Source organism: Arachis hypogaea, chromosome 17 (assembly GCF_003086295.3).
Source record: "Arachis hypogaea cultivar Tifrunner chromosome 17, arahy.Tifrunner.gnm2.J5K5, whole genome shotgun sequence".
Classification (NCBI taxonomy): domain Eukaryota; kingdom Viridiplantae; phylum Streptophyta; class Magnoliopsida; order Fabales; family Fabaceae; genus Arachis; species Arachis hypogaea.
In genome coordinates, this window is record NC_092052.1 from 119,258,995 (window position 1) to 119,331,083 (window position 72,089).

At 35.1% G+C, this 72,089-nt stretch overlaps 2 protein-coding genes across 7 annotated transcripts; one reads left to right on the forward strand and one right to left on the reverse strand.

Moving 5' to 3' along the window:
• Positions 1-12,933: 12,933 nt before the first annotated feature.
• Positions 12,934-16,164, forward strand: LOC112766253 (uncharacterized). 6 transcript variants are annotated; one of them, XM_025812158.3, is made up of 6 exons: positions 12,934-13,520; positions 13,656-13,738; positions 13,808-14,390; positions 14,677-15,040; positions 15,401-15,482; positions 15,814-16,164. In XM_025812158.3, the coding sequence occupies exons 3-6, from the start codon at positions 13,904-13,906 to the stop codon at positions 16,024-16,026; spliced, it is 1,146 nt and encodes a 381-aa protein (XP_025667943.1). In that variant the 5' UTR covers positions 12,934-13,520; positions 13,656-13,738; positions 13,808-13,903; the 3' UTR covers positions 16,027-16,164. The 6 variants fall into 6 exon arrangements, with proteins under 6 accessions (XP_025667943.1, XP_025667942.1, XP_025667939.1 ...); XM_025812157.3 differs by having other exon boundaries at positions 13,139-13,520; positions 13,652-13,738; positions 13,836-14,390; XM_025812154.3 differs by having other exon boundaries at positions 13,139-13,520; positions 13,836-14,390.
• A 12,669-nt stretch (positions 16,165-28,833) lies between these two features.
• On the reverse strand, positions 28,834-30,035 carry LOC112765405 (transcription factor HEC1-like). Its single transcript, XM_025811310.2, has one exon. The coding sequence runs from the start codon at positions 29,768-29,770 to the stop codon at positions 28,997-28,999; it is 774 nt and encodes a 257-aa protein (XP_025667095.1). The 5' UTR covers positions 29,771-30,035; the 3' UTR covers positions 28,834-28,996.
• Between the last annotated feature and the right edge of the window lie 42,054 nt (positions 30,036-72,089).

Below are 72,089 nucleotides of genomic sequence, written 5' to 3' on the forward strand. Positions count from 1 at the left end.
CGGAGTGCCAAATAGATGGATCTCTTTTGCTGCTTTGTTCTCCAACCCGCCATTACCTAGTATAGAATCCGATGCAGGCGCCACTGTCTTTTTATCATTGCCAGTGCCATCTCCATCACCATAGCTCTTTTGGCGATAGGCTTCGCCGCAGACATCGGCTATGCCTTTGGTGACAACCTCTCCAAGAAAATTCTGCCACGCACCATAGTCATTTTTATGATCGGATTCTGGATGTTGGACGCCTCAATCGTGTTGACCAAGGCCTCCTGCCAAGCCTTCCTTATTGACTCTGCCAGCCGCAACGAACGGAAGATCAGACTGGTAAACACGTTCTCTACATTCTTCATGGCAGTGAAAAATCTGATGGGTTACTTCTCTGCGTTCGTAAATTACGAGAATACGTTCCCATTCACGGAGACAAAAGCATGCCACTCTGACTACTGTATATGGGTGAAAGGCGTATTATTCTTATCGATCATCCTCCTCTTCCCCCTCACGTTTTCTCCTCCTCAAGTAATGTCGGCTTATCCCGGATGAAGTATAGAACCACAGTTTTCAAGGAGTGTATTAAATTACTCTCCCACCTTAGCCCATGACAATAATAAAGAAGTCTAGTGGCCCACAAATTCAGTCCAACAGAATAAATAAATTCAATTACAATTTTATCATGGTATCAGAGCCTTGGTATCCTCCTTGAGAAGGATATATAAGTTATCATTTTTTTGTATAAGATCAAAATTCATTCTGTGCTATGAACCTTACTCATAATTACAGCGTGTTTAGGCTGTTAAATTCATTACATGACACAATTCTATTCATCTAATAAAATAAACGTTTGGGACCACACCCATAGAATAGAATAATCTACCCCCCAAACCAAATACTATAAATAGAAAAAGAAAAATAATCGAAATTAAACAATTGAATTGAAAGCTTGATGCATACTATCACCAACCCTAGTTTGAAAAATTCCAGTAATGTGATCTTCAGCCTTATGTAGTAAATTGATGTGATGCGATTTATTCCAGCTAAAATTGTATATTAAACTAATGCAACAAGCTTAATAACTCATAATGCACTCGTAAAAAAAATCTGGATATTATTCCTTTCTCATGTGTGTTTAGCAAAAAATACTACATAGTCTGAGTCATGAGCTCACCAGTGCAGTTGGAATCCGGATCACCACCGGCACAGCCATGCTCAATTTGGAAGCTATTTATAGTAGCCTCCATCTCCGTTGGACTCTACTTTACTTTGGCTACACAGATGTTTTGGCTACCACCCATTTACCACATTCTCGGAGTGCCAGATAGATGGATCTCTTTTGCTGCTTTGTTCTCCAACCCGCCATTACCTAGTATAGAATCCGATGCAGGCGCCACTGTCTTTTTATCATTGCCAGTGCCATCTCCATCACCAAAGCTCTTTTGGCGATAGGCTTCGCCGCAGACATCGGCTATGCCTTTGGTGACAACCTCTCCAAGAAAATTCTGCCACGCACCATAGTCATTTTTATGATTGGATTCTGGATGTTGGACGCCTCAATCGTGTTAACCAAGGCCTCCTGCCAATCCTTCCTTATTGACCTTGCCAGCCGCAACGAACGGAAGATCAGACTGGTAAACACGTTCTCTACATTCTTCATGGCAGTGAAAAACCTGATGGGTTACTTCTCTGCGTTCGTAAATTACGAGAATATGTTCCCATTCACGTAGAAAAAAGCATGCCACTCTGACTACTGCATATGGGTGAAAGGTGTATTATTCTTATCGATCATCCTCCTCTTCCCCCTCATGTGTCTCCTCCTCAAGTAATGCCGGCTTATCTTGGATAAAGTATAGAACCACAGTTTTCAAGAAGCGTATTAAATTACTCTCCCACCTTAGCCCATAACAACAATAAAGAAGTCTCGTGGCCTACAAATTCAGCCCAACAGAATACATAAATTCAATTACAATTTTAGTATTTATTATCTTATCTTATCTTATCTTTATCTTATCTTTATTTGCTTTTATCTTTCATAGAACAATGTTCTATATATATTTAGTTTTACCCTCATTATTTACAACACACTTCAATACAATTCAATCATTCAATAAATAATTAATAAAAGTTCTTTTCTTTGCTTTTCCTATTGTTTCACAATTTTATCATGGTATCAGAGCCTTGGTATCCTCCTTGAGAAGGATATATAAGTTATCATTTTTTTATATAAGATCAAAATTCATTCTGTGCTATGAACCTTATTCATAATTACAGCGTGTTTAGGCCGTTAAACTCATTACATGACACAATTTTATTCATCTAATAATCAAACCGTTTGTGATCACACCCATAGAATAGAATAATCTAACCCCCAAACCCAAAACTATAAATAGAAAAAGAAAAATAATCGAAATTAAACAATTAAATTGAAAGCTTGACGCATACTATCACCAACCCTAGTTTGGAAATATTCCAGCAATGTGATCTTCAGCCTTATGTAGTAAATTGATATGATGCGATTTATTCCAGCTAAACTTGTATATTAAACTGATGCAACAAGCTTAATAACTCATAATGCACTCGTAAAAAAAATCTGGATATTATTCCTTTCTCTTGTGTGTTTAGCAAAAAATACTACATAGTCATAGGGCTGTCAAACGGGCTAGCCCGGCCCGTTAAGTCTGCTGGTTAAACGGGCTGACCCATTTAAGTCCGCTTTATTCGCGGGCCAAAATTTTCTAGCCCGGACCGTTTATGGTCAGCTCGTTTATCATTTTATTTTATTTTTTGAAAAATATTTTGACAAAAAATACCATTTTTAAGTCAAAAACCATTAAAAATTAATATTTTTTGTTGATGGATCAGATTTTCGGGTCGAATCGGGAGAAATATTAGCTAAAAGTGCTACTTTTTTTTTAAATGTAAAAAAAATTAAACGGGCCACCCGTTTAGCCCGCGGGCTAGCACGTTTAACCCGTCATTTTTTTCGGGTTAATCGGGCTCAGCCCGTTTAGCCCAAAATTTAAACGGGCTTAATTTTAGTGGCAAAGTCCGCCATTTAAATGGATAAACGGACTGGCCCGATGGGTTTAGCCCATTTTGACGATCCTATAGTCATGAGCTCACCAGTGCAGTTGGAATCCGGGTCACCACCGGCATAGCCATGCTCAATTTGGAAGCTATTTACAGTAGCCTCCATCTCCATTGGACTCTACTTTATTTCGGCTATACAGATGTTTTGGCTACCACCCATTTACCACATTCTCGGAGTGCCAGATAGATGGATCTCTTTTGCAGCTTTGTTCTCCAACCCGCCATTACCTACTATTGAATCCGATGCAGGCGCCACCGTCTTTTTATCATTGCCGGTGCCATCTCCATCACCATAGCTCTTTTGTCAATAGGCTTCGCCGCAGACATCGGCTATGCCTTTGGTGACAACCTCTCCAAGAAAATTTTGCAACGCACCATAGTCATTTTTACGATCAGATTCTGGATGTTGGACGCCTCGATCGTGTTGACCAAGGCCTCCTGCCAAGCCTTCCTTATTGACCTTGCCAGCCGCGACGAACGGAAGATCAGACTGGCAAACACACTTGAATACAATTCAATCATTCAATTAATAATCAATAAAAGTTCTTTTCTTTGCTTTTCCTATTGTTTCACAATTTTATCATGGTATCAGAGCCTTGGTATCCTCCTTGAGAAGGATATATAAGTTATCATTTTTTTATATAAGATCAAAATTCATTCTGTGCTATGAACCTTATTCATAATTACAGCGTGTTTAGGCCGTTAAACTCATTACATGACACAATTTTATTCATCTAATAATCAAACCGTTTGTGATCACACCCATAGAATAGAATAATCTAACCCCCAAACCCAAAACTATAAATAGAAAAAGAAAAATAATCGAAATTAAACAATTAAATTGAAAGCTTGACGCATACTATCACCAACCCTAGTTTGGAAATATTCCAGCAATGTGATCTTCAGCCTTATGTAGTAAATTGATATGATGCGATTTATTCCAGCTAAACTTGTATATTAAACTGATGCAACAAGCTTAATAACTCATAATGCACTCGTAAAAAAAATCTGGATATTATTCCTTTCTCTTGTGTGTTTAGCAAAAAATACTACATAGTCATAGGGCTGTCAAACGGGCTAGCCCGGCCCGTTAAGTCTGCTGGTTAAACGGGCTGACCCATTTAAGTCCGCTTTATTCGCGGGCCAAAATTTTCTAGTCCGGACCGTTTATGGTCAGCTCGTTTATCATTTTATTTTATTTTTTGAAAAATATTTTGACAAAAAATACCATTTTTAAGTCAAAAACCATTAAAAATTAATATTTTTTGTTGATGGATCAGATTTTCGGGTCGAATCGGGAGAAATATTAGCTAAAAGTGCTACTTTTTTTTTTAAATGTAAAAAAAAATTAAACGGGCCACCCGTTTAGCCCGCGGGCTAGCACGTTTAACCCGTCATTTTTTTCGGGTTAATCGGGCTCAGCCCGTTTAGCCCAAAATTTAAACGGGCTTAATTTTAGTGGCAAAGTCCGCCATTTAAATGGATAAACGGACTGGCCCGATGGGTTTAGCCCATTTTGACGATCCTATAGTCATGAGCTCACCAGTGCAGTTGGAATCCGGGTCACCACCGGCACAGCCATGCTCAATTTGGAAGCTATTTACAGTAGCCTCCATCTCCATTGGACTCTACTTTATTTCGGCTATACAGATGTTTTGGCTACCACCCATTTACCACATTCTCGGAGTGCCAGATAGATGGATCTCTTTTGCAGCTTTGTTCTCCAACCCGCCATTACCTACTATTGAATCCGATGCAGGCGCCACCGTCTTTTTATCATTGCCGGTGCCATCTCCATCACCATAGCTCTTTTGTCAATAGGCTTCGCCGCAGACATCGGCTATGCCTTTGGTGACAACCTCTCCAAGAAAATTTTGCCACGCACCATAGTCATTTTTACGATCAGATTCTGGATGTTGGACGCCTCGATCGTGTTGACCAAGGCCTCCTGCCAAGCCTTCCTTATTGACCTTGCCAGCCGCGACGAACGGAAGATCAGACTGGCAAACACACTTGAATACAATTCAATCATTCAATCAATAATCAATAAAAGTTCTTTTCTTTGCTTTTCCTATTGTTTCACAATTTTATCATGGTATCAGAGCCTTGGTATCCTCCTTGAGAAGGATATATAAGTTATCATTTTTTCGTTGAGAAATCACCATGCTTCTTTTTTCAACCTCCTCCCACAATAAATAAAGGAAAAGTCTAGGGGGCCAGCAATTTTATTGCATTTTGGCCAGCATGTAACCAGCAGAGAAAAGTGAGCCATTGGATGAAATCTCACACCAATCTCACACCATCAAATCATCATTGATGGCTAGTTGATGGCTACCAATCACAAATGTTGCTGGCCCCCTAGCATTGCTCATAAATAATCATAGATTTAGTTACATACATCCAAGTGAAAATCCTACCACAGTTTTGGTTATCCAGGTTCTTTACCAGCAATTTCGTCTGCGCCTCCTTTCTTCTGGCAGTTCCGTCTGTATTCTATTTCAGCAGTTTAATCTGCATTCTGTTTTAGCAGTTCCATCTGCACTCCTATTGCGCTCTATACGCCCTCTCTTATTGCGCTCTACGTGCTTATTTTTTCATTTTTCCTTTTAAATATCGCTGCTCAAGCACAGTATCTCCTTTTATATTTTTGTCGCCGGCAGCTCAAGCTCCGCCGCACGCATCTTCCTCTGTGTCACCACGTCAGATGCGCTTTTCTCAACAATTTCATCAGAACTTATCCAAGCTGTGGATTATTGACATCTTCCATCCACCAGCTTGTGGGGGCGTATTAAATTACTCTCCCACCTTAGCCCATGACAACAATAAAAAAGTCTCGTGGCCCATAAATTCAGCCCAATAGAATACATAAATTCAATTACAATTTTATCATGTTATCAGAGCCTTGGTATCCTCCTTGAGAAGGATATATAAGTTATCATTTTTTTTATATAAGATCAAAATTCATTCTGTGATATGAACCTTATTCATAATTACAGCGTATTTAGCTGTTAAATTCATTACATGACACAATTCTATTCATATAATAATCTAACCGTTTGGGACCACACCCATAGAATAGAATAATCTAACCCCCCAAACCCGATACTATAAATAGAAAAAGAAAAATAATCGAAATTAAATAATTAAATTGAAAGCTTGATGCATACTATCACCAATCCTAGTTTGGAAAAATTCCAGTAATGTGATCTTCAGCCTTATGTAGTAAATTAATGTGATGCGATTTATTCCAGCTAAACTTGTATATTAAACTGATGCAACAAGCTTAATAACTCATAATGCACTCGTAAAAAAATCTGGATATTATTCTTTCTCTTGTGTGTTTAGCAAAAAATACTACATAGTCATAGGACTGTCAAACGGGCTAGCCCGACTCATTTAGGCCCGGCCCGTTAAGTCTGCGGGTTAAACGGGCTAGCCCGTTTAAGTCCGCTTTATTCGCGAGCCAAATTTTTCTAGCCCGGACCATTTATGGTCAGCGCGTTTATCATTTTATTTTATTTTTTGAAAAATATTTTGACAAAAAATATCACTTTTAGGTCAAAAACCATTAAAAATTAATATTTTTTGTTGATGGATCAGATTTTCGCGTCGGATCGGGAGAAATATTAGCTAAAAGTGCTACTTTTTTAAAAAAATATAAAAGAAAATTAATCGGGCCATCCGTTTAGTCTGCAGGCTAGCCCGTTTAACCCGTCATTTTTTTCGGGTTAATCGAGCTTAGCCCGTTTTGCCCGAAAATTAAACGGGCTTAATTTTAGAGGTGAAGCTCATCCATTTAGATGGATAAACGGGCTGGCCCGATGGGTTTATCCCATTTTGACGGCCCTATAGTCATGAGCTCACCAGTGCAGTTGGAATCCGGGTCATCACCGGCACAACCATGCTCAATTTGGAAGCTATTTACAGTAGCCTCCATCTCAATTGGACTTTACTTTATTTCAGCTATACAGATGTTTTGGCTAGCACCCATTTACTACATTCTCGGAGTGCCAGACAGATGGATCTCTTTTGAAGCTTTGTTCTCCAACCCGCCATTACCTACTATAGAATCCGATGCAGGCGCCACCGTCTTTTTATCATTGCCGGTGCCATCTCCATCACCATAACTCTTTTGGCGATAGGCTTCGCCAAAAACATCGGCTATGCCTTTGGCGACAACCTCTCCAAAAAAATTCTTCCACGCACCATAGTCATTTTTACGATCGGATTCTGGATGTTGGACGCCTCGATCGTGTTGACCAAGGCCTCCCGCCAAGCCTTTCTTATTGACCTTGCCAGCCGCAACGAACGGAAGATCAGACTGGCAAACACGTTCTCCACATTCTTCATGGCAGTGGAAAACCTGATGGGTTACTTCTCTGCGTTCGTGAAGTACGAGAATATGTTCCCATTCACGGAGACAAAAGCATGCCACTCTGACTACTGTATATGGGTGAAAGGCGTATTATTCTTATCGATCATCCTCCTCTTCCCCCTCACATGTCTCCTCCTCAAGTAATGCCGGCTTATCCCGGATGAAGTATAGAACCACAGTTTTCAAGGAGCGTATTAAATTACTCTCCCACCTTAGCCTATGACAACAATAAAGAAGTCTCGTGGCCAACAAATTCAGCCCAACAAAATACATAAATTCAATTACAATTTTAGTCTTTATTATCTTATCTTATCTTATCTTTATCTTATCTTTAGTTGCTCTTATCTTATCTTTATTTGCTTTTATCTTCCATAGAACAATGTTCTATATATATTTATTTTTGCCCTCATAGTTTACAACACACTTCAATACAATTCAATCATTCAATCAATAATCAATAAAAGTTATTTTCTTTGCTTTTCCTATTGTTTCACAATTTTATCATGGTATCAGAGCCTTAGTATCCTCCTTGAGAAGGATATATAAGTTATCATTTTTTCGGTGAGAAATCACCATGCTTCTTTTTTCAACCTCCTCCCACAATAAATAATCATAGATTTAGTTACATGCATCCAAGTGAAAATCCTACCACAGTTTTGGTTATCCAGGTTCTTTACCAGCAATTTCGTCTGCGCCTCCTTGCTTCCGAAAGTTTCGTCTGTATTCTATTTCAGCAGTTTAATCTGCATTCTGTATTAGCAGTTCTATCTGCACTCTTATCGCGCTCTATGCGCCCTCTTTCTTATCGCGCTCTATGCTCCTTCTCTTATTGCGCTCTACGCGCTTATTTTTTCATTTTCCTTTTAAAGATCACTGCTCAAGCACAACATCTCCTTTTATATTTTTGCCCCCGGCAGCTCAAGCTCCGCCGCACGCATCTTCCTCCGCGTTACCACGTCAGACGCGCTTTTCTCAACAATTTCATCAGGACTTATCCAAGCTGTGGATTATTGACATCTTCCATCCACCAGCTTGCGGGGACGTATTAAATTACTCTCCCACCTTAGCCCATGACAACAATAAAGAAGTCTCGTGGCCCACAAATTCAGCCCAACAGAATACATAAATTCAATTACAATTTTATCATGGTATCAGAGCCTTGGTATCCTCCTTGAGAAGGATATATAAGTTATCATTTTTTTTATATAAGATCAAAATTCATTCTGTGCTATGAACCTTATTCATAATTATACCGTGTTTAGGACGTTAAATTCATTACATGACACAATTCTATTCATCTAATAATCTAACCGTTTGGGATCACACCCATAGAATAGAATAATCTAACCCCCCAAACCCAATACTATAAATAGAAAAAGAAAAATAATCAAAATTAAACAATTAAATTGAAAGCTTGATGCATACTATCACCAACCCTAGTTTGGAAAAATTCCAGTAATGTGATCTTCAGCCTTATGTAGTAAATTGATGTGATGCGATTTATTCCAGCTAAACTTGTATATTAAACTGATGCAACAAGCTTAATAACTCATAATGCACTCATAAAAAAATCTGGATATTATTCCTTTCTCATGTGTGTTTAGCAAAAAATACTACATAGTCATAGAGTTGTCAAACGGGCTAGTCCGGCCCATTTAGGCCCGGCCCGTTAAGCCCGCGGGTTAAACGGACAGGCCCATTTAAGTCCGCCTTATTCGCGGGCCAAAATTTTCTAGCCCGGACTGTTTATGGTCAGTCCGTTTATCATTTTATTTTATTTTTTAAAAAATATTTTGACAAAAAATACCACTTTTAGGTCAAAAACCATTAAAATAATATTTGCTAAAAGTGCTACCTTCTTTAAAAAAATGTAAAAATAATTAAACGGGCCACCCATTTAGCCCACGGCCTAGCCCGTTTAACCCGTCATTTTTTTCGGGTTAATCGGGCTCAGCCCGTTTAGCCCAAAATTTAAACGGGCTTAATTTTAGAGGCAAAGCTCGCCCATTTAAACGGATAAACGGACTGACCCGATGGGTTTAGCCCATTTTGACGGCCTTAAAAGACTAGCTTTAGAGCGATCCAGATCAATCAGCAATTCCCAAATCTTAATCAACTGCTGAGTTTGATAACTCAAGTGTTACCAATTACTTAACCAAAGCAAAGGGGGATAAATCTAAATTAAATTAAAAGCATTAATAACATAAATTTGAAGAAAGCCATCTTAAATCTAAAATACCTCAATGTGCATTAAATAGAATATTCAAATCTAACATGAAAAGGTTCATAAGCCAATTTGGCAACATAAGTCAAATACAAATAAATGCATTAGAATAAATAAAAGTAGAAGAGAAACATAAATTAAAGGAACATTGAACCTGGAATGAAGAGAAGTAGCCTAATCATAATAGAAATCCTAAATCTTAATCCTAATCATAAATCCTAAGAGTGATGAGAGAGCCTCTCTCTTTCTAAAACTACATCTAAAACCTAAAATATTGAATATGAAAGTATGTATTAATGAATGGATGCATTCTCCCACTTTATAGCCTCTAATCTGTGTTTTCTGGGCCGAAAACTGGGTCAAAAATAGCCCAGGAATCGCTGGGGGCGAAATCTGCCACGCTGATTTTCGTCACTGCGACGCATCCGCGTGGAGCACGCGTTCGCGCCGCCTATCTGTACGGCTACTATGATAAATTATATATCAAATCGAAGCCCCGGACGTTAGCTTTCCAACGCAACTAGAACCGCATCATTTGGACCTCTTTAGCTCAAGTTATGACCGTTTTAGTGCGAGAGGGTCAGGCTGGACACCTTAGCAATTTCTTCAACTTCTTGTATTCCTTCCACTTTTGCATGCTTTCTTTCCATCCTCTAAGTCATTCCTGCCCTGTAATCTCTGAAATCACTTAACGCACATATCAAGGCATCGAATGGTAATAAGAGAAGATTAATATTAGCAAATATAAGGCCAAAGAAGCATGTTTTCAATCATAGCACAAAATCAGGAAGGAGAATGTAAGATCATGCGAATCATATGAATAAGTGGGTAAGGACTTGATAAAAACCACTCAAATGAGTACAAGATAAACCATAAAATAGTGGTTTATCACCCAAGCTCAGTTCAGGCCTCCTGGACAAGCCCAAGCCCAATATAGGCCTCCTGCTCCAGTCCAGAACCAAATCAAGTTTCCAATCCAATCTCAAGGCCATAGTAATTAAGCCCCCTTCAACAACAACTGCCCAAGGAAAAAAATCCAACTCAAGTCCAATCAAAATCTTCTGCTGCTAGGCCATTGAATCCAGTCTTATTCAGAAAAAGGCAATCAATTATAAGGCCTAAACAACTTCCACCACAACAACCAACAAGCTCAACTAACGGTATTTCTGTAGAAACTCTGGTTGCAACAAGTTCAGGAATAGCTTCAAGAATGTTTCACTTCATTTTCACACCTAGATTTAAGCCTTAGTTAAAGTCTTCAACGGATGAAACTGTAGTATTTTGGATATAATGGATTAGTAATTTGGATATGATCGATTAGTATTTTGGATATACTTTCTTTAGACTTAAATCATATTTTGAATTAGCCACAATATATTGTGCAGTTATGATAATATTGCTATGTAGGCTTTTTTTTATTTAGTAATACAGACAAGTGTTCAGTCTCTTTTTGGATGAACCCCTGTAATTGGAAACAATCTTTTGGAAGCTTAGATAATATAACAATATTTTTATGCCTATCATAGTTATTTGATTTCTTTCTTTTCGTCAATGTGAACATCAAATTCATTAACACCAAACATCCATTATAGATCATACAATGATTTAAAAATAGTTATTCATTATCGCATTCATAATAATACAATTACAAATACTACTAGATTCATACTTCAACTATCTAATTTGATTCACCCAGAAACCTTGCTCCACATATTCACAATAATTGCAATTAAAAAACCAACCATAAAATACACAACATTCCTAAATCTACTACCAGTAATTTTGCTTGGAGTTTCCTTATTTCTACAGTTCATTTCCAATTTCAGAATTCTCTCCTCTAAATCAATTAATATATCCTCCACTCCCTGCTTAGAACATTGAACCTCCACATCTCTAACAACATCATCTAACCATCTAAAGAACTTGCAGTATGATAAATTATCCTGTAAATGGAACCAAAAAATATATGACAGCTATGAATTTCAATTCAATGGAACACTCAAAACTCAAATAATAAAAACAATTCGAATTAACACTTACCTTATAGTTTGGGCATCCTAAGAATAACTTATATGGATTCTCTACTGTTACAGACTTGTATATTGTTGCATATAGCTGACAAGTATGCTTGGGTGCGCTTTTATTACTGAAACCTCTTCCATGTGTTGAGTCGCATCTACAATTCCCAACGCTGCCTTCATTCCTTTCCCTCTGGTGCCTCGTGCTTCTAGAGCTTCTGGTGCTATTTATTCTGCGTTCTGTTAGGGTTTTGTTTCAGAGTGAATAATTGGAAATTCTGGAAAATTAGGGTTTCGGGTATTTTAAATTCAAACAACATAGAAGGACCAATTTGTCCTCATCATTTAGAATAATTCTAATGTGGCATTTAACGGACACCTCAATACATTAACAGTCCACGTCAGAAGCGTCGTTAGTCTTACTAACAGAAAGATGTAACGTGTCCATATTTCGTTTATTGGAAGATCTATTTATTACTTTTTTTTTTCAGGGTCTAAGTTGTCCGAACGCAAAATTCTCAAGGACCTAATTGTCATTTTACTCTAATTCATTTAACAAACTCTAACTGACAACTAATTTCCTCTAATTACTATTTGATCCTTTCACAGTGTGAAGGATGAAAGTCTCAAATTAAACTGAAAAAAGTTTGTAACCAACAACAAATCAATATTCATTTAAAAAAAATCTTTTTATTCCTTAACATTTGTTCATTCACCATTTTATTTACTGATTATTAATTAAAAATAAATTATTTTCTAGCAAAATGATTAAAACATATTCAAATTGTTTCCTTTGAAAACTTCATCTCGTAAGCACATCTGCACACGGCACATCCTTAATGTAAATAAACTTGTTATTCTTTTCATTTTATAATAGAACTAAAAAGATAAAAAGATAAGAAGAATCAACATTATTCTCTTCATTATAGTCATTCTTGTGCACATGCATCAACTTACATTTTCAAAGTTTAAACAAATAAAAAAGGCCACGAGAATATTAGTATGAATGCGAAATTTCAACAGGTTGGGTGTAAACAGAGGGAGAATGATTAGATAGCATTTTATCAGGATCGTGCTATGTAAATTTCCCTGAAAATGATTATAAAAATGAGAAAGCTAATTTAAATACAAATTCTGCTGAACAAAGTCAGAATGAAGCATGGCAGCACATGTGCACACATCTACTTTGAAGTTGTTGAGAGAGACTTAAAATAATTAATTATGAATTTTATTTGGAGAGAAAAGGAATTTGAGTGCTGAGAGGGGCTATGCAGCAATTTTGGCGGGACGCATGCATGTAGTCCGTACTCGTCCTCAAGTCTAGTCTCCACTCGCCAGTAGGCGGTACCACCGCCACAGTCACTCAACTACCCAACGCGTTCGCAACCACTCACCAATTTCACGAATCACGTGTATATATTAACTTTTCTTTTCTTCTTTTTAATTTCTGGATTAAATTATTAAACCCTTTCGGGTTAGCATGAAAAGAAGACCAGAGCAGCCTCTGAGCCAAGCAACAGGGCGCAGATAATTAACGGAAACAACTTCCACTTGCCTTTTAAAAATATTTATAGTCGTCTCTTTTTCTGAACCCAAGGCCATTAGCATTATTAATTATCATTAAGAAAGGATTGTGGTTAATGACAAATTCGAATCTCCTGTTCATGCAAGTACTCAAGTCTCTGTAGTAAAACTAAGGAGGAGGAATAATGATGCGTATCCAATGATGTGGAGTGGTGAAGATCCAAATCCAAACAAGCACACAGTGCGCAACAATTGGAACCTAAGCGAGTTTCGTCAGAAAAAGGATAACAAAGCCCACGAGGTACACCTCATTCTGTTTTCCTTTTTTTGTTCGAAATTAAAAAAAAGGAAAAAAGAAGAAAGAAAAAGTTTAGGAACTCGGCATAACAGTGGCACATATTCACATCATTATTATTTCATTTGAAAACCAAGACAGCGATGTTTATGCTTATGCTTGTGACGCTGAAGACGAAAGCCTGGTGGATTCAGCTGCAAACTCTTTCTCACTAGCACTCAAAGGTATCATATACCAATCCAAAAGCCCCTTTTTGCGCCCCCTGATTTAATCATTTTTTTTTTAATCCCTAGGATTTTACTTTTCCTTTTATCGATAAAGAATGTCAAGATAGGAGATCAAGATTTGAAGCGTGATCAGCCTGGTGCATTGGATCTGGGCATTTTACAATGCAAAGCCAAAAGGGTTGGAGCTCTGGAAGAGTTGCTCTGCATGTGAATGGTACTCCAACTCCAAGGAAGAACATTGGCGGCGGAGCTATGCTGCCGTTTAATAATGGGAGAGGACTACCTTCAAAGTGGGAAGACGCTGAAAGATGGATTCTAAGCCCTGTAGGTAGAGATGGTGTTAGTGGGAATTTGGTTTCACCACACCATAGGAGACCAAAGTCAAAGAGTGGTCCACTTGGTCCACCAGGTGTTGCTTATTATTCAATGTATTCTCCGGCAGTGCCACTCTTTGGAGGAAGGCATTCCGCTAATTTGGCCGGGCCTTCTCCGTTTTCACCAGCTGTAGCTTCATCTGATTCATTCACAAACCGCTCCGGTGGTGGCCGTGGTGTTGTCGTTCTGCCCACCACAGAGCCTACTTTGCTCCGGTCCGCTAGTGTCCATGGATGTTCTGAAATGCAGAGTGAACCATCAGCGCCTGATCAAGGTTTGATTTCTATATAACTCATCCTAAAGGAATTGTAATTGCTCCGCTTCTGATTGATTCAATGATATTGTATATTAGATCCTTGATATAATATTGTATGGATGGAACAGATGGTATCCAATGTGAATTCATAAACAATTTCAGGAATAATTGGTGTTATTACAAGTAGATATGATGTATGATTATTTTCTAGTATGATTTTTTGTTTTTAAATGAATGGTATGATTATTAAACTATGCTTCAATGCATGTGATGTTGCATTATTGATGTTGGTACTAATTCACAGAGGATAAGCTTCATAGCTTCAAAGATGTGGGCACCGATGTATCTGGTGCTGTTTCGAGGAGGGACATGGCAACCCAGATGAGCCCACAGGGTAGCCAATGCTCCTCTCCCAATTTGAGGTCTTCTTTCTCTACCTCCACTCCGTCTTCGTCGACCTTCACAGAATGGCGGAATGTTGCTTCCTCTAAAATGGATATAAGGGATGTTCAGGTAGATGAACATGTCACTGCAACAAAGTGGTCCAAGAAACACAGGGCCTTATTTTCTGGCAGAGGCTCAGAAAATTTTGAAAGCAAGCAAAAGAAAGAAATTAGAAATCTAGCTTCAGCTTGGGATATTGCTGAAACGCCAAAAACTGCCTCTAAGTATGTCTACATTGTTATTGGTATTATTGCATCAATTCACTTCAGTTATTCTCGTAAATTACCAAAGAAGAAAATGATTCAAGACAACTTTGCACCGTAAAATATGGAGCTACTAAGTATTGCAAAGAATTTGAAATTAAGTGAAGTCATAAGTCTAATTTTTTACTCTCTTCCTATCTGATTATGCAAAACCACACACACAATGAAATTTTCCTTCTTTGCTTATCATACATAATTCAAAGAAGGAAGTTTCAAAGTTTAAAAATTATATCGGAGGAAACTCCTAGACTCCTATAATTTGGTAGCAAAGAAAACTTTGTACAAACAGTTTCTAACTGCCACTTACTTTGATTTGTTCAGGGCTGAAAGGGAGGAAGCCAAAATCAATGCATGGGAGAACTTGCAAAAGGCAAAAGCTGAGACAGCAATACGGAAACTAGAGGTTATTTCCTAGCTACTTCTCTTTTTGGAGAATTCCGTAAAGGAATTGCTAGGAATATTTAGCAAAATAACTATTTTAAAATGTTTATTTATATTTTCCGTAGGGGCTCGTATTTTGGAATTATCCCTTATCGTTTTGCTGATTAGAAAGCCCTATTATATAATTATGATCATAGATTGTGTGGATTACATTATTGACGAAAAGATAAGTTCGTAAATGTAATAGTAAGTATTACTTTGTTATACACAGCCAAAGATCTATGAAAACTCATATTGAAGTGAAAACATTGAAGATAGTGATTATAAGTTATAACTTGTTGGTTCTGTTTCAGATGAAGCTAGAAAAGAAGAGAGCATACTCTATAGACAAGATTATGAACAAGCTTAAATTGGCACAGAAAAAGGCTGAGGAAATGAGAAGTTCAGTTATAAACATAGAAGCTGATGCTGATCAAGTTGTACAAACGTCTCGCAAGGCTAAATTATTTCTTAGAATCAGTCAGATGGGTTCATTGAGTGGTTGTTTCAACTGGCATGCCTCTTAAAGCATACTTCAAGTGCAATTTGAGTGATATATTGGGTATGTTCCTCTGTAATTTATTATCGTTGCTGTTTGCAATCTATGAAACAACAAAATTCATGTAATATATTCATTTGTTAGTGAAAAATGGAGTTAAAAGTTTTGTATTTCTCTTTAAGGTGACCATAGTCACACTCGATTTTAAAGCAATTTACTTTAAAATCTAAGCGTCAATTGCTCAGACACATCCCCGGAGTAGGGATTCAGTGGTTAACAATATGTGACTGAATTGTAAAGTTAGTAGGCCACACTTTGAATAAGCTTCGTGTATATATGTTCTCTCTTCTACATATACAATTTAAAAAATAGTAAATCGCCATTTCTGACCATCAAAGATGTGAGTGTAGACAAAACTAACCATAACAGACTAAAATTAACTTAATGTCCATGAAAGATCAGGTGTGATTGACAAGACTAACAAAAACCTTAATTATAGGTTAATTTTATTTAAAATGCCTTTATTACCTTTTACTCTTTTCTTTTCCCTTTCTTTTTCTTCTACCTCTTCCTCTTCTAAAATTTTCTAAGAATCGCTACCATTATCATCATCCAACATACACAAACCCTAAAATTTTTAAATCTGAAATTACACTTAATCAAAACAATTTCGCAGTGAAGCTTAGAATCTACGACTACGAGAAAGTTAAAAACGAAGTTAGAACAAGAACAAGAAAACGAAGAACAAGAGGAAGAGGAATAGTTCAGCTTCAGTTTTGCTATCCCATGATTTCGCCAGTTTCCGCCGATGATGTATTCGATAATGGCTAGATCCGGCCAATGTATCCCGTTTCGATCATAATCTTCTTTTTTTGGACGAGTACAAGGCGAAACATAACTACGGCCCCGTTGATGGAACAACAACATGGCGAGGCTCCATTTTTCTCATCGTCAGCTTTGATGGCTGCAGTACCAAAGAGACCTTACCATGAGTTGTTGCTGAAGATAGCGGTGAAGATCCAAAGTTATTAACTTTCGGTGGTTAATCTCAATGGGTTTGCTTCAATTTCATCTTCTAACATCTCCAGAGATGAGGAAGCTAACTCATTAATAGAATAATAGTTGCATTTGGATGATAAGTGGTAATCATTAAAACTATGTTTCTACAAACCTGAACCTGACCATGGAAGTTTTTAGCACAAAGATGTTAGTTGAAGTCCAAAGATTTGAACTTTGAGAAGCATTTGATGATGGGTGTTCACTGTTCAACTAAGTTTCAGTTTCGGTTCATAGCTTCCAGTTAAGTCTTGGTACTTTTTTGCATTTTTGCAAATTAAAAGATGAATTTGGGATTCAAATTCCTATGTCTCTCGAACCAAGAGGTTAATTTCATTGTTAGGAGTGATAGTTGTTATAAATTTAGTGTTTAGTGGTTCAGTATTCTAAATTTTCATATAGTAAATTTGTAATTTTCCTTATTGGCAAGATGACTAATTTCTCAATGGATGCATATATGGTTAAGTCTAAATTAGAAGGTAATATTGTTAATACACATCCAAATGGTTCAACTCTTGCATCCAATTAGATCAAGATTGGTGGGTGTTATGATGTTCAGGGAGAGAATTTTGATTTCAGAAGAGGAAGAGGTGAAAGAAAATGGGAAAGAAAAAAGAGTGAAGGGTAATAATGGTATTTTCAACAAAATTAACCTGTGAGTAACGTTTTTGTTAGTTTTGTCAAGCAGATGTAATTTTTTGTGGATACTAAGTTAGTTTTAATCTGTTATGGTTAATTTTGTCAGCATTCACATCTTTGATGGTCAAAAATTGTGCTTTACTCTTTAAAAAATAACGCTATAGTCCTACAATTTTTTATACGACGATTAAATTATTTTTTCACATTTTAAATTGATTAAATTCGTCTCTTTATTTTAAACTATCAATCAAGTTAGTCTATTTGAGAGTTGACAATTCAACTATTAGAAACGGTACCAAAGAGTAATAGAAAAAAAGGTTTATATGTATTTAACTTGTGTAAAATGATACAATATAGAAGGATATTTATAGGTGCTAAGCGAATCGATATAATAAAGACTATAATAAATATTCAGATATATTAAATAATTCTAATGAATGCTAATTGATCCTAATATATTCTAACAACTCCCTCAAACTCAAGTGACAACTTAAACAACGAAATAAAGAAAAAAAACTGGATAAACTGATAGAACGAGTGTAGATGGAACTAGAGGAAGGAAGCCCAGATGGAATTGCCGGAAGAAAGCCCAGGCGGAACTGCTACAAAGAAGCGCAGACGAAACTGCTAGAAGGAAGCGCAGATGGAACTGCCACAAGAAAACACAGACCGAATTGCCACAAGGAAACGCAGACCAAACTCAAATGAAACTGCCGCAAAGAAATGCAAATGAAACTGCCACATGGAAATGAAAACGGAACTACCACATGAAAAAAACGCAGACGAAACTGCTGCAAAGAAGCACAGATGAAATTGCAGCAACGAAAGTACAGACGAAACTATCGCAAGAAAAGCACAGACGAAACTGCCAACCTTTGAAAGGAGCTTCTCGCCATTGGAACAATAGGGTCGTTAAACTCAGCTCTTTTTTCGGCTTTCCTGATTAGATCAGTACCTTTTTTCATTGAGATCGGGAAAGAAAGTTGCCGTCTTTCCAAGTTATTTTAAATGTCATGGGCTTGAACAAAATTCAACCACACTGGAATGGCTAGTACAAAATCCTCCAGCTTTTCATGCCGCAACTAAAGTAGAGACGAAACTATTGCAAGAAAAACGTAGACGAAATTGCCGAAAAGATGACGAACTGCCCGAAAACTGCCAAAAAGGGTGGCAAATTATGAAGAGATAGTAAAATGTCAAAGGATGACGAATTGGCGAAAGGTGACGAAAAATATATGATTTCTCCATGAGAATAGGTAAGAAACAGATGACAATGATGTTTGATTCATTTGACTCGGAAAGATACAAGACGGAGATGATAGGCTAGTCGGTGAGTTGAAAAAACATCAAAGAAGTGACAAAAGGCAAGGAAAAATGGAATAGAGGAAAAGTGTGAAAAATATGGTGATTTCACCAAAATGAAAATAACCTATCATCTTCAAGGAAGATACCATAACTCTGATACCATATTAGAAAGGGTAAGAGAAAGCAGTAGAAAAAAAGTTTGTGTGTATTTAAGTTGGGTAGAATGATACAATATAAAATGATATTTATAGGTGCTAAGAGAATCGATATAATAAAGATATAATATTCTATAATAAATATTCAGATATACTAAATAATTCTAATGAATGCTAATTGATCCTAATATATTCTAACATCTCCCTCAAACTCAAGTGACAACTTGAGTTTGAAACTTATTTAAAATAACAAAATAAAGAAAAAAAAAACTGGATAAACTGATAGAATTGGTGCAGATAGAACTGGCAGAAGGAAGCGCAGACAGAACTACTATAAGAAAGCGCAGATGAAATTGCCACAAAGAAGCGTAGATGGAACTGCCACAAGAGAAGCGCAGACAAAACTACCACAAGGAAGCGCAGATGAAATTGCCACAAAAAAGCTTAGACGGAACTGCCACAAGGAAAGCGCAGACGAAACTGCCACAAGGAAGCGCAGATGAAATTGCCGTAATGAAAGTACAGACAAAACTACCACAAGAAAAACGCAGACGAAACTGCCAAAAAAGAAGCGCAGATGAAATTGCCGCAATGAAAGTACAGACGAAACTACCGCGCAAAAAGCGTAGACAAAATTGTCGAAAAGATGATGAACTGCCCAAAAACTGCCAAAAAATGGCAAACTGTGAAGAGATGGTAAAATGCCAAAGGATGACAAACTACCGAAAGGTGACGAAAACTATATTATTTCTCCATGAGAATTGGTAAGTCGCGGATAACAATGGTGTTTGATTCATTCGACTCGGAAAGATACAAGACAGAGAGAATAGGCTAGTCGGTGAGATGAAAAATATCAAAGAAGTGACAAAAGACAAGAAAAAATGGACCAGAAGAAAAGTGTGAAAAATATGGTGATTTCACTAGAAGAAAAATAACCAATCCTCTTCAAAAAGAATACCCTAACTCTGATACCATATTAGAAAGGGTAAGAGAGAGCAGTAAAGAAAAGGTTTGTGTGTATTCAAGTTGTGTAGAATGATACAATATAGAAGGATATTTATAGGTGTTAAGAGAATCAATATAATAAAGACATAATATTCTATAATAAATATTTGGGTTAAATACGATTTTGCTCCCTAAGGTATATAGGCCGAAAATTTTTTCGTCCCCAACCTTTTTTTGCATATAAAATCATCCATAAGGTTTAAAATCAAGTTTTAAAAATGTCCTTTTTACTTGAATATTAATGGGTCAAATTATCCATAACAAAAAAAAATTATAAAATAAAAAAATAAGAGAAAGAGAAAGAGAATGTTTCTGCTCCTGCGAAGGGGAAGAGAAGAAGAAGAAGGGGGAAGGAAAGAAGAAGAAGCTGTCCACGATCCACCTCTGTTTTCGTTTTCGCCGCTACCTCCGTATGATTTTGGTCCTTAAAGTAAGGATGATTTTAAAACTAAGTTAAACCTTAGGGACGATTTTGTATGCAAAAAAAGGTTCGAAATGAAAAAAAATTTCGACCTATACCTTAAGAACCAAAATCATACTTAACCCTAAACATTCAAATATACTAAATAATTCTAATGAATACTAATTAATCCTAATATATTCTAACACTAACCTCATTATGTAGACAATTTCTGTCATGTGGTATATAATGGTAAACAAATGTGACACAAAAAGTGTTTCAATCAATTTGGTCATTTTAATCAATTTGGTCCTTCCTTGAAGTGATTAATTTGATCATAGAATGAAAGTTGATAATCTAATTGTTATCTCTATTTTAGTAACAATTTGAATAATATTTTGTTTTATTAAATTTAATTTTTTTTAGTTAAAATATAAAATATTTATCCTCTTAACTAATTTTATATTTATAAATATTATACATCTATTTATGTTAAGCGTGAAGGTCAAGAGAAAAAAGAGTCAAAATAAAGAGTTCATTATGACTTAAAAAATCTATATTTTAATCTAGTATATTGACAAAGAGTCGAAAAAAAATTTTGAAATCTTCCAAATGAACTTATAAGATGTAAATCGAGGGCTAGCATAAAGTGGCAAACCAACTAATAATATAGTAACCGTGAAAGCAGGTGTTTTGATAAAAGTGATAATTGAAAAAGCAGTATGAGATTGAAATTTGTGGATGAAACACTTAAAAAATTCTTAGAAAGGTAAGTGGAACAAAGATAAGCAGTCAAAAAATAAAGATACATGATCACATTTAAAACATGTTTAAAAAGGTGATGTGATACTAATAAATAACTATTGTGAACTTAGGGGTGAAAAAGATTGACTTCTAAAAAATAAACATTCCAAGACATGAATAAATTTCTTGATCTCTAAGATTGGACATAATGTGGATCCAATACCTTAAAAATTAGGCCGAAACAAAATATGAAAAAACCTACCTGACAATTAAGTATTGAAGATTATGGTAACGAAAATTGCCTATAAATAGAGGAAGCTAAAGCTTGAGAATAGACTTCTATTCTAAAACTTACAAAACACACAAATTCTAGAAAAATTTCTAATCACAATAATGCAAAAGAAGAAAATGAAGTGCAAGTGTATATGAGTATTAGGATTAGGGAGATTTTATGATGCTCACTCCAAAAATCAACATATTATGCTATTAATAGGTGGCATACTAAGAGACTGCTACAGATGTGAGTTTAGAAATCGTTGCGAATGCCGTTTATAGTTTTTTGATGTGCCAAGGAGTTATTTTTTTCTTTAACTGTTAAATATAAATTAAAAATTAATATTTTAAAAAAATAAAATAATAAATTATATTATACAAATTATACCTTCTTAATTATGTGAATTTGGGTTATATTATGGAAATGATATGTAATTATGTATTATTTTTTTAGATAGGGTTAGATGTAGAAAAAAAAAATTTGAAACAAAATAAATAAAATTAATTTATTCGCAAAATAATTTTCATGATTTGAATTAGATTTATTTAATTAAATTTAAAAAAAGAGTTGTGGTACGTGACCAATAAATTTTATCATTTTTTAGTAAATACTTAACTAATACTCTAAATACTAATCACTTAATTCTAAAACTTAAACTCAAAACTGTAAATTTTAATGATACAAAAATATTAAAATAGTGTTGATAAAAAATGCTAATACCAAATAGTCTAACACTTCTCTTAAAAGAATAGAATTTTGAATTACATTTAAGTTAAATATAACTTTTCAATATAAAATAGATTTTTAAAATTATCTCAAATTTAATATTCAAAATATTATGACTTAAATTTGTCGCTTTATTTGATTTTTAAAAAAAATTAAATTTAAAAAATGAATAACTAAACAAAATCCTCTTTTAAAAAAATGAAAACTTATTTTATATTGATAAACCGTGTTTAAATTAAATACAATTTTAAAATTATAAATTTTTTAAACTCAATAAAATTAAGGCCATTCAAATCATCAAATTTTATATTTAATATTTATATCTAGGGTTGCACTTGTTAACTTAATTAAATAATACATGATTCTAAACTTAGTCCAAACCAACAAAAGCTAAAAAAATTGTAACTTTGAAGTAAAAAAAAAAAGGCGAAATCAAAGGAAAAGAAAAAAAAAATAGAAAGCTGCCGTTTGAGATAATTTTAAAAGTTTATTTTATGTTGAAAAGTTATATTTAACTTAAATGTAATTTAAAATTTTTTTTAAGAGAAATATTAAATTTTTTGGTGTTAACATTTTTTATCAATTCTATTTTTGTATTATTAGAATTTACAATTTAGAATTTAAGTTTTAGAATAGAGTGAATTAGTATTTAGAGTGTTAGTTCAAGTATTTACTTAAAACTGATAAAATTAGTTAATTATGTAGCACTACTTTTTTTTTTTAAATCCAATTAAATAAATCTAATTCAAACCATCAAAATTATTTTGCAAACAAATTAATTTTATTTATTTTGTCTTAAATTTTTTTTTACATCTATCCCTGTCTAAGAAAATAATACATAATTACATATCATTTCTATAATGTAATCCAAATTCACATAATTGAGAAGGCATAATTTATATAATTTATTATTTTATTTTTGTAAAATATTAGTTTTTAATTCATATTTAACAGTTAACGAAAAAACAATTCTTTGGCCTATCAAAAAACTATAAATGACATTCCAAAGGACCTCTAAATTAGGGGTGTGCATGGTCCGATCCGATTCGAAGATTTGGCCAGACCCGAATATTTTAGGGACTAATTTAATGTTCTAGAGTCGGATAAGGATCTCAAAAATAGACTCGGTCATTATTTCAGGTCAGGTCTGGGTTATAGTTCGGGTCACCCGAACTCGGCCCGGTAGCCCAGTCATCATACACAATTAATATTTTGTGTTATTAGTAATGGATGATGGCTATTTTTATGTGGAATTTAAGTATTTTAAACCTTAATATTTTATGTTATTAGTCATTATAAGACTATAAGTTAATATTTTATATTTAAAATGCATAAGACTAACTAGACTAATACATAATATTGTGTTATTTATATTGAATTAAATATTTTGTATTATTAGACAATATTAGTATTGATTGTGGTTATACTTTAATTTTAGAGAAGGGTTGGTTCTTGTTATATTTTTCTAAGTGAATTTTACCATGTCAAATAATGATTGGAGTCTTGAAAATTTGGATATTTTTACATGCTATCTTATAAAAAGGTAATGTTAACGGTCTGGTTTTCACCCGATTTTTACCCGGTATAATCGTAACCCAAAAATGTATAGATTTCATCGGATCTAGGGTCGAGTTCGAGTCTAACAAATAAGCCCGGTATATATTTCGAGCTGGATCTGAATCACATCAAATCCGGTTTCACTCGACCAATGAACACTCTACTCTAAACCCACATCCGTGGCAACATCTTAGTATGCTACCTATTAACAACATAATATGTTGATTTTTGGATAAACATCATAGAATCTCCTTTAGAATTAATAACTTTTATTCATTCACTTCATTTCTAGTTTCATTTTTTTTTCAATTATTTAAACTTTGGTCTTTATTTATTCATTTATTTTCTAGCATTCATGCATTTTCTTTACTTCTAGTTTCAAATTAATTTTAAGTTTATGTTTGATTATCATTTCATTAAAACACTTTAAGAATTTTGTTTGTAAGATTGTGTCTAATAATAATAAAATTATCATTGTCTTTTTAATTTGTTGCAAAATATTTATTTTAACATGTGTGATCGATAAGTCTTTAGATCGAATTTTTTGAAAGAAATCATATCTACTTCCTAAATTAAAATTTTGATATAAGTTTGATCAACACTTTCTTGTCAAGGTCAAAAAACTAAAATTCAAGCAAAACATCTATAATAAATAAAAGAATAAATTAATAGTCTATTAAAAACACTAGTAATCCAATAACACTAGTTATTAATAGTCTCTTTCTGTAATTTTTTATTTCTGTGTCGATGAATTATGTCGCACCCAGGGCAGGGTGCATTATCTTATCTAATCCTACCACCAACCAACCAACATAAGTAGTGTTTCAGAAATTGTGCTTGTTTGGTCGTGTATCATTTAATTTAGTTGTGCTTTTGCCATAGTATATCGGTATCCTCTTCATCCATCATTATTAGGATCGACATGCATTTTTTCACCACCGTTATTAGTCCACTACAAAGATTTTGAGTGCAGAAGCAAACCACTTAGGTATATATTGGAAATTAATAATTTGGGAAATGTTAGGAAATTAACACTTTGAATGTTAAAAAAAAAAAAAAAAAGTAAAATCTCTTCCGGTCCTAACCATTTACGAAATTGACGTGGCGCTTCTTTACTATTGGAAATTAACAACGCGGTCCTTAATCATTCTCTTTGTGTGACCAAAAAGACTCTTACCGATACTTTCGGTTAAGAGAGTTTTTTCGATCACACATAGAGAATGGATAAAGACCGTGTTATTATTTTCTAATAGTGGGGGGACCGGGGAGGAATTTTACTTAAAATTAGAAAATAAATAAAAAAAGCATTGTTTTAAGTTTTGCATTTAATGCATTCTGCCATATTTTACATGTGAATGGAGAGCAAACAACGTCAAACTTAATAGATAGCACGAAATCATTAACAACGAGACTTAACACAAAAGTGATAATTATTTGGGTTGATTAAGCATTATTATGTCTTGGATTTAGAGTTTTAAGAACGACATGTATGTTCTATATTGTTGAACCTAAAAAAAAAGTTAGTTCAAGATTATTATTTCATATACTTTTTTCTAGAAAAATTAAAATGCTTTTCTTATTAGTGAAATTAAATTCATCAACCATGATTTTAATAGTAGGGTTACATGTAGAGACTAAATATTCTTTTTAGATTTTTAGAAGTGATATTTGTTTCATCCAAATGTTCGTGATATGACTAATTAATTTTAATTTAATTTTACGTATTTTAATTTTGTTTATTTAGTTACTAATTTGAATTTTATGTAAGAGGATTTAGAGTTTTCTTTATTTAACCTAAAATTGAGTGAGTTTCTTCGATTTAATTTCCAAACCAGTGAACAAATTATATTCAGCTATTTCTTTCTTATTGCATCAAGTAATTGAATACAAAGAGAATCAATTGATCTTTTATTCAATTTCTTGATGCAACAAGAAAGAAATACATCAATCTAATTTGTTCGTTTGGAAATTAAATCGAAGAAACTCACTCAACTTTAGGTTAAATAAAGAAAACTCTAAATTCTGACATAATTAGTAACTAAATAAATAAAATTAAAATATGTAAAATTAAATTAAAATTAATTCGTCATATCACGAACATTTGAATGAAACAAATATTACTTCTAAAAATCTAAAAAAATATTTAGTCTTTAGGTGTAACCCTACTATTAAAATATTTAGTCCCTAACCATCTAGAAAAGGACCTGGCGTCCCTTGACCATTAGAAAATAACAACACGATCCTTATCCATTCTCTCGTGTGACCAAAAGGACCCTCTTGTCGGTTTTCAGGTAAAAAATAACCGGAAGTACTGGTAAGAGTGTCCTTTTGGTCACACGGAGAAAATGATTAAGGACCGCGTTGTTAATTTCCAATGGTGAGGGGGCGCCAGGTCAATTTCGTAAATGGTTAGGGACCGGGGAGGGGTTTTACTCAAAAAAAAAAAAAAAAGAAAGAAAGATGAATTTGTTAATGTTGATTCAAATATAAAGCAAAAACAATAACAAAATATGTAGCAAAAATAACGAAGGCTCCAATGAGACTGCGTCCAAAGCTAAGAAGTAAGAAATCAAACGGATGCAGGGTTGATATGTTTAACTCACGTTAATTAATTTGGATACTTAAAAAGTAAAGAACATGTCTGATTAAGAAGAAATGAATAATTTATACCCTAATTAACCTAAAAATTACAAACAACTTTAATTGGCCTTCCATCAAGTGAACCAAACCTTACATACAGGATGAAGGATGTTAGCTCTGGCCACACATGGGTATTCTCGCTATTCTGATTGTTTCCAATTTTGATTTATTCATATTTTGGACGTTTAATTTGATGCACGCATACCCTGAAATTGCATTAATCATGAATGAAAAAGAAGAGGCAGATAGAGAAAATTCAGAAATTTGAATAAGTCAAAGCTTTGTTGGAAACATGTCTAGACTGACGTTTGGGACAATATATAGTTTCACATAAATTCTGCCCTACGAGACTAGAAGCAAATAACATTACTACTGTACCGCAGGAAATATTGTGTGGCATTTGAACAATCTAACATATGATAATTTACTAATTGTTATAAGTAAACTGTTTAGAAATTAACTTCTTTTCTTTGTGACTTAGAAATTAACTTCTTCTCAATTAATATTTAGTTACTTTTATCATTTTTTTTTTCTTCTACTCTTTCTTTTTCTTTCATCTTTCTTACTGGCTAAAAAAAAATTCAAAAGGTGGTTACCAAGGGCAAGTATAGTACTAATAAGTACTAAGTAGTATCCAACGGAAAGTTGAACGAAGTGCATAAAGTATTGATTTAGGGTCGCACTCAATTAACAATAATCATATGCAACTTCCTTGTATCGATTATTAATTATTTTATATAAGGATCTTTGCACAGGGGCATGGAAATTTGGTTGTGGTAAGTGCACATGGAATTTATCAAGTGAGAAAACAACTCGTCACTCTTTTGAGGCGAGAATGGTTGTGGTCATATGCTCCTAATAAATACAGCACACCTACTAACTATTGCCCTGGGCTTATTTCTTGAAACTTGGCCCTTCCTACTCCAACATGCATTTGCTGACATATCTGTTATTAACTTATTAATATTTTTCTGTGATGTGGATATTCATATTTATCTATATTCTGTGAAAAGGTCGTCAATCAAATGCATAGAAACATGGGCTAAATAAACTACTACATAAAAAAATAATAAGTCAAGGAGGAAACTGATAAATATAACGGGTTATACTGCTGCCTAGATATATAGATAGAATGATAGATAGTGGAAAATGAAACAGAACACACAGCAAAAAAATAGAATAAACCATGGATAATGAAGATAAAAGAAGTGAACAATGCATTAGCTTAATTGTCATCTTAAGAGAAGAAAAATTATAATTACTAGAGTCTTGTCGAACACTCTGTCGAACTGTGTTACTATATACGGTTAAAGAATTCTTAAGAACTTACAGAAATAAAATCCAACTCTATGGAATAACTAGTTTGGAATTATGAGAAAGAAGAACTCAAATCTCGGTATAACAGATACATACATTGATGTTGAATTTCCGACGTGTAGAAGGACGTTGGGTATGTGGTTGACAAGCATATGAAAATCACGTGTGCGGGTGTTGATGAAAGGTAACGTCATCACCGTGCCCGATCGTAAACGCAACCACCGCAATCTGTCAGATCATCACGTGCAACTCTCATGCATTACTCTTCTCTTATTGTTGCTACTTGCTAGTTGCTAGTTGCTACCCTCAATCACATTCACACCTTCCTCGGGAACTAATAATTCAGTTACACACTATATCATTCCGAATAAAATATAATTAGTGACAACTATAATGTAGATTTTGACAAAATAGATTTGGTCCCTGCTTGAAATAATGGAGACGTTTGTATACACGATAGAAACGTTACTTGTTTATGCAACATAACATAGTTTTTCCTTCTTTTATTTTTGTATAAACTAATAGCTCGTCTTATAAGCCTTACAGCTCGTAAGTCTCTTTTACAACTATATGATACATCCACCGTGTGTGGGTCGTCTTCATCTTGTTGGGTCTCGGAAAACCAGACCAGAGAGTCTCTGCCTTCTCCCAAGGCCGTACAAATGTCCCGAATATAAGGAGCATCATTTTCAACCTGATTATGTGTTCCGTTATATTTAATCAATATAATAAGATTCAGTCTTTTTTTTTACGGAAGATAAGGAGATTCGAACCCGCGATCTCTTAATTGAATATGGAGAGACTATGTCATTTGAGTTATAATTCATTGGCATCTAACGGCTCTTAGGTATCAACTTCATGTAAAGTCGACTACACTTGAGTTTCACCTTTTTTATATTCCTTGATTTATGATCATTTAATTTAAAAAATCTTTAAGATTAGAGAAAATTTTTGTTCATACCAAAATTCATATAAGAGGATTATAGTCCATACTCCATACTAATTAATAAGCCCGAAATTAGAATGAACAAGAATTAAATAATGAATGATAGCCCTATTATATGAAAGTTGGACCTGCACATATCCTACATAAAATAATATTTTACTCAATAGTGGCTATCCCCTCAAAGGATATTTAATTAATAATGATTATGGTAGGATGGTACATTAGTCTCTCATCTCATGCATCTCCATAATGGTGAGCATTTCGACCTTGATAAGGTTTAGGTAGAGAAAGATAAGAGGCGCCAGGGGCATTGAGAGTGGCAGTAGCTGCAGCTGCACCTGATGCAGTTGCATTATTATTATTATTATTGTTTGCAGAAGAAGAAGCACGTTCCAATGAGTGAATCTGGGCCTTGAGAAACTTGACATAGTGAATGGCCTCATCAAGCATTGAAGCAGTGTCCATCTTGGTTCCTCCGGGGACCAGTCTCTGCAGTATCCTTATTCTCTCGCTTATCCTTTCTCTCCTGTGCCGCGCCGCCACACTCTGTGGATCCTTCGAGATCTTCACGTTCCTCCTCTTTGGTGGCTTTACTGACTCAGGGTCTATGTGTATTGGCTGCATGGCCGCTATTCTGAATATCATCTCCCTCATCGCCGCCATTGAGTTCCGCTTATTCTCCGTTGCACCTGAATTTCCCAACAAAGATGGCAATTCTGTTTGAAGCATTGAGGTAGGGTTGTTGTTAGAGAAAGAGATTGTGGTTGATGGTGAAGACCAGGGCATGATAGAATTTCTGTTATCGATTGAATCTGATAGTTGCATAGTACTGCCACTGCGTGCACCAAGAAACTGTGGTGATGGGTGGAATCCTTGCACGCTGGTCTCATCAGCGTAATTAGGTGAAGAGAATTCGTTAGGAAGTTGCATCATCATCATGTTCATCAAGTCCATCTGATCCTCTTCCGAAGAGGAAGATGATTTCAACTGGTCAATGGTGTTGTCCATTAATGGAGTTAAGCTAATATGATGGAACAAGAGGGAAATAAAAGGCTGGAGAAGTATTTGGAGGACAGAGAAAGAAAGAGAAAAATGAATAGTATTGGAAGAATAGGGGTAATTCTATCTGAAACGGAGAAGGAAGAACGACAGTGATAAACCAATAAAATAGTGATATCGGGAACAGCCTAATAGGGTGGTGTGACTTCTCATCACTCTCTTTCTCTTTATATCTCATTTATAATGATCTTCTTCCCCAATTCTCTTATTGTCGTACTCGTACCAAACCAATCAATCATTTTGTGTAAAATTATTTAGTGATAGTGATTATAACAATGGTAAGTGAACCTTTTATGTACACGTGCTAATAATTCTTATTGGGCAAGTATATTAATACAAAGTTTACGATTAGTAAATAATTAAATTAGTCTCTAAAAAATTATTTGTCTTTTAAATTAGTCTATAATTTTTTTTAAATCAAATTTATTTTTTAAAAATTATAAATTAATTGTGTTAGTCTTTTTGTCATTTTTTTATTTTTTATTGATAGTATCAAAATTTATTAATGTGACATATTAAATAACACCAAAACATATACTTAAAATTTTTAATTGACTATTAATATAATTAGTTTATAAAATTAGATCAAATCAATCTCAAATTGAGAGATTTTAATACCTCAAATTCTCTCTTCAATTAGATTTTGATTCGATCTATTTTTATAAATTTATATGTTAATAGTCAATTTTTTTTGGTGACTATATATTAATAATTAATTAAAACTCTTAAATATGTATTGTGATGTCACATAACATATTATATTAATAAATTTTGACACCATTAATAAAAAAATAATTAAAAAACTAACATAACTAATTTAAAATCTTTAAAAGATAAATTTAATTAAAAGAATTTTTTAATAACTAATTTAAATAACGAATAATCTTTTAAAAATTAATTTCACCATTTGCTCTTAATTCAAATTTAAGTTAATGAACTAATTAATATATATATATATATATAACATTCGTATTAAAAGTGCCACTATGATTCATCAGTATTATAATTTAAAAGAGTAGGGGAGAAAATGACTTTCTCTGGTGCATGAATCATGGTTCCTGTAGCAAATATTTTTACGTTAAAATGGGGTAAGTGGAAGCATGAGATTGCGTTTGTGCCCTATTAACTTGCTTTTTAAGGAGATTGAAGCCCCACACATGTGCCAGATGTCAGAAATCTCACCATGCAAATGACTTTTCAATAATGGAGGAATAGCTTCTTTACACTTGGTGGTGGCCGTCCGATGAAAATGAGTGGAACACGTGGCTTCCATCAGGTGGACTTGATTGGGGGCAGTCTATCATCTGTGATGTTCCGCAGCTACAGACGAGAATAGCCTACCCTATCCCTTAGCTTCTTCTCATTGAAAACGGAACGCTTTTCAAGATGGATCAGGTTGCTTCATGTGCTGGATTTGTTAACGAACTTACCATGCAGCAACTCTGAACTACCTTATTACCTCGTCTTATTTTTAAGACCAGGTAGAAACTCTTCGCCGGACACCCGGTTTTCCCCCTTTACTTTTCACCATTCACCAACTTTCTTTACCTTCGTCATCTTACGCCTTCATATTTCACATATAACAACAGAATTATATTAACGTGTACATACCATATGCGTGACAATGTCATGTCGGGAAGAAAATTACGGAAATAAAAACACTAGACCATTTTGTACTCGAAGAAAAAATTGGACGAGAAAAGTAATCCTAAATAGTATTCCATACGTATATAAATATAATACGAATACCCTATACGTTAAGTCGTTAATAATTCATATATGTAAAAGTAAATAATACTGCATAGATATGGTAAATAGTACTTATTTTGTTTGGTTTGGTTTCAATTTCGAAATCAAAAGATCTCAATTGAGAAGGTAGATACTCTTCTTAAGTCTTAAGATAGAGCTCAGAGACTTTGCATTGATGCGATAGAAACTTCAAAAAAAAGTGACCAAATTCTTTATTAATAATAATATGAGAACTTTACAAACAATATCTATTGCAAGGGGCTACTACTCTGATACATAGTGTACATGTATAGATAGCATACAAAGAAGAAGAAGTAAAAAGCTTAACATAACACTTGTGATGGGTCTCATGATATAAAAATAAATAAAAGAGTGTTGCAAATTCAGTATGTATTCTCTGTACAATGATAATATGTATCTGAGTTCTTCTCACCCTATTACAATAACAACAAATTTAAAAAATTTGCAGAAACAAGATCTAAAAAAGTGAAAGCTAGAAATTAAAGTGTTGAAACTGGAAAATAAATAAAACAATTTGAAGATAAAACATGAATAAACAAGCAAAGAAATAGCTCCCAAATACTCACAAACACATGCATTTTATGCATTCTTTCTTATACCAGTGTAACTGGAGAATTCTTCAGAATGTATACGTGAGTATATGAGAATCCTCTTTGCATCTTCTAATTCTCTATTTATAGATGAAAATCCTAATTCAAAGCAGTTTTCCTTAGTAACCAAATAATTTTACCAACGTTCTAGAAAAAGGCCTCCTTTGGATGCCAAACTTTTTAACACACGTTCTAAGAAACAATTATCCTTCCCAGTACTTTCTCATATTTGCTTTGTGCTCAAGTATATGAAATTTAAGCACGTTTTCTTCTAGTTCCTATCAATTTTCTCCATTCTACTTTCTCAGTTCCAAGATGATGCAGATTAAAGAATTTGGCTAAGTAGATTTTATATGCTCTTATGCTCGATAGATATCCGACTCTGCTTTCTTCGACTAATCCATACTTTTTACGTTGAGATTTCTCTTTTCATTTGTGGGATCTAGTCACCGTCCTCGACTTCATCAATTACATCCTTGCATCCATCAAGAGACCGTGGGAACCAATTTTTAAAACCTTGTCTGCCTCTTAGGCAAGTTTGTTCTTTTAATTTTTTGGCTTTGTCTTCGTTCACTCACAAAATAGAAAGAACTCTTCTCACTTTTTTAAATCGGCTCGCAGTCCTTCGACTTAAAGAATCTTGAACTCTCTCTTGGCTCAACAATTTGACACCAACAATTCTTTACAATAATTATTGTAGAAATAGTAACTTGTACTAATAACAATTTCTCTCTTTTGATATAGAAACAAGAAATTAACGAGGTTAAGGTTCATTCCAAAAATAATTTTCGTCCTTACTAGGCTTTACCGATACTTAATAGGATATAATGATGTAATAACCAAAATGATTAAGCAAGCATAGATGGAAAAAGAAAAAAGAGGAATTAGAAAACAAAAGGAACTTAGATTCAAGTGGTTCTATTTTATTTTATTTTTTATGAAATCTTGGTAAAATAAATAAATTAATGGTTTTATCTTTATAATAATCCAAGCCAAGTAGCCAACTCGATGAATGATGTGTTGGCGTGATTTAATTTTGGATATTTATTGATCATTATTTGTGCTCCGACCAGTATAAGTGGACCCACCACGGCACAAAATAATGTGAGATGTGAACACTGATAAGGAGACAAGTTAGTGTAATTAATCAGTCTAGGCTGTGAGGGATATGATTTTTATCATATCGTTATAAGAAAGAAGTTGCAAAGAAAAATTATGTGTTTGGTAGTTGAATGTAAACACCTAAATGAAATTAATAAATAAATGGCATTATTATCTTTTTTAGTTTTTCGAATGCATTATTATATTATCTCCTGTCACCACCTTATCTTATCTTCAGACTCATAACATTTGTTTTTTTTTCATGACTCAAACTGGATCAAAATAATAATACTCTCTTAAACACATTACATTAATAGATTCTATTATTTGAGCTGTCTATAAAACTCGTGCGCAGAGAAGACAAGAATTATGCAAATCAACATGCACACTTTGCGGGTAAGTAATAATGTTGAAAGACATTGCAAACAAACTATGATTCACTATATCCTTTATATGATATTTATTAAAAAAGAAACTAAAAAAAAAAAAAAGGGTGTAATTTGCTCTAGAAAGAGTTGAGCAGTTGTGAAACATAAAAAAAAAAAAGGTGGGAATTGATACAAAAAAGAAGGAGAGATGGAAAACAAAGTCCGATGAGTAGTAATGATATATGGTTGATGAAATGGTCCCGGGTCTCTTCTGAATTCTGATGATCTCTGTCATTGTAAAACAGTGTGCCTGCAGCAACACACAGCAATAGCATGCATATATATGCTGATTTGCATGCGTTGATGAGTGCATGATTTTCATCACTCGCAAGTTGGATCATTTTCTCGTTACCCAATTACGCAAATCATACACTCCAAGAATCCAATCCCTTGTTTCGACTCCCCTTTCTCTATTACATACCTTAAGGTAAAAGTGTAAAACCAGTCGTCAAAGCAAACCGACACTTCAGTCCATTTTCAGAGATTAACTTGCTGCCTCTACAACTACAACGACTAGTGTGGGGATTTATTTTACGGTGCTAACAATTTAACTAGCAATCCTCCATGATTCATGAAATTTATTATTTTTTAATAATATTTAGCTAACATTCTAAATTTTATATAATAAATTTTAAACTCTAAACTTAAGATCTTTGACGGAATTTTGAGATAAATACCAAATTAGTACTTGAAAGATTCTGTCGCTGACAAAATAGTACCTGACTTTTGTTATTGACAAAATAGTTCCTGAAAGATTTTAAAATTTGACAAAATCACCCAATCGTGAAATGATGATGTCACAATGAACAAAAAACGCTAATGTGATTGTCAGAAGAGAGCTCCGGCGACGTTTTCGGCAACCTCCTTCTTCTTCTTCGTGTTCGCTGCTTCTTCCTCTTCAACACACCGCTGCATCCCCTTCTGCCATGGCAGCTGAAGAAGAAGACCGTCATGGTACGCTGTTGCACTTCGTCGCGTTCTTTGTGTTCGCCGCTTCTTCTTCTTCAACATGCCTCTGCATTCCCTTTCGCGTTCCTTTCCGCCATAGCAGTACCTCGCAACGTTCTTGAGTTTGCCGCTTCTTCTTCTTCAACATGCCGTTGCGTCCTTCCGCATGTCCTTCTGTCATGGAAAAGAAGAAGAAGAAGAAAAAGAAATGTTCCGTCTACCATGGCAGCACCTCACCGTTGTGTCCTTTCCGCCATGGCAACACCTTACCGCTACATCTCCTTTCACCATGGCAAAGAACACCAGAACTCTATGCCATCATCAGAGCTCTTTTTCAATGGCCACATCAGCATTTTTCGTTCATTGTGACATCATCCTTTTACAGTTGGGTGATTTGTCAAATTTTAAAATCTTTCAGGAGCTATTATGTCAATAACAAAAGTCAGGTACCATGTTGTCAGCGTCAGAATCTTTTAGGTACCGATTTGGTATTTATCTCATGGAATTTTCTTGAGTTCCTCAAAAGAAAGTTGAGAGTGAATGCGTATACATAGGAGTGGTAAAATGGGCCAGTCTGTCTTGCTCCGTCCCGCCTACCAAAGTCCGCCACAAAACGGGACGGCATCAAAATAATATGGGCTGAATTTGCTATCTTACCCCACACTACAAGAAAAAACAATATTTGTAACAAAAAAAATTGTTGCAAAAAATCGATATTTTGAAACAAAAGAATTTTGTAACAAAAAAAGGGTCGTTGTAGTATGTCCCGTTACAAAAAATTTTTGTAACAAAAAATGAAACTGTTACAATTCAAAGTAATATTTTGTAACAAATGTTTCTGATACAAAAAATCAAAAGTCGTTACAAAAGTGATAACAAATTTTGATCTTTAAAATATTTTTGGTGACAATATATTTTTTCCTATCATAAAATTTTGTTACAAAATATAACTTGATTTTGTAACATTTTTTTTCTTTAGTTACAAAATACTATTTATTTTTGTAATAATTTTTTTAATACAAATTACACGCATAATTTGCTAAATTATATTATTTTTTTAATTAATTAATATATTAACTAATTTACTCAACAAGTCAATATTTATATAATATATAATAACATAGATAGTTCAAATATCTTTCATTTAATTAAGATTGTTTTATAAATTTTTAATATATAAACTTTAAAGTACAAACTAACAAGACACATTGAAAAACCCTAATGAACTAGATAGATACATAGGACAAGAATAACAAGAAATTATAAATCTCCAAAATATAAACTACAAATTACAAACTCCATCATGTTCATAGAGCTACTTTCTCATGGAGAAGCTTCTAATAAGGCCCAGTTTAGGTAACCAACTTAATTAAGCTCCTTTTGATAAAATAACTTAAACAATAAATGATTCTGTTAAAAGTAACTTATAAATAAGTTATTTTGTATTTGGATTTTTAACTCTAAAAGTGCTTATTTTATAGAAATGTGATGAAAAGTAGAAGTATTATGAGAGAAGTCATTTTTTTTTAACTTCTCTATAAGCTCCTAAATAGCTTCTTAGAAAGTTACAATTTAGTTTTGAAAATTGCACCAAACATTAATACTACTACTTTTCATAAGTCAAAAGTTAAAAAAAGTTACTTCTAAAGTTTCTCAAACGGACCCTAAGTACCATACACCTGAAAAGACCACCAACCAAAAAACACTAGCTTAAGAAACAAGATTTGTTTTTTCTTTAAAAATGCACAGGAAAAACAAAAATAATAGAATGGCTCAGAAGATCTCTAGTATAGAGTACAATTAAAGGAGTTATAGAAACTAAAAATAATGCTCAAGGCCAAACAATTTACCAAACTCTTTTCAACCTTTCCAGCATCACATCAATTCAGAATCAAACAAATTTCAACATTGAATCTGCTATATAACACTAAGGTTCATCTTTAATTTTATGAACTCATAACTGTCACTGAGACATTCTCAACACTCTATTTTCTTTTCTGTTTTTAATATAGCAAATAGACTCGGAATTGCGCAAACTTTATGTCCAGGGTTCATCTTGAAATAAGTTTTCTAACAAACTAAAGATCATAATTTTATGATTTCTCTAGCCTTAGGAATAGAGGAAAAACCGTGACTGCTCTGCAGTGCGTAAAACCAGAAAACAGCAGCAGTATGTGATATTCAAAATTTAATATAAATTCAAGTTAAATCCAATTACCTTAAAAATTAATATGTTTCAACTTCACTCATCCAGATTTATTTCTTAATTAGTTCTGGATTAATACCATTTTTAATGAAGAAGTTACATAACCTGGAAGTTAAGTAAAAATGAGTCAAAATCTGTTAAAGAAACCAACAAGTTTAGTACCTTTCAATTTGAATAACTTTTATTACAAAATTCTAATTAAGCTAAATTTTGGTTTGGAAACTCCTAGCTCATCTAGAAACAAGTGTCTTGGTTGCAACCCAATTGCTATTCAATTCTAAGAGTTACAAGCATTGAAAGTTGATGCATAGCTTGCTGAAATCTATTTCTTTATAGCTTTGACCACCAATATTCAAAAATTCGCAACTCCCAATCCTTAACTCTTACAATTTTGAAGTTTTAGAGCAATAAAGAAAGTTAATCAAATTTTATAAAAAAAATTGGTTTCGCTCCAAAATTCAGCTCGTAGAAGTCGCAACAAGACAAACAAGTTGCTGCCCTGTTTGACCTTTTCTGTTGTAGGACAGATTTAACAACCTAAATTTAAAAATTCACCATAAATTGTATATTTAACAAAAAAGTCTCAAATTTTCCAGTTTAGTTCCTTATATTCTCAAGTTTAACTCAGACTTGGTCTCATACAATTTCGATTATTACATAATTAGTTATAGCTTTTCAAAGTTTCTAACTCCGTTTGAAAGTAATGCAGAAAATCAGATTTTACATTTCAACTTTAAAAAATCATAACTAACTCTCTAGTTAATACGAAACCTTCAAAATTGAATATTAATAACTATACTTGTTGTAGTTCGCTTAGCTTTTAGTCTCATACTATTCCAATCTCTATTAAGTTGCTAGTGCACTTTCAAAGTTGCCGTTTCATTTCAAAACTCTGATTTTCAACATAAAGTTTAGCATTTCAAGTTCAACTTTCAATATTTCCCAAAATCAATTTCAAAACAATCACCAACCAATTCTACCACCATCCCAACATATTTAATAACCAGCTCAATAGTAATCAACCAATACAATCTATCAAGATTCAGCATTCAATCACTCATCAACAATTCGTAATTCACACGCAATCAATCAATTTCACAAAAACCACAAAGCTCAATCACATTTCCAGCCACAATTCGATATCCATATAACCAATCAATTACTCATAAAAAATTAAACCTCTTTGCAGTCATTCAATAAACTTTATGAGCCTTCTAAAATTAAAGTTATTTAAGTTAAACCCCTACCTCGATGTCGAATTTCGCAGAAATCGAAGACAGAATTGTGGCGTGATGACTGATGATTGGATTTTTGATGGTTTAGAATTTCACAAATGAATTCTCGTTGCAAGTATAGTTCCTAAACCAAACAATAATCCTTTCATACAAAAGATTGTTTGTCACAAGTAACAAACCCCTAAATTCTATAAACCGAAGTATTTAAACCTCGGGTCGTTCTCCCTAGGAATTACAATGAAGTGTCTTGTTATTGGTCATGGATTGTATTTTGGGGTTTTGGGATAAGAGACATGAAATGTAAATGACAATGAAAATAAACTAACAACTAAAAAGCACTTGGCAAGGTTATGAGAATTAGAAGTCCTATCCTAGTTATCCTCCTCGATTGTGACCACAATTGTCCATTGCTACCACTTAGTTAACCTCTAATAATGGAGGAAAGTCAAGTGGATGAATCAACTTGATTCCACAAGTCCTAGCCAACTCCCAAGGGAAAGACTAGCTTTAGTGGTATCTAAATCAATTAGCAACTTCTAATTATCAATCAACAAAGACATTAGATAACTCAAGCGTCACTAATTACTCTACCATAGCCAAGAGGAACAAAATCTATACTAAAATCCAACCAAGCATTTCATCAAACACTTGGAAGGCATAAAAGAAAAGCAAAGTAAATTGATAACAAAAATAGAATCTAACAACAATTATGGCAATGAATTAACAACAACAATCAAAAGGAACACAATTATTATGAATTACCTCTAATTGAATTGAAAGAAAATAGAAGGAGCAAAAGTAGATCTACAACAAAATGCAAGAACAACATAAAGGAAATTACAACAAAAGGATGGAAGAAGAATGAATGTAACAACAAGGAATTGAGAGAAGAAGAAGATGAATTAAAATCTAGATCTAAGAACTAAACCTAATCCTAATTCTAGAGAGAAGTGAGAGCTTCTCTCTCTAGAAACTAACTCTAACTACTAAACTAAGCTAATTGGTAACTAACACCTAAAGTATGAAAAGTATCCCCATTCCCCCTTCAATCCTTGGCTTAAATAGCATCAGAAATGAGTTGGATTGGGCCTACAAGGCTTCTAAAATCGCTGGCCACGTTTGCATTAAGTGGACTAGGTGGCAGCAACGGCGCGTGCGCGTACTTTGCGCGTGCGCGCCACCATACGTGTAGCAACTATGGCAAATCTTATATCGTTTCGAAGCTCCGGATGTTAGCTTTCCAACCCAACTGAAACCGCATCATTTGGACCTCTGTAGCTCAAGTTATGGTCGATTAAGTGCGAAGAGGTCGGCTTGACAGCTTTCCGGTTCTTTCATTTCTTCATGAGTTCTCCAACTTTTCATGCTTTCTTTCTTCATTCCCTTGATCCAATCTTTGCCTCCTAAACCTTAAATCACTTAACAAACATATCAAGGCATCTAATAGAATCAAGGTGAAATAAATTTAGCTATTTTGAGTCCTAAAAACCATGTTTTCACATTCAAGCACAATTAAAGGAGAATATACAGAACCATGCTATTTCTTGAATAAATATGGGTAAAAGGTGATAAAATCCCCAAGAATCAATACAAAACAAACCGTCAAATTGGGGTTTGTCAACCTCCCCACACTTAAACCAAGCATGTCCTCATGCTTAAACCAAGAATGAAGTAAGGGTATGGCATTTATTCAATGGAAACTAACTAAATGCAATCTACCTATATGCAACTATCTAAATGAATGCAAGTGCTTGGTCAAAATAAATCAATTCCCAAGAAACATATATGCACAAGGGCTAAGGACTAGCAAGTCTAATCCATAATTGAATTGAGTTATTAAATATTTTTACAAACTTGCATGAAGAATGATGATCATAGGTGAAAACATGTAATTGAGCATCAAACCCTCACCGGATGTGTTTGCACTCTATTCGCTCAAGTGTTTAGGGTTGATTCACTCAATTCTCCTCTATTTCATGCTTTCCAAGATTTGTTTTTTCTTCTAACAATCAACATTTATTTCATGCATGCATACAAGTATCATGAGGTCTTTTCATTGGTTGTAATGGGGCTAGGGTCAAGGTAGGATGCATATTTGGTCAAGTGAGCTTGAAATTTGAATCTTTGATAAGCTTAAACTTCCCACCTAATCTATGACATCCTATACAATTAAGTTCTAATCTAGCTACCCATTTTTCACCTTTTCACATACTCATGCATTTTCTTTTCATTTCACAACTCATATGCATTGATCTTATTGAGCTTCACCTTGGGGCATTTTGTCCCCTTTTTATTATTTTTATTCTTTTTTTCTTTCTTTTTCTATTTTTTTCTTTTCTTTTCCATATTGTTTTTCTTTTTCACTTTTATTTCTTTTTCTTTTGTTTTTCTTATTTTTTTCTTTTTATATACAAGGACCTCAATGCATAAGGTTTTACATTTGATCAATACATGAGTATGTACCCAATTCCCAATATTTCCGATAACATTACAAAACTACCCTTTTATTCACCCAATGTCCCAAGGTTCCCACACTTGAATGATACTCACACACACTAGCCTAAGCTAATCAAAGATCCAAATTAAGGACATTTATTGTTTTTCGCTTTAAGGCTAGTAATGTGCTAAATTAAAGAATAAATGGGTTAAGCGTAGGCTCAAATTTGGCTAACAAAGGAAGATAAAAGGTAGGCTATTTGGGTAAGTGAGCTAAATGAAATGATGGCCTCAATCACATAAATGCATGAATACACAAAATAATGGACATAAAGAATCAAACAAATCAAAGATTACAATCATAGAAAGAGAATAATGCACACAAGAAGGAAAAATAAGTGGTTGTAAGATGTAACCACACCGTTAGGCTCAAATCTCACAAGCTTGTGTTCTTAGCTCAAAACATGATCCATAATATATATAATTCAAGCAAGTTCTATGAAAAGTTTTCACTCAAATCAATTGACATGCCCTATAGATAGAAATCTTGAAAAATTCTCATTATTTTGACTAAGCTTATTGTGTATATATATGCAAAAATAAGAAAATGCAACAAAAATCCAAAAATCCTAGAATGAAATGCAAAAGTGTTGGAATTAGAAATTTGTCACCCAAAATCGCCGATCGGTCGGACGACCTCCCCACACTTAAAAGTTTGCACCGTCCTCGGTGCACTCAAAGATGAGCAAGGGGGTACGGCGACTCTCCGGATTGCTATGTGTTCTTTCTTCCACTTCCATGGTTGCTTGTGGTGCATTCGTTATGAAAAAACAAAAATATAACACCATAAGATGAGAAGATATAAAAGCAAGGAAGCATACTTTGTTGGAATGAGGTAAATCACTAGAATGAGGTGAGTGAATTAGTGTGACATTAAGAAATATTAGGTGTGTGAATTCTAAATTGCGCGGTTTAGAATACACATTAGCATAAAAGTTATGTCACAAAAGAAGCATGCACTTCACTTATCCTAGTGTGCTTGAGATGCTTTAAGTAAGCTTGTAAGGTAAGACAAGCATTAGAGAGGCATGAAAGCATTCAAGTTATACATATGGATGGATATAATCATGAAATACAATGCATTAAGGTAAATGCACAACATCATCCATCAAGAGGTTGCCTAATCGAGGGAAAAGGATCCAAATCACATGGTGGCTAGCTACAACATGCAATTCAAAAGAGTTATAAGCTCGAAGACAATTCTCATCACTTGGTATTTTTCAAAAGGTAGCATGAAGAACTCAAAACCAAGTAACAAAATATAACCTCAATCATAGAATCCAACAAAGATTATCTAAAAACATTCATGCTAAAATAGCATTTAGGCAATAAGGGATATAGCAATGTATAGTGAACAAAGTCAATACTCCAACACTTATGATGAAAAGAGAGAAAATAAAATGAAAGCTAAACTAAAACTAACTAATTAACTAACCAACTAACTAATTTGTTAACTAAAATAAATGGTTGTCAATGGTGTTTGGAAGTGTTGGATGAGGGGTAGGAGAAAGGAGAAGGAAAGAAATAGAAAGAGGAGAAGAAAAGAAATGTGGTGAAGGAAGGGAATCCGCGCGTACGCGCGCATGCCGCGCGCGCGCGGATGGCTTATTTCGAGAGTGACGCGTACGCGTCATGTGCGCGAGCGCGCAAATAGGTTTGTGCCAGAGGCACAACGTTGGCGCGGCGCAGGCACAACTCTCTGGAAAATGTATGGAGGTTGGAACTTCTCAATCCACGCGTACGCACGCATGGCGCGCGCGCGTGGATGGTCGAAAATGCTGTAAGTGCGCGTACGCGCCATGTACGCGTACGCGTGGATGGTGCTCCGTTTTTCAAAAATTTTTTTTCTATGTTTTTGCACCAATCCAAGCATTCCAAACCTCCAAACAGCTACCAAAACACCATAAAACCTTATTTAACATACTTAAACTACCAAACATACTCAACTAACTAAACAAAACATGAAATTAAGCTAATTCTACCAATATATACAAAAGAGAAAATGAAAGGATTTTACCATGGTGGGTTGTCTCCCACCTAGCACTTTTGTTTATTGTCCTTAAGTTGGACTTATGGGGAGCTCCTCTCAAGGTGGCTTGTGCTTGAAGCTATCCTTGAACATCCACCAATGCTTGAATCTCCAATAAGCTCCATTCTTCAATTTTAATATCTTCAAGCCTTGATGGAGTTCTTCACAAGCCATGGGCTCCCAAAATTGATCCTCATATATTCCCGGATCCCAGATCTTATTTCCACACCCATCTTCAAGTTGATTATCATTATTCCATTTGGGTGGCATGACCTTAGAATTCTCAATAAAGTGACCAAACATTCTCCTAGACCCAAACAATCTAGCTCTATACCAAACCGTGCAATTAAGCTTTGAACATGCAACCATAATGAGCCTAGAATAATGTTTCCAACCACTAGCCATTTCCTTTTTGCTTTTAAAGCCACAAATATGTCTAAGTTGACCATCCGTCTCAAGCAAACCAAATTCAAGGGGAATAATAAAGCTTGAGTATAAGGAATTTACCCACTTGAATGAAAGAATGGATGGTGGTGGCTTGGGGAGAGGTATCTCCAACGTGCTAGCAAGCTTTACTCCCTTGTGTTCTTCCTTATTAATCTCCACCTCTTCATAAGCTTCTTCACCTCCAATCCTTTGTTCATCAACTTCCTCTAACTCTTCAACATCACTCAAGTCATAAATGGGAGGTTGAGAGAAATCTACCTCCACATCACTTTTAAATTCATTGGGAGAAGGTTCTTCAAATTCAAAGGATTCTTCACCAAGAAGATTGGGTGCATGATCTTCATCACCAAGGGAACTCAATTCTTGCTCTATCCCATCCAAATCTTCATATGGAATATGTCTTGGAAGGTGTGCACTTTCCTTCCTAGCATCAATTTCAATCATCTTGGAGGGGTTTTCTTCAATTCTAGATTCCCATGGAGGCTCCGCATCTCCTAAGTCTTCAACCAATTCTTCCCTTTCTTCAATAATCATAGCTTCCTCCAATTGTTCCAATACAAAGCAACTTCCCTTATTCTCCACCAATCTCTCTTTTATGTTATGCTCTTCATTTGATTCCCCACATGTAGCCATGGGAGTTCCTTGAGAGTTCAAGTATTGGGATGCTAACCGGTTTACCACCTCATCCAAGGCGGCCGTGAATTGTTGCACATCCCTTTTCATTTCCTCTTGTCCTTGAACAAGAACATCAAGGATGTCATCCATTGGAGGTTGGGGTGGATGGAAGGGTTCATCAATTTGGGGGAAGGGTTCATAGTAGGAAGGTGGTTCTTCTTGGTAGAGTTGTGGTGGTTCAATAATTTCCACTCTTTCCACTTGTTGCACAACACGCTCCATGGTTGCTTGGAGTTGATCCAATGTTTCCTTGAGATGATCCCTTGACTCTTGTTCCTCTTGGATAATATGATTAGGATCATATGGCTCTTGGATTGATGGACATGAATATTCTTCCATGGGAGGTTGTGGTGGAAAGTGGTATTCATCTTGTGGTTGAAAATTTTCATACATTTGTGGTTGAAAATTTTCATACAATTGAGGTGGTTCATCTTGGTAATAACATGGAGGAGGTGGCTCTTGGAAGTGGTGATGTTGAGATGGTGGTGTGTATTGAAGTGGTTCTTGGGAGTAGTAATCTTGGAATTGTGGTTCCATGTATGGCTCATATGGTTCAAAAGGAGGTTGGTATGGTGGGTAAGGATCATGGTCATGTGGAGGTGTTTGTTGAAAATAGGCTTGTGAGTGTGGTTGAGGGTCATGTTGAGGATATGACTCATAGGCATATAGTGGTGGTTCTTGGAAATCACAAGGAGATCCACCATAGCCATTTGATTGATATGCATCAAAGAATGGCTCTTCCTCATAGTGCATTGGTGGGGGTTGTTGCCATGATAATTGATCATAAGCATATGGCTCTTCCCACCTTTGATTGTCCCATCCTTGATACACATCTCGATTATAGTCCTCATCACCTACAACATAGTTGTAATCACACTCGTAGCCAAAATGAGAATTCATAATGGAAAGAGAAAACAAAAATCAAAAGATAATGGAAAATAAGAGAAATAAAATTCTACAACTAGCAAATAAAGCAAAAAGCAAGATATTCACACTATTCACATATGTACAATAACCAATAACATAACACCATTGCAATTCCCCGGCAACGGCGCCATTTTGATGATTGGATTTTTGATGGTTTAGAATTTCACAAATGAATTCTCGTTGCAAGTATAGTTCCTAAACCAAACAATAATCCTTTCATACAAAAGATTGTTTGTCACAAGTAACAAACCCCTAAATTCTATAAACCGAAGTATTTAAACCTCGGGTCGTTCTCCCTAGGAATTACAATGAAGTGTCTTGTTATTGGTCATGGATTGTATTTTGGGGTTTTGGGATAAGAGACATGATATGTAAATGACAATGAAAATAAACTAACAACTAAAAAGCACTTGGCAAGGTTGTGAGAATTAGAAGTCCTATCCTAGTTATCCTCCTCGATTGTGACCACAATTGTCCATTGCTACCACTTAGTTAACCTCTAATAATGGAGGAAAGTCAAGTGGATGAATCAACTTGATTCCACAAGTCCTAGCCAACTCCCAAGGGAAAGACTAGCTTTAGTGGTATCTAAATCAATTAGCAACTTCTAATTATCAATCAACAAAGACATTAGATAACTCAAGCGTCACTAATTACTCTACCATAGCCAAGAGGAACAAAATCTATACTAAAATCCAACCAAGCATTTCATCAAACACTTGGAAGGCATAAAAGAAAAGCAAAGTAAATTGATAACAAAAATAGAATCTAACAACAATTATGGCAATGAATTAACAACAACAATCAAAAGGAACACAATTATTATGAATTACCTCTAATTGAATTGAAAGAAAATAGAAGGAGCAAAAGTAGATCTACAACAAAATGCAAGAACAACATAAAGGAAATTACAACAAAAGGATGGAAGAAGAATGAATGTAACAACAAGGAATTGAGAGAAGAAGAAGATGAATTAAAATCTAGATCTAAGAACTAAACCTAATCCTAATTCTAGAGAGAAGTGAGAGCTTCTCTCTCTAGAAACTAACTCTAACTACTAAACTAAGCTAATTGGTAACTAACACCTAAAGTATGAAAAGTATCCCCATTCCCCTTCAATCCTTGGCTTAAATAGCATCAGAAATGAGTTGGATTGGGCCTACAAGGCTTCTAAAATCGCTGGCCACGTTTGCATTAAGTGGACTAGGTGGCAGCAACGGCGCGTGCGCGTACTTTGCGCGTGCGCGCCACCATACGTGTAGCAACTATGGCAAATCTTATATCGTTTCGAAGCCCTGGATGTTAGCTTTCCAACCCAACTGGAACCGCATCATTTGGACCTCTGTAGCTCAAGTTATGGTCGATTAAGTGCGAAGAGGTCGGCTTGACAGCTTTCCGGTTCTTTCATTTCTTCATGAGTTCTCCAACTTTTCATGCTTTCTTTCTTCATTCCCTTGATCCAATCTTTGCCTCCTAAACCTTAAATCACTTAACAAACATATCAAGGCATCTAATAGAATCAAGGTGAAATAAATTTAGCTATTTTGAGTCCTAAAAAGCATGTTTTCACATTCAAGCACAATTAAAGGAGAATATACAGAACCATGCTATTTCTTGAATAAATATGGGTAAAAGGTGATAAAATCTCCAAGAATCAATACAAAACAAACCGTCAAATTGGGGTTTGTCAATGACTGGTTGGGCTGCCCCCAAAATCCAGCAGCTCCTTCATCCCTTATCCACCCATGTTAGCAACATTCACAACAGCTTTGACAGGGCAGCAGCAACGCGAGTTGGCCACGACAGCCAGCAAAACGATAAATTCAAATTGAATAGAATAATAATTCTGGAAATTCAAGGGTGGAACAGGGGCTAAATTAAATTGGAACAAGAGCAAGGCTAATAAAATGGAAGCGGGATAAACAAAAACGTCAAGTGAAAGTTCAGAACAAGGATGTCTTACAAGAATTAGAAAGGAACAATAGAACAAAGAAATAGCGACAGCAGTACAGACGATTATAGCAGCAACGGGGAAGATGATTCTCCTCCACCTTGGTTCGTGATTCTGGCGGCGGCGGTGGTAAGGAAAGGCTCCCCACCGTGTTCTTCTTTTCCTTGCCATTCGCGTTTCTCTCTATGCGATTGATAAACCCATATTTTATGATTTATTTTGTGCTCAATTTAAGTGTTTCTATCAATTCTTCACCCACTTATTCATGTAAATTGCATGGTTTTACTATTCCTTCCTTATTTTATAATATATGTGAAAAACATGTTTCCTATGCTTTAAAAATATTAATTTTAATTATCCTTTATTACCATTCGATGCCGTGATTTGTGTGTTAATTATTTTTAGGTTCCATAGGGCAGGAATGGTTTAGAGGACAGAAAGGAAACATACAAAAATGGAAAGAAAGCACAAAAATGGAGTTTTGAAGAAAAGGCAGCGACATGAACGCATGGACGACGCGAGCGCGTGCCTAGCGCGAAATGGCAGCGACGCGTACGCGTGGAGGACGTGGATGCGTGCCTTGAGCAGAACGCAAATGACGTGTACACATGACTGACGCGTACGCGTGACAAGAAAAACTCCAGACCACGCGAACACGTGACCCATGCGAACGCGTGACAGACGCCACGTACAAGAATCTGCAGAAAATACCCCCAGCGATTTCTGGACCCTTTTTCGGCCCAAATCCAAGCCAAAAACACAGAATATAAGCCAGAGAATGGAGGAACCAAAGAGCACGGAGAACAACAGATACCATATACATAATTTTAGGATTAGATGTAGTTTTTAGAGAGAGAGGTTTTTTCCTCTCTCTTAGGATTTAGTTGTAGGATTAGGATTCATTTTATTTTATGATTGTTACTTCAATGCTAGGTTCAATGTTCCTTTAATTTATTTTCTATTCTATTACTTTAATTGTCATTTATCTTTTCAATTTGGCTTATGAACCATTCATGTTAGAATTTTCTTAATTAATATATAAATTGAGGTATTTCAGATATAAGATTGTTTTATTCTATTTATGTTATTAATGTTTTCAATTTATCCAAATTATTTTCATTCGAGTAGATTTTCTTCCCTTTTGGTTTTGGTTAAGTAATTGGTAACACTTGAGTTGTCAAACTCAGCAGTAGATTGAGATTTGGGAATTGCTGATTGATTTGGATCGCTCTAAAGCTAGTCTTTTCACAGGAGTTGACTAGGACTTGAGGATCAAATTAATTAGTTCACTTGACTTTTCTTTGTTTAGTAAGGGTTAACTAAGTGGGATTAAAATCTAATTCTCATCATACCTGATAAGGATAACTAGGATAGGACTTCCAATTCTCATACCTTGCCAAGAGATTTTCTAATTATTAATTTATTTTTCTTTCCATTTAAATTACTTGTTTCCTATTTCAAAAAACCCAAAATTCTACCTTTTCCATAACCAATAATAAATCATACTTCCCTGCAATTCCTTGAGAAGACGACCCGAGGTTTAAATACTTCGGTTATAAATTTTATTGGGTTTTGTTACTTGTGACAACCAAACTTTTGTACGAAAGGATTCCCTGTTGGTTTAGAAACTATACTTACAACGTGATTATATTTTTCATAAAATTTCTTTACTAGCAGGAAATCAGTTCGTTCAAAATGGCGCCATGAAAATCCTTACCCCCTAATTAGAAACAGAGAGTTGCGCCAAAACGACGGTGGAATTGTGCGTCTAGCACAATTTTGAGCGACGCATCCGCATCCCTCACGCGTACGCGTCACCTTCAATATCCCTCAACCACGCGATCGCGTCAATGATGCGTTCGCGTCACTCCCTTTTCGCCCCAATCACGCGATCGCGTGCTCCACGCGTTCGCGTGGATTCAAAATCACTAATACCCACCCACGCGAAACCCTACCCCCCGCGTCACACTTCATCTTCTTCCTTCCTCCTCTGCACTCTCTCCTCTCTCCTCCCTCCTCTGCAACCCACCACCACCAGCACCCCCGCGCTACCACCACCCAGGACCACCCACTGGCCACCACGCCCCCCCAATCCTTCCTCCTTCGCCCCCTTCTTCTTCCCCTTCCCTTCTTCCCCCTTCTTCCTCCCTTCCATGACCCTGACCCCACTGCCGCTGCCCCGTCACCGAGCCGCCCAGCGCCGCCGCCACCTCCCAGACCTCCAGCCAACCACCACCACCCCCATTACCCTAACCAAACTCGCCCCTCTTCTCCCCTCTCTCTCAGCCAACTCCACTGCCGCCAAGGACCGCCGCCACGCAGCCCTGCCACCACCGCAAAACCCCAGCACTGCCGTGTCAACCACCCAACCCAACACCATCTCTCTGAGCCCTAATTCCGTTCCTCTGCCCACCAGGTTCCGCCAAACAGCGATTCCTCTTTCCGTTAGTTAGTTAGTTTTTTCGAATTATGTTCAAATTAGGATAGTTAGAGATTCATGATCATAGTGGATTTTAGGTGGTTAGGTAGCTAGGATGTGATTAGTAGATTTAGGCCTGATAAGTGCGCCGTTCTTGTTATTTGCTTAACCTATTTTTATCTAATTCGCAATTCTGAATTTACTGTGATGATGATGCTGTTCATATGTTGTTCTTTCATGTTTGATGCTACTGTTACACTATTCTTTAATGTTCTTGCTATTTGTTAATCTTTTCAGCACTATTTAATATCATATGAACTGATTTTCTTGCTGTTTATTACCCGGGAATATCCAATTTTAGCCGGAATACTGTCCAAATTTTTTTTTGAGAAAATTGTTTCACTCAACTACCATTCATGAATTGGTTTTGGCAAATTCAAGTTTTGCGCTATTTGGTTTCAAGCTAGCCAATTCATAGATGAATGGGCTTGCATTCTCACTCTTTCTGGTTCCCGGATTACTAAACTACATTATTGATGATTTCCTTTTCCTTTTACAAAATTTATAAGTTATCATCAATAAACTGCAATCTTTGCTTGAATATGAGTTGATTGTTCTTCACGTTTGTGAATTTATTGTTAACTAGGAAACCCATTATCATGCCACTTACTTTCACTTTCTTTTTACTTACTAACCGCTTTAACTTTCTAACTTTTCTTTTTTTTTTTTACCTAACTACTTTAACTTTCTAACTCAAGGCATGATTACTGTTTTTCCTAATTAACAAGAATTCCACATATCCTATATTTTGGATTGTGATTTTTACTCCCGGACTTTTTACTTGCATACAGTCCACAATTTACTTATATTTAACTCATTTCATACTTCTATTGCTCTTTTTTCCTTTATGCTTATATTGATAAATCCTATTTGCTTATCTATTTTCCTGTTTTAGTTCTAAAATTGTATCCTGCAACTTCTGCTTTTCAGGATGTCTGATCCCAAAAGTAAGGGAAAAGGCAAAGCAACTACAGGCAAAATAAAAAGAAGAGAAGCCTCTATATCTATTTTGGATATCCTCCACGACGATTCCTGGCGGGAGAAGAACTTTACCCCGCAGGAAAAGGCCGATCAGTTACTGCCTGCCACAGACCCTGTCAAGTTTACCAACAGATACTGTGAGCTAAAGTATCCAGTTTTTGCCACTTCCAGGAACCTATACCTGGAAAAGGACCCTCAAAATTCCAGAAGAACTCAAACAATACACTTCAGACCAAATTAAACAGAGAGGCTGGTTCTTCTTGGAACGAAACTTGACTGAGATCAACTCATCCTGGGTCAGAGAATTCTATTGTAACTACTTTAAAACATCTCTGGATGCAGTTCAGCTTAGAGGCAAGCAGATTCTGGTTACTGAGGAAGCAATAGAAGAAATCCTTCAGCTCCTACCTAAATCAGATCAGGCAGATGGTTACCAAAAGGCTGAGGAAGATATGCGATTCATGAGATTTGACTGGGACGCAGTCAAGAAGACCATAGCTCTTGATCCTACTGTCCCATGGGTCATGGGCAAGTCCGCAGTGGCCCCCAAAGGAATTAAGATCATCTACCTGAATGATGAGGCTCGGCTTTGGCAGCAAATTCTGAGTAACTACGTGATGCCGAGCACTCATGAGACAGAGGTGCCAGCTGCTATGATTACCCTCATCTGGTGTGTGATGGAGGGAAAGGACTTATATCTGCCCCGCTTTATCCGGTATTACATGGCCAGAGTCCATGTCAGAGGCACCCTCCCTTTTCCATACTTGATTACTCAGCTAGGCCGCCGAGCTGAGGTGCCCTGGGAGCCGACAGATGAAAAGCCAATCGCTACAGACTGCAAGAAGATCATCCCTCACAGCAGGAAGTTTCAGGCTTTGGGTTACCGACCTCCTTTTCTCATTGACTCTGCTAAGGCAGCCACATCTTCTGCTGCTCCTTCTGCATCCACTGCTGCACCAGCCACTACTACTGCACCCTCACCTGTTTCTGAGCCCATCTACCACCTCGTGAATTGACTATTTGACCGGTTGGACCAGATGGAGTGCCGCAACCAGCGGCAATATGAGAGATCTGAGCGTCGCAGCAAGCGACGCTATGAGCACTTAAAGTTGATGATCCAATCTGGCCACCACGACATCCCCTCCGAGCCTGACACCCCTTCTGAGCCATCTGAGGAGGAGGCGGACGATCATGAGGATGAGGCACATGCAGAGGCTGAGCAGGCAGGACCTGAGCAGGCTGTACCACACTATGAGGAGCCCCATCAGATACAGCCGGCTGATCCAGAGGTCCCTCTACAGACAGAGCCTCCACTTCAACAGGCAGACCCTCCGACACTCATCTAGACTACAGACCCTCAGACCACCACAGAGACACCAGCATCATATCAGTCCGGAGATGACACTCATTCACACCCAGCTTGATAGAGCATCGAGGACGATGCTATTATTTAAGTGTGGGGAGGTCGCCATCTTTGGCAAACTTTATTTTGGTGAACCACTTTTCAGACTCTCTTATCCTATTTTGTTTATATTCTGTATTTTTTATTTTTATTTTATTTTACTTTATCTTATTTATCTTTTAGTACTTGCACATTTTTCTGTATTTTTACTGTATTTCTACATTTTGCACTTGGGTTTATATATTTATCTTAGATATTTAGTTTAGTCTAGTTGAACTTTTAGCTTATTTAGTTGTGATATAGAATATATGGATTAATTAGCTTAGTTTACCCTTTTAGCATACGATAATTTGGATTAATTGGAAATAAAAAGAGTAAACTAGAAACTTTAGTTTAACAGAATCACAACAATCCACATACTATATATATATATATATATATATATATATATATATATATATATATATATATATAGCAACAAATGTGAGTTAGTTAACAACATTTCTTCAAGGAAGAATACTAAGATTTTAAGAGCTATCCTAAGATTCACATTGAGAATAGTGGGAACTCTTGATTTCTACTTGCATGACATACATAATTGATATATGGTTTTTGAGCCAACGAACATACAACCCGTGAGTTTTGAGCTTAATTTTATGGTTATATTCAACCATAAATTTCATTCATGTGTGTTTCGCACTTCTTTTCTATGCTTGTAATCTTTACTTTATTTTAATCTATATGTCCAATATAGAATGTAGATATATCCACGCATATGATTGAGGCCATCATTTGAATTTTCCCTTACATATCCCAAATAAGCCTACCTCCTACATCACCTTTGTTAGACCCTTTGAGCCTTTTAATCCCCTCTTGTTCTATAACCACATTACTAGCCTTAAGCAGAAAAACAAATTAAATATTCCAAGTTGAATCCTTGTTTAGCTTAAGATAGAAATTATGTATTCACTAAGTGTGGGAAAACGTGGGAACATGGGTTGATAAGAAAGGATTAAAATAGTAAAATAATAAAAAATTTGGGAGCATGCTCATGTGAAACAATTTTAAATTAAAATACCATGTGCATTGATATATGTTGTGTTTATGTTTCAGATAAAAAAAATTTCCTTTTAATTAAATAAATGAGGGGACAAAATTACCCCAATAATAAGTTTAGTGAAGAAATCAATGCACATAAGGTAAGAAAATCAAAATAAAGATGGTACATGAGTATGTAATAAGAAAGTGGAAAAATTGGGCGAACCAGGATAAATTTAAATTTTTAAAGAGTATGTATATGTTAGGTGAGATCTTAAACCAATTAAGGATTCAACTTATAGCTCACTTAACCTTATATATATACCCTTACCTTTACCTTGGCCCCATTACAACCTTGAAAAAGACCTCATGATGTTTGTATGTACACATTGTATATTTGTTGATTGGTTAGATGAAGAACAAAGTTTTAGAAAGCATAAATAGAAAAGAATAGAGTGATTAACCCCAAACACTGAGTGAATAGAGAGTAAACACAAAATCTAGTAAGGGTTCAATAGCTCATCTCCATATATCTCTGTTTAATTGTTAATTGTCTTGCAAGTTTGTGAAATATTTTTACCCAACTCAATTATGAAGGTGCTTTAACATGATTTAGGCTTGGCTATATGATTCCTTGAAAATATGAATCAAATTGACCACATGTAAGCTATATATATATATATATATATATATATATATATATATATATATATATATATATATATATAGGTGGATAATAGTTAGAATTGCATGTTCATGTAGGTAGCTTGCATTTAGAATATATTGTATTGCATAAGATTCCACCATCTACCTTCACTCTTTCTCTTGGATTTAGCATGAGGACATGCTATTGTTTAAGTGTGGGGAGGTTGATAAACCCATATTTTATGATTCATTTTTTGATCAATTTAAGTGTTTCTATCAATTCTTCACCCACTTATTCATGTAAATTGCATGGTTTTACTATTCCTTCCTTATTTTATAATATATGTGAAAAACATGTTTCCTATGCTTTAAAAATATTAATTTTAATTATCCTTTATTACCATTCGATGCCGTGATTTGTGTGTTAAGTATTTTTAAGTTCCATAGGGCAGAAATGGTTTAGAGGACAGAAAGGAAACATACAAAAATGGAAGGAAAGCACAAAAATGGAGTTTTGAAGAAAAGGCAGTGACGCAAACACATGGACGACGCGAGCGCATGCCTAGCGCGAAATGGCAGCGACGCGTACGCATGGACGACGCGGACGCATGCCTTGAGCAGAACGCAAATGACGCGTACGCATGACTGACGCGTACGCGTGACAAGGAAAACTCTGGACCATGCGAACGCGTGACCCACGCGAACGCGTGACAGACGCCTCGTACAAGAATCTGCAGAAAACGCCCCCAGCAATTTTTGGACCCTTTTTTGGCCCAAATCCAAGCCAGAAACACAGAATATAAGCCAGAGAATGGAGGAACCAAAGAGCACGGAGAACAACAGATACCATATACATTATATTTTTCATAAAATTTCTTTACTAGCACGAAATCAATTCGTTCAGCGACGCCGACTCCACGTCTCCTTTCTTCAACTCAGACTTCACGGCGGCACAGCAGCGATTCAGCAGCGAGGATTCGGCTAAACGCGCAACTTCTTCAACGACAACGAGGTTGGCTTCAACAGTGACGATGGAACAGTGATGAGGACGGAGCTTCCTCTCGGTCGCTGCTCGCGTCTCCCTCTGGTCCGTGTACTCGACGGCAACGCGCAGTGATGGCTCACGACGGTGGCAGTCTCCTCCTCCCCCGACGACGACCCCCTTCGCCCTCTTCTTCCTTTTTCTTTGCCGAGCTTTCTCTCTTCCCCTTTGAGCTTCCCCTGTTTCTATTCTTTTCCATTCTGTTTGTGCGTATATTTTGTTAACTTAGGGCAAAATTAGGTTTTTAATTAGGAATTTAGGGTTAAGGTAAAATATATATGAGTAATATAATAATTTTTACAAAATATTTGAGATAGAATCATAGAATAACAATTTAAGATTTAAATATAATATTACAAAGATTACTTTCAAAATGCATAAGATTTTATTTATCAACATGTTAATGAGCTCAAACAATTATTTTTAATTTAAATTATAAAATAAGCATACTAATCATATTTTATAAAATACGGTTAAACTCCAAATATCAATTACCTATATTAAATTATATGATCTTTCATTATTTTTCTATCATAACTTTAATTTCAATTTATATAAAATAACTAATTAAAATAAAAATTGTATATAAATATTAATTGACTTAAACTTAAAGTATTTATAAAAATCAATTTAATCATTCCTAATAAATTAATCTCGAAGAGCTCAAATTAATAAAATAAACCATAATTCATTCATAATAAAAATTACTTAAATTAAATTACATAATACTTCCATTACTAAATTTTATTTTCCAATCCTATGAAATAACCAATTATAAAATTACACCAGAATATTAATTAACTTAACTCCAAATATTAATAAAACTAACTTAATTACTCTTAATTGATTAGTTTATAAAAATAAGGAGTTCAAAATAAAATAGTCACAACTTATTCATAATAAGAGTTACTTAAATTAAAGTGTACAATTCTTTTTTATTTTTCAATTACTAAAATTATGCAAAATATTCCATTATAATAAAATTACTTACGAATCTTATTTAATTTAAAATGAAGTTATCTCCGAATCTATTTAATTATTTCTAAATAAAATCATATCATATTTAGATTTTCAAAAATGCAGGATGTTACATTCGGTCCTGGTTTCATGCCTCCTTTTGGTTTCATTATTTTTTTTCTGGGTTGGTCTCCGGCCACTTCGGGTCCGGACCCATATGTCCCAAAATCCTTCGGGCCCGGACCGAGTCTTCGAGTCGGACCGGACCGTGTACACCCGTACCTGAAATAAGGCCGTTTCGGGTTTTTCAAAAAAAAAAAAGCTATTTTTATTTTAAATTATTTTGGAGAGTGTGTAAATTAGGTTTTTATTTGAGAATTTTAATAAAATTAGGGTATAGAGTAAGTAATTTTAATAAAATTAGGAGTAATCAAATTACTAAGTTTTAAATTCTAAATAAGAAAATATCTAAATATTTATGAAATTTATATGAATTATAATTAATTTTAAACTCAAAATCTCATAACTTTGTTTTAATTACTCTTTGGTAAATAACTTTTTGAAAATAAAACCATGAATAACTATAATAAATCACAATACAAATAATTTATTATTTATTTTCTAATAATCAGAGATTTTACCGACTTAATAATGAGTGTTGGGTTTTATACTTAAGGGAGTTTTTCAAAATTTTATTTAAATTGACGAGGACGGCAAACAGCAAAATGAAAAATAAAGGTAAGGGTTAGAATTAAGATTTTTACTTTTTATGTTTGTTTTTAATTTTAAATTTTAACTATTTTTATTTATGTTTAATAATTAATTTTTTTAATTTAAAAATTTAATTTTTAATCAACATTTAAGGCTTAATTATTAGTAAAATTATATATTAATTTTATAAAAAAATATAAAATAATATATACCATTTTTAAAAATAAATCATTTAATCTTTAATTTTTTTATAAAAAATAATTAATTAACACAAATAATATTTTAAAAAATAAAATTTTTAAAATAAAATAAAATTATCTTAAAGATTTTAACATTTTCAAATAAATTTTTTAGTTACAATCCCTAAATAACAATATCTAAAATAGTTTCAAAAGACAGACAGTTGGAGAGTGGGCCCGCCTTCTTTCTTTTTTTTTAACCCCAATAAATAGTTTCAAACCCTAAATAACAATATCTAAAATTAAATTAATAACTAAATCAATTACGAAAGAACAATAGCAATCACTATAAGAAAAGTACCGTCGAAAAAACGAATAAAATTCGACGGTACAATGTTTATCGTCGGATTTTGCGTCGGTATTTATCTGACGGAATAAACTTCGCCAATAATAAATTACGTACGGATTTATGCATCCGACGGTAATTGCATCAGATTTAGCAATGGAATATGATTATCAAGAAAACAAAATCTGTTGCAACTTACTGTCAAAAAATTTCTGATGGTAACATTGGCGCCATAGCATGCGGCTTCGCGTCATCTACCGATGGATTAATCCGATGGAAATAAATTTTTTATTCTTTTTGGAAAATTAACTGGGTTGTTACATCGATAGATTCCGACGGTATATTTTTTTTTAATAATCTTTTTCCGCCCATCTATAATGTACTCTGATGATTAATAATTAAAACAATGTTTTAATCCCGATGTGAAATATCAAATATACAAATTAAGAATATGGAATGATGGTGATTGAAATATCTGAAATAATGCTAATTATATTACATTCTTAAAGTTTGGTAAAGAAATACATATGATAGAACTATATTTACATTACCCTATTCAGATTCATCATCTTCATCTTATGGTTCACTATCCTCCTCTTTTGAGATAGTTTCCTGATCATCAAACTCGTCTTCCTGCTCTTCGTCGCCATCGACCCCCATCTTCTTCTTAAAGATCATCGTCCTCTAGTGGTAGTGTGTCATCATCTATTCCAAGGTCAATGATGTCATCATCCATAACAGCTGACCTAAGGGTGATTGGATCACCGGTATCAACCACCATTTTCGAAGGAGTTGGGTCATCAATTTGGTAAGGTTCCTGACCCTCTGTCCCATCAAACTTGATGGGACCTCCTGGCTTAGTCTTAACCACAACCACCCAGCTAGACTTGCATGAACCCAGATAAGGCAAATAGTATACCTGTCGTGCATTTTGAGGTAGAATAAAAGGATCGTAGTGCCTATATTTCCTGGTTACATTAACTTCAGTGATATCGTAGTCCTTGTACTTTCGTGTTCTTTGTCGCGAACATGGATCATACCATTTGCATTTAAACACGCACACCTTGTACGTAGTGCGACAGAAATACTCTAATTGAATTATGTTGTGTAATACACCAAACCAATTAGAATGACTACCGCCTGAATCTCCACGAACCCAAACTTCGGTGTTATCTGTTTTCTTTTCAATTGACCACTATAAAGAATGGAACCGATATCCATTAACATTGTATATCGGATAGCTAGTCCTTATTCATTGGGCCCCAACTAAGTGCAACTAGTTCCCAATCTGTTGTATCAGTTAGATGCACACTGACGTATTCTCTGAACCAATATAAAAAGTTGTTCAATGAGACATTAGGATTTGCCTCTTAGAATAACCTATATGATATAATAGTATAAAGAAGTTTTGATCAGATTAAGAAGTTAGTATGTTACTGATTGCAATATTTACGAAGACTTACAAATGTGCGGCATCGATTTTCTTTTGTTCTAACCAAGTCACTGCCCGCACCTATTACAACTCCTTCCGGAGCAAAGATTAGATATGTTGTTCCACTTGACAAGGATATTTACCTCTCATCATTCCTTTCAACCCTTGTTCTACGTGACTCAACATGAGGTTGAGAATAGAATGAGCAAAATGCAAATGTTTCCTTAGTTAGGAATGCTTCGCAGATGCTGTCCTTAATCTGAGATCTGTTCTTCATAGGGCGCTTTAATGAATCAATCATCCTCTCAAATAGGTACATCCACCTAAATTGGATTGGCCCACATAGTATTGCTTCGTATGGTAGGTGGATTGCTAAGTATTCTATAACGTCAAAAAAGGATGGAGGGAATATCCTCTCTAGCTTACAAAGTATGATGGGAATGTTCTTGTCCATGACTATGAGATCATTAATGCTAAGTTTCATAATACATAACTCCTTAAAGAACTCACTTATTTCTATGAGGAATCTTCAAATGTTGGTTAGAAGTTCTCTGAATGTGATAGGAAGCAAAGACTCCATGAAGACGTGACAATCATGACTCTTCAACTCAGCAAGCCTACTTGTGAGACGTTTGCACACCTGCTCAAGTTAGAGGTATAACCTTCAAGAAACCCCAATCCTCTAATTCACTTACAAACATTTTATTTCTGGTCCTTCGTTAGAGCGAATGCTGCCTTTGGTTTTGCCCACCGCCCATTCTCAAGTCTCTTTAAGTTTAGATCTGGCCACTTGCAAATATCCACCAAGTCTAACCTAGCCTTATCATTATCCTTTATTCGCTCATCGTCCATTACTGTATGAATGATATTATCAAACACATTTTTTCAATGTGTATCACATCAAGACAATGTCGAACCAAGTTGTCTTTCCAATAAGGCAACTCCCAAAATATACTCTATTTAGTCCAATTATGCTCCCTACCATATCCCAGAGGTCTCAAACCTACCCCATTATCAATGATCATTTTGATTCTACTGATACGATGCCAAACTTGCCTACCATCCAACCTCACAGATACTTCTTGTTTAGTTTTATTCATTTTGAACAAGTCACCGAAAAGGATGATCCATGTCGAGTAATCTTCGATGGCAATCAAACCACAAATGCTTACAGCCATTTGTTAACCAAAATGCCTTTGTATCCTCCATACAAATGGGACATGCTATTCTGCCCTGAGTGGACCAAGCTAACAACATCCCGTGTACAGGAAAGTCATTAATGGTCCACATCAACGCAACATGCAATTGGAAATTTGTCTTTGTCGAAATATCATAAGTTTATACACCATGGATCTAAACCTCCTTTAACTCATCCACTAAGGGATGCAAGAAGAATCTATTTGGCCTTTGGATTGCTGGGACTAGGTATGATGCAAGTTAGGAACATGTATGAGTCATTTATACATATTTTGAGACTCAAGTTATAAGGTGTCACCACTACAGGTAAACAAGAGTACACGTTACCAAAATTGGAATTCTATGCGAAGCTATTAGAGCACAAAACTAGTATAACATTTCTAGGCTCGCTCGCAAATGTAGGATGGACCCGATCAAAATGCTTCCAAGCTTCTCTGTGTGACAGGTGCTTCATGATTCCATCATCTCTCTTATTACTATGCCAGGTCATGTAAAGGGCTGAACTCATCGATATACACAATCGTTTCAGCCTAGGAGGGAACTCTCTTTAACCTACGTTTATGAATCTATTTTCTCTTGACTTGAAGCCTCGGTGATCTACAAAATCTTCATTTAGTTAGGTCTGCATTTCTCTTATAATACAGCATACAATCATTCAAACAACAATCCATTTTAACTGAATTTTGACCCAATTTTAAAACTAACTTCTTTGCTTCATAGTGGTTTCGGGGGATGTCAGTGGTCCCAACAGGTACCAATTCATTGCAAAGGGTGGCCCACTTATCAAAAGACTCTTGGGTATGATTTGGCTTCAACTTAATACTCATCATTCTAACACATGCATACAACTTCGAATGAACACACCCCTCGAACAAAGGTTTCACAGCAAATTCTAACAGATGATAAAATCTCTTTGCCTCTGAGTTAGGCTCTTGTTTAGCCTCTTCCAATTCGGTACCACCTATTGCATCAAACACCATCTTATTGTATCTCTCTTGGTTACCATCCCAATTTAATTCTTCCATGTTTAGTTATCTTATCACCCGAACCCTCGTTGATCGACCACCGGACCTATTCATATTCGAGGCAGACTGGTTAATTCTTTACTCGTCCACTTCTTCGTGTTCCATCCACATCCAATACCCACCCTTAAACCCAGTACGGTAGAGGTAAAGCGTTATGTTTGCAGGTCCTAACTACTTAGTCAGTTGACACTTATGACACAGACACCTAGATAGCCTTTCAGACATAAATGATTCCAAGCTGAAGACATGCACAACAAACGCATTAACCCCCTCAAAGAATTCAGGTTTTAATCCCCCTCTTGTCCACCGTTATCCCTGTCATACATCCATAGACGATGACTTGGAATCATATTGCAACACATGTCCTATAATTCAACCAACAACACAACTTATTAATTTTTTTAGAAAATTCGGCAGAGTGTACCCTATAATTAGAATCTCCTGCCAAATACAATTATCATTTTCTGACAAATCAAACATGTTTTAAACAATTTAAACGATAATTCGACAGAACTTCTCCTTAATTCAAAGACATCCATCAAATAAATATAACAATTTTCATAGAGGAAACGACTGTATGCATAAATTATAACATACACACATTTAATAAAACATCAAATCTTATCCATTCTAGTGTGTAACCCCTTATAACTCCATAATTTTTCAACAAATAAGGGTTTCGAGAAGGCACCACTATACGACCTTCTCCCACTTCTGTCCTAAAACTCTATCCTAAGAAAAGTAAGTCCAACATAAAATTTAAACAATTCATTATATTCAGAGATAGAAAACCAACTTGAAATATTACTGCACAAACAACAAAAAAGCAAATTCCAACTAATCTCAGAGAAAATAGCACCATCTTAATAAAAAAAAAAGACAACATATTAAATTCACAAGGTGAAACTAATTCAAAAACTAATTTGAAAGAATAAGTAAAACTCATTATTCCAATTAATTAAAACCTAATTCTAATTTCACCAAACTAACAAGAGCCATGACAAAAATAAGCAACATAAGTTTAATGCAATTAAAAGAAACTCATTCATTAAACTCAACTAAAATCTTCCAACAATTCAAACACCCTTAATCTCACCTTACTTAACCTACTCTAACATTATTTAATTTTATTTACATTAAATTAACACAACAACTCCTAATCACACACTTCATTAAACAAATTTAACCACTGATTTAACAAAAACCCTAACAAAATGCTAAACTCACAAAATAATATGAAAAAAAATAACCATACTAATAATAAATCTAATGATAGTGACTGCAGGGTCTCTTTAACATGGTAGTGACAGAGATGACAGTGACCGTGATGTGAATAGTAACTCAAGTGAAGGATGCAGTGGAGAGCAGTAGCAGTAAAATTGATGACGACGTGCAGCGGGTGCTCCAGGCGATGGCAACGGTGACAGCAAGGGAGAGAGAAGACGAGGAGAGAGAGAGAGAGAGAGAGAGAGAGAGAGAGAGAGAGAGAGAGAGAGAGACGAGAAGAGAGAGATAGCATTCGCACAAGTGAAGAGGAAGAGTTTCGCATTTGAATTTTATCCTAATTTTACCATCGGATTTACCGGCGGATTAATCCGACGGTAAATCAGCAAAATGATGTGTTTCATTAAAATATGATGCCGGTGGAATATACCGACGAAAAATCCGACAATAACATTGGCACCAGTGAATTACATTTTTGTGCCAATAACTATCATCGACTTTAGTTACAGAAAATCTGTTCCGATGGTAACCTTTTATGGCGACGAATTTCTCTTCCTTTTCGTCGGAAAACCCGATGGTAAATTTTGCCGATACAATTCGACGCTAAATCCGATGGTAATTCTGACGGCACTCAGAATTTTTCTTATTGTGAATAACATATTAAGACTAACTAAATCAATAACAATAACTAAATAATAGGGAACTGAATAGAGATTAGAATTAATAATCAGTAAGAAAAAGATAGAAAAATAAAACAAAAACAGATAACAGAATCATCCTTCCTAGGCTCCCACAAATAGAACCATCAGTTATCAAACATCCCTCCCACAAACAGAGAACAGAATCATCACTCCCAGAAACAAAAAAATAAAAGAAAAATAAACAAAAATAAAGAACATCCCTTCCACAAACAAAATCATCAAACAGCCTCCCATAAACAAAAAATAAAAGAAAATTTAATTGTGATGTCTCCCATGTTTGCTATTGAGTTGTAAGCACTTTTAATTATGAACTCTCCGTATTGTGATAAGTTTTATAGCAATTTATCTTTTTTCAAATTCTCCATAGGGGGTGTGTTGCTTGAATTTTCTAAATGATATCTTCATTTAGGTAAAATTTGTAACAGATTTGTATTCCAATTTTTATCTTGGTTTGTAGCTTTAGCAACAGTGATGTTCTATAAACTCTCCTCAATAGGTTGTTTTACAATATCTACTAGCCTTCTTTCTCCCTCAACCCAAGCATTTTGCGAGAATCTGGTGTCCTTTACATCTTTTATAGAAAAGTTGATGTTGCTTATTAGTTTCTCTCTAACACCAGCTAAGTTCCTTCAAATCTCCGAGTCTGAATTTGAAAGAATTATGTTTTGATAAAGTTGTTAAATTTTATCATATTTGCTCAACATGACTTTAACCCACAGGAATTTTGTCTCTGTCATAATTCTCCACATGATCTTTTTCATGCAAGCTTCATTCATCATATCCAGGTATCTGAACCCCAGCCTCCATGTTTTTTCGGTTTGCAAATGGTCTCCTACTTAATTGCATGTATTTTCCTAGTCTCCCTATCCTCATCCTAGATGAACCTTCTTTGTGCGTTTTCAACCTCTCTGGTGACCTCCTTGAAAATTCTGGTATTCATCATGTCAAAGTTGAAAGCTGAGCTAATTACAGACTGAGTTAGGTAACCCTATTCGACATATACAAGCAATTTATTTTCCATCCCCCAAGTTTCTTTTTATCCTCTCAAAAGTGCCTGTACAATTTTCTTTTCTCTTCCCTCCATTCATTACCATGGCTCCTAAGTAACTTACCAGGCTAGGCATCTCTTTAAACTGTCGTATTCTCAGAATTTTGTCCTTCATCCCTTGCTCTGTGTTTTTGGAGAAAACTACTGAAGTCTTTTCTATATTGATACGTAACCCTGAGGTATCTCCAAACTTTTTGAGAAGATGTAAAATATTTTTTATTTGCTACTCTGAATCTTCGGCAAACACCACTAAATCATCAACAAAGGGAAAATAGGAAATGGTAGGTCCCTCTCTTTCAGCTCTCATAGGAAACTAGTTTTTCTCAAATTTACTATCTTCTATTAGGTGAGACAATTTATCCATAGTAATGACAAAGAGGTAAGGGAATAGGAAATCTCCCTGCCTTATACCTCGAGTGGAAAAGAATTCTTCTATTTTTGTGTCATTCCACAAAATCTTAAATGAGGGAGTTGAGATGCACTCCATAATTATTTGGGTGACCTTCTAGGGTACCCCAAATTCCTAAAGATAACCACTAACAAACTCCCATCTCAAGCGGACATACGCTTTTTCGAAGTCAAATTTCATTGCCATAAATTTTCTTCTTCCTTTGATCTTCCTTGTGTCATACATCAATTCCTTTGCGATTATTATGTTATCGCGTATAATTCGTCTAGGAACAAAGCTTAACTGGTTAGGAGCAATTCGATATTTGAGGGTGGGTTTGATTTTTTCTACCAAAATATTTGTTACACATTTATAGACCACATTGGAAAGAGCAATGGGTCTATATTAGGTGATAAATTCTGGTTGTTGACTTTTAGGTATAAGCACCAAGAGGGTTCAGTTAATATATCTAATCTTATGGGTTCTCTCTAAATCATGTTGATGAAGTCACATAAATTTTCTTTGATATTTTTCCAATTATTATTCTTGAAAAAATACGAAAGAAATCTATCATCTCCAGGGGCATTGAGCGACCCTATGTTGAACATGGTTTGCTTTATCTCTTCATAGTTTAGGTTCTTGAGCATTCCAATTTTGTGTTGTTCACTTGTTCTTCCTTGGGAGGGTAGGTGATGTGAGTGTGTAGGGAGGGGTTCTAATATCTATCTTTCTTGTAAAATTTCTAAAGTAGCTTCTAGCCATTCTTTTCAGATCTTCTTGAGAGTCACACCAAGGGTCGTTTTCTCTCCTAAGCTTTAATTGTCTATTATTTCTTCTTCGAATAGCTATTTTTGTGTGATGAAATCTCATGTTTCTATCCCCTTCAGTTATCTATTGTTGCCTGGACTTTTGGAGCCATAAGAGTTCTTCTTGGTCAAGGATGTTTTCCAATTCAGTCGTGAGGTCTTTTTCAAGTTTTTCTAGGTATTGATTCTAATATCTATCTCTTCCTCTTGTATGTTGTCGAACACCTCTCTATTATATATCTTTAGGTCTTTAGATAGAACAAAGAGGGCTGTTAGTAAGGTCAAGTCTTTCCTCCAATTATTTTTCAAAAAATCATTTAAAGATGGGTGTGATTTCCACATGATCTTGAACTTGATAGAATTCTCCCATTATCTACCCTTGCGGGGTTTAGATTGGCTAGTAAAAGATGATAGTCAGAATTAGCTCTGGAGAGAATTTCAATAGTAGCATCAACGAAAAGTCTTCTCCATTCAATAAGTTTGCACTGATTTATCCAATCTTTGAAACGTCTACAAGCATTCTGATTTGGGGTGTTCCATCCTTTATTTCTCTAACTTCAGCTATTACATTGAAATCACCTATCAACATTCAAGCTTCCTTTATGCTTTTAGCTAACCTCTTTGTCTTGTCTTACAAATCTCTTTTAGTGCCTTCTTGGAGACTAGCATAGACCGCAGTAAACTGCCACTGAGGTTGATTTTGTTCCCTAATAGCCATGTGGATGTACTGGTGGTGCCTTTCAACAATGTCAATGCTTAAGAAGGGATTGTCCCAGAGGACCTAAATTCCCTCTATAAAGCCCTTTGCTTCTTCTAAGAAAGAATAGTTATAGTTAAGGTTTCTAATCACCTCTTTTTCTCTATTAATAATGCTACATATTTGTAGAACTTTCTAGAATTTTCATGATCTTGTTTCATAAAAATAAATATCTAGATATTATGATGGAGAAGTCTAAAAGTTAAGTAAATAAATCAAGTAATAGAAATATCTAAGATTAGTATCTAGAAATATCTAGGTTAATATCTAGAAATATCTAAAATTTGGAATTATCTAGAATCAACTTATGAAGCCTATAAATAGGCCATCATGGAGTTCATTGCAACTAACTAACAAACATATCAAATTCTACTAGTCTTTATACTCTCTCCTTAACCCATCAATAATATAACTATCAAATTTCTCAAACCATTCATCCAAACTACTTATTCATCAAAACTATCCTTGCTACAATATTCAAGTCCATAATACACTAAACCAACATCAAATTATTTCATAAAACTAATAGTGGCATCAGGGTTACATTCGATCATTTGTTGGCATAGAATCTTTCTTCCTAACCTATCAATTATACATATCCACCACATTATAATCCACTAAAAAAAATATTTTTTCTCCGCAATCATGACTATCTCAACCATCAATATTTCCGTGCCCATATTGTCAGAAGATAATTATGAGGACTAACATTCTCAAATGAAAACCTTTCTACAAGCACAAGACTTGTGGGATGTTGTCCACGAAGGGCTCATCATGCCAGAGAATCAAACAACACTTTCCGCTACAGAAAAGAAAAAATTAAAGGAAGAGTAACAAAGAAATTATATTGCTCTATGCTTCCCCCAACAATCTGTGACGAAGAGAAAATTTTCAAGGATAAGAGGAATATCGTCAGCTAAGGAAGTGTGAGAATACTTGGAGTAAGAGTTCAGAAGCGACACAAAGGTACGCACAATCCTCATCCAATTTCTAAGGAGGCAGTATGCAAATATGAAAATAAAAGATTCTGAGAAAATAAAAAGTTATTATACAAGATTAATGAGCTTAGTAACTGAAATGAAAGCTTATGGAAAAGACTTGCTCGATAAAAAGATAGTGGAAAAAATACTCATTAGTTTGCCTTCCAAATTCGATCCTAGCAAGTCCAGATGATGAAGATTCAATAGAAAATGCATTTCAGTCTAAGCTCAATATAAATCTCAGAATCTAAGTAAAAGAGGAGAAAAAAGACAAGAAAATTCTAAAAAGTCAGACACTTCTAGAAAATAGAAAATAAAACTAAAGATAGAAAACAAGATTCTCCATATGGCATATGCAAGAAGACCAACCACCCAGAAAAGGATTGTTGGCATCGTGGAAAACCACAGTGCTGCAATTATAAAAGGTTTGGAAATATGGAGAAAGAATGTAGGATGAAGATCAATCATCGTGCAAACTTCTCTGAAGAAAAGGAAGGAGAAGAGAGCATATTCTATGCATCATCACAAGAAGAGTGCAAGAAGAAAGATGGCATATCGTATCTCGATAGTGGTTGCAGTAATCACATGACAAGTGATCAAAGCCTATTCAATGACATCAATAAATCTATTCAATCTGGTATCAAACTTGGAGACTGAATGATCGTGCAGGTGAATGGCAAAGGTACAATCATTGTCCACACCAAGATAGGAACTAAGAATATTCATGATATTTTGTTTATTCCTAAACTAGCACAGAATCTACTTAGTATTGGTCAAATGATGGAGAAAGGCTACATATTACACTTTGAAGAAGACTCATGCACCATAAGTGAAAAGAAAACTAAAAGACTTCTAGCAATCGTCAAAATGAAAAACAGGAGCTTTCCACTCAAATGGAGTTATAACATAGAAACTGCATTAAAGGCACAAGAAGATAATTCATGGATATGGCATTGAAGATTTGGCCATTTTTTATTTCATGGATTAAAGCTGCTACATTAAAAGCAACTAATGAGATATCTATCAAGCATCACAAAGATTAGTTAACTTTGCAAAGGATGCTTACTTAGCAAGTAACATCGTCAACTATTTCCTTCTGGAAGAGCTTGGCGAGCCAAGGAGATGCTTGAATTAGTTCATACTGACGTTTGTGATCCGATGAAGACTCCATCACTCAATAACAATAGGTACTTCATTCTCTTTATTGATGATTATACTAGAATGAGGTAGGTATATTTCCTATGTGAAAGATCAGAGGTTTTTAGAATCTTTAAGAAGTTCAAGCAACATGTGAAGAAGCAAAGTGGTCGTAGCATCAAGATACTTTGTAGCGATAGAGGAACTGAATACACTTATAAAGAATTTAATAAATTCTGGGAAGAAGATGGTTTCGAGTGTTAAATCACAATGCGATATGCTCCTGAGCAAAATGGAGTGTCTAAGAGAAAAAGTAGAACTGTGATGGCGATGGCACGCTCGATCCTCAAGGAGAAAAATTTACCAAACATCTTCTGGGCAAAGCTGTTTGCACAGCAGTATACCTACTCAATCGTTGTCCCACTAAGGTAGTAGAAAATAAAACTCCGATCAAAGCATGGAGTGGATAAAAATCTTTCGTAAAGCATCTAAGAGTCTTTGGATGCATATGCTATGTCCATATTCCCACACAAAAAAGAAGCAAGCTAGATGAGAAGACAGAAAAAGAAATTCTTCCTTGGGTATAGTACATAATCAAAAGGACATCGTGTGCATAACTTGCACACGAAGAAACTCATAATCAGTCGAGACGTGGAGTTCGACAAAAATGCTTCATGGAACTGGGAAGATGAAAAAGTCAAGAAAGGAAGCATTAAAGTATCACATTAATCACCTACAAGACTAGAAGAACAAGAACGTGAAAAAGCAAGCACAACTACTCCAATAGTAAAAGCAACAACTGATTCTCCTCCAAGAAACATTAAACATCTACAAGACGTATATGAAACATGAAATTTTGTCAAGATCGAGCCTACAAGCTTTGAAGAAGTAGAAAAGCAACAAGAATGGAGAAATACCATGGAAGAAGAAATCAAGATGATCTAGAAGAATAACACATGGAAACTGGTAGATTACCCTTCAAATAAAGATATCATTGGAGTCAAATGGGTACACAAGACTAAGCTCAATCTCGATGGATCTATTCAAAAGCATAAGGAAAGGCTCGTAGCTAAAGGATATGCACAAATTCCTGGGATAGATTACACAGAGACATTTGAACCTATAGTTCGCCTAGATACAATAAGGGCACTCATTACACTAGCCTCACAAAAGCAATGGAAGATCTATCAACTGTATGTGAAATCCACCTTTCTAATGATGAACTAGTAGAAGAAGTATATGTTGATCAACCACAAGGGTTCGTTGTAGAAGGACATGAAGATAAGGTGCTAAGGCTAAAAAAAAAGCACTTTGTGGACTCAAGCAAGCTCCGTGAGCGTGGTATAGTCGAATTGACAAATATTTCACTCATCATGAATTCAAGAGGAGTAAAAGTGAGCCTACACTCTACATCAAGATGCAAGGTAATTCAAACACTCTCATAGTTTTCTTGTACGTGGACGATCTTATCTACACAGAAAACAATGAAACTATGATCAGAGAATTCAAAGAAGAAATGAGGCAGACATTTGAGATGACTGACTTAGGATTGATGCACTATTTTCTTAGCATTGAGGTAAACTAAAATAAAGACAAAATTTTCATCTCGCAAAAGGAATACACTCAAAATTTGCTACAAAGGTTCAAAATAAATAATTGCAAAGCAGTATCTACTCCCACTACAAGGGAACCGAAAATTTGTGGCGGTTCCACAAACGTTGCGATTTAGGGCGTGGAGATTTTATTTTGTGGTGGTTTAAGTAACCACTGGCACAACTACAGCAAAATCAAGAAATAGTGTTGGTTTATTTTGGGACGATTTAAAACCGCCGCTATATGTCCAACCTTGAATTTGACGATACTTTACCGACGGTCATGAACTGCTGCTATTTAACGACCGTTGTTTTATTCATATTTAATTGGCAGTGGTTAGAAATTGCTGCTATCTAATATTCAGTATTTTTTAATTTATTTTTGGACATTTTGTAACCGCCATTATTTGTCTGGCTAAATGGCCGCAAAAATAATGTATTTTGCATTGGCAATCAACTCTTTTTTAATTTATTTGAATGTACTAGGTATTATTTTTTGTTTTTTGTTATTTTTGGATTTTTTAATATTACAAATCTTAATTATTTTGTATTTAAAAAAATAAATTGATGGGTAAACGGCATTAGCAAAATTATAAAGTAAATTCATATATTTATCCAAATATCAATAAACTGTATTCCTTACTAAGAGTTGCATAATCAATAATAAAAAAGTGTATATTTAAAAAAAATAATTTTTAATCCTAAGATCTACCCACCACGATGTTCCTCCAACGAATTCATCCATGTAGTGACATCTGGTGGCAGCTCCCCACCTTATCCTTGAATTAGACATATCATAGCACTCTCCATTGTCTACATCTTTATCTTACTGACTGCTACTTTATCCTCTATTGCCTGTCTTTTTGTCTTCTCGGCTGCTACCTCATCCTCTACTGCCTGTCTTTTTGTCTTCTCATCTGCTACCACTACGACATTTTGGGTCTACGGCCACGATTTTTTTGGTCACGGTAAAAAACCGTGACCATATACCATCTATGGTCACGGTTTTTTAGGGTGACAAAAAAAAGCTATGGTCACGATTTTTTTGGAAAGGGTGACCATAGAGTACCTATGGTCACGGTTTTTTAAAAAAGGGTGGCCTAAAAGGGTCTATGGTCACGATTTTGAGGGGTGACCTAATGGGGTCTATGGTCACGGTTTTTTAAAAAAGGGTGACCTAAAAGGGTCTATGGTTACGGTTTTGGGGGATGTCCTAAAGGGGTCTATGGTCACGATTTTGGGGGGTGGCTTAAAAGGGTCTATGGTCACGGTTTTGGGGGTGACCTAAATGGATCTATGGTCACGGTTTTTTACAGTGACCAAAAAGGGCCTATGGTCACGGTTTTTCAAAAAAGGGTGACCTAAAAGGGGGTATGGTCACGGTTTTAGGGGGTGACCTAAAGGGGTCTATGGTCACGGTTTTGGGGGTGGCCTAAAAAGGTCTATGGTCACGGTTTTGGGAGGTGGCTTAAAAGGGTCTATGGTCACGGTTTTTTACAGTGACCAAAAATGGGCTATGGTCACGGTTTTGGGGGGTAACCTAAAGGGGTCTATGGTCACAGTTTTGGGGTGGCCTAAAATGGTCTATGATCACAGTTTTGGGGGTGACCTAAAGGTGTCTATGGTCACGGTTTTTTACAGTGACCAAAAAGGGGTCTATGGTCACGGTTTTTTAGAAGGGTGACCTAAAAGGGTCTATGGTCACAGTTTTGAGGGTGACCTAAAGGGGTCTATGGTCACGGTTTTTTACAGTGACCAAAAAGTGTCTATGGTCACGTTTTTTCAAAAGGGTGACCTAAAAGGGTCTATGATCACAATTTTGGCGGGTGACCTAAAGGGGTCTATGATCACAGTTTTAATCATTTGAGTTTAAATTAATTAAGATTTTTATGTATTTTTTATAATTTTAAATATTTTATCTTTTAAAAATTTTAATAATTAAAAACTAATAATATTTTTATATGATTTATTTTAAATATTAAAATTTTAAATTTAATTTATTAAATTGAGTTCTTCGAGTTAGAGATTAATTTATTAGGAATGATTAAATGGATTTTTGTAAATACTTTAGATTTAAGTCAATTAATATTTATGTACAACTTTTATTTTAATTAGTTATTTTATATAAATTGAAATTAAAGTTATGATGGAAAAATAATGAAAGGTCATATAATTTAATTTAGGTAATTAATATTTTGAATTTATCCGTATTTTATAAAATGTAATTAGTATGTTTATTTTATAATTTAAATTAGAAATAATTATTTGAACTCAATGATATCTTGATAAATGAAATTTTATCTGTTCTAAAAATAATCCTTACAATATTATATTTAAATTCTAGATTATTATTCTATCACAAATATTTTATAAAATTGTTATATTACTCATATATATTTAACTCTAACTCTAAAATTTCTAAATAAAACCCTAATTCCCCAATCCCTAAATCAAAACACAACGCACGCACACGTTCAGAAAAGGAAGGAAACGAGAAACATGGGGAGCTCGAAGGGGAAGAAGAAGGGAAGGAGAGGGAGAAGAGCATGCCGGCATCGCGCCCAGCTCGTTGCCGTGGAGCTGTCGCCGCTCTCATCACGGGCCGTCGCTCGTTGTTGCTGCTGGGTTCTTCGTCACCACTACTGCAGACAAGAAGAGAAAGAGAGAAAGCCAGCGCGAGAGAAGAGGAGGAGGAGTGCTATCTCGTGCCGTCACTGTCATGCCTTGTTGTCGCAGCTATGGAGACCACCACCATTGTTGAAATTGCGAACTGAGGAGAAAGGGAGAGTGACTGATGAGCAGATAATTTATACGCTTTTTGGCATTGTTTTTACATAGTTTTTAGTATGATTTAGTTAGTTTTTAGTATATTTTTATTAGTTTTTAAATAAAAATCACATTTCTGGATTTTACTATGAGTTTGTGTGTTTTTCTGTAATTTCAGGTATTTTCTGGCTGAAATTGAGGGACTTGAGCAAAAACCAGATTCAGAGGTTGAAGAAGGACTACATATGCTGTTGGATTCTGATCTCCCTGCACTCAAAGTGGATTTTCTGGAGCTACAGAACTCCAAATGGCGCGCTCTTAATTTCGTTGGAAAGTAGACATCCAGGGATTTTCAGCAATATATAATAGTCCATATTTTGCCCGAGTTTAGACGACGCAAACTGGCGTTCAACGCCAGCTTCCTGCCCTATTCTGGAGTTAAACGCCAGAAACAGGTTGCAAAGTGGAGTTAAACGCCAGAATCAGCGTTACAAACTGGCGTTCAACTCCAAGAGAAGCCTCTACACATGTAAAGCTCAATGCTCAGCCCAAGCACACACCAAGTGGGCCCCGGAAGTGGATTTCTGCATTATTTACTTATTTCTGTAACCCTAGTAACTAGTTTAGTATAA

Coding starts and splice junctions, on each gene's coding strand:
- LOC112766253 (XM_025812158.3), top strand. CDS start 13,904: ATGCAAAGCCAAAAGGGTTGGAGCTCTGGAAGAGTTGCTCTGCATGTG. Junction 14,391..14,676: donor ACCATCAGCGCCTGATCAAG/GTTTGATTTCTA, acceptor ACTAATTCACAG/AGGATAAGCTTCATAGCTTC. Junction 15,041..15,400: donor ACGCCAAAAACTGCCTCTAA/GTATGTCTACAT, acceptor TGATTTGTTCAG/GGCTGAAAGGGAGGAAGCCA.
- LOC112765405 (XM_025811310.2), bottom strand. CDS start 29,770: ATGGACAACACCATTGACCAGTTGAAATCATCTTCCTCTTCGGAAGAG.